Source organism: Helianthus annuus, chromosome 11 (assembly GCF_002127325.2).
Source record: "Helianthus annuus cultivar XRQ/B chromosome 11, HanXRQr2.0-SUNRISE, whole genome shotgun sequence".
Taxonomy (NCBI): domain Eukaryota; kingdom Viridiplantae; phylum Streptophyta; class Magnoliopsida; order Asterales; family Asteraceae; genus Helianthus; species Helianthus annuus.
This window is the reverse complement of record NC_035443.2, coordinates 183,112,462-183,184,550: the sequence shown is the minus strand read 5'-3', so window position 1 is coordinate 183,184,550 and position 72,089 is coordinate 183,112,462. Positions and strand designations below refer to the sequence as shown.

Sequence of the window (72,089 nt, the reverse complement as noted above, 5' to 3'; positions counted from 1 at the left end):
GTTGCTATCATTTTCATTCTAAGTTTGTAAGAGTTGGTGCAGTATGGTGTACTAGAGGTGTAATCGGAGTTAAATTCGGAGTGAAATTTAATAACACTCTTCCCCCCGCCTCTTGTATTCCTTGCAAGTCATGATAAGGACTTTAACAGCTCCCACTGATCTTAGAAAACTTTTAGGAACTCAGCATGCTTAGGGTCAATATTTAACGACCAACAAATTCTAATAGAGAAAACAAATTAATGACGTTAGTCGTTGTAATTTCTCTTGTTGAGGATTATGTTAGTTTAGGTAAGAAATCTAAGTGTGCCCACAATTAAGCAACAATGAACCTTTTGTAAGAGTAGCATTAGATTTTAAGGAGACAAGTATTGATGGAACAGTGCCATGATGGAGCGGTGTCTTGTACAAGAGGTGTAAATTTAGGTAATGTAAAATTTTCACTCCCCCACCTCTTGCAACTATTGCAAGTTATTATTAAGACACTTAATGCTCCCACTGATCTTTAATATCTGCTACAAGAGAAGTTTCAATGAGCTACGTGACGTGGGAACCTATCACATATACGTTAGACTTTATTTGATTTCTTTTAATGTCCAGATATCATAAGAAACTTCAGGGACATATTTAATAGAAATCTTATTAAGTATATGTATGAATAGATTTCTTTTTAAGACAGTGGGCCATATGTGACAAAATTTGGATACAAGTTGATAGTCTGTTAAATGATAAATGAATTATGTCTGAATATTTCATTTGGAATAAGTTCCACGAATGTCAATGAATGACTTATGATGGACCCATGCTTATTCCTTAAGCCAAGTCATATTTTAGGGCTTTAACGTCATGATTTAAAATCACTTAAAATGAGATTAGATGAAAAAATCATCCTCATTAACCATGTTATGATTTCTCATGAATTTTGGTTCTAATGGATGAAATTTATAAGTCTCATTTTCCTTTTGTCAAATTCTCATTTGCATGATGACAAAAGTTGTGAAAAAGTAAGGTATCATCTAGTTTCATCTTGGTAATGTTTCTATCCAGATATTTAGAACAAATAAGAGGAGAGTTTAAGATAAGTGTGACTTTATGTTGACTATGCAAACCTCACAACCTTCATAACATTGCTTAATCATGATACTATATTCTGATTAATCTTCAGAATATAAAAGGTATCGAAAGGCGTTGTTAGAAGACTGCTTATTATGGTTCTTATAGCCTTAACAATTAATCTTGTCACTAACTCTCATGTTAGTTATTTGTTGAGTTCTGGTAAGGAAACGTATGGAACTAGAGTCAACTAATCATGTGTTAATTGGAATATTAAAATTAGCAGACTTAAATATCATTAGTAAGTGACTATTTAATTAATTTGCCCAACTGTTCTTTAGAATAATGGATAGTCTCGTTGCTTATGCCTAGTCTAATGACATAATTATGCAGTGAGATTTTCCCTTGAAGAACCTTAACGTTGGGATTAGCAATTGTAATTTGTCTATGGACTTTAGAACAATCCCCTCTTAAGGTTTTAGTGGTTGTAAGGTAAATAACATCTTATTTTCCAGTTTCAAACATTTATTTCTATGTACATATGTTGCTTATCAACACACTCGTTATACTTTGGTATTTTTGAGTGTTATAGTTGATTTATAAGGCATCAAATTGTACAAGTGAAAATCTTAGTATGTCATGTACTGAAAAATTGTAGTTATTTCCATGCGTATGCCCTTAACTTTATGGGTCATGCTATTGTACATTGTTATGTATTCACATATACCACTTAGCTTTATAATTTAGAATTTTAAATGAAGGCATGCATCTTAGGAGTTCTAGTGATTATTCCACAATTATAGATTAGTCTTAGGAAAGACCTAATTTGGAATAACCTTTTAGTGACAGCACTTATGTTACAGAGTTCTTGATTATCATAAGAGACATCATGTTTGATTTGTCCTATTCATCATGCTCACTTTTCTTCTGTCGTGCTTTATCAGAAGAGAGCAATAGGATCATCGTGTCTTAAGAGATAATCAAGGATTTAATTTAAGAGCTAATTCTTATAGAAACTTTAAGCAAAACATATTAGATTTAGAAATTAGAGTGGATGAGATATAGATTTATAGAAGAAAATTATAGTGAGTAAAATTATGGGTACTAAGAATAAGGCAGACAAAATGATCACAAAAATTAATTGAGGATCATTAATATAAGGATCATTATGTGAAGAGGTTGTGATATGTCTATTACTAACATCAAAATAATAGACTACTTAAAGTTCTACTTAAACGAAAACAAAACAGCTTTGGCCAGAAGTGTAATCATTTAAGCATGTGTGCAAAGTGGTTGTAACAAATCAGCTTTGGCCAGAAATTGAGACAATCACTTTAGTTATGCACTTGTTAAGTATGCCATCTATGAAGGAATTAAATCAGCTTTGGCCAGATATTAAGACATTCATGTTTATGATGCACACTTAACATAACTTTCGTAATACTTGAACGATAAGTAGATGCATCAAATCAACTTTGGCCAGAAGTGACACATCAGAAGCTCATTCAAGTTAAGTCATTTTGGTTTTGCAAAACATTATTTGATCCTCATTAATTAACTAAGTAATTACAAAAACCAATCATTTAATAGCAAACCAATCATTTAGTTCACATTAAACAGCCTAAAATAATGAGGTTTTGAGTGAGATCTCGAGTCAGTTATGAGGTCTCGAGTGAGATCTCTTGTCAAGTCTCGACTCAGCTTATAACATTATGAGGTCTCGACTCATTAATGGTCTCGAGTCGCAACCTCAGTGTCTCGAGTCGTAATCATGGTCTCGACTGCTGTGAATTATGAGATCTCGACTCCTTATGAGGTCTCGAGTCGCAACCATGGTCTCGAGTTGTGACCTTTATGGTCTCGAGTCGCAACCTTATGGTCTCAAGTTATGACCTTATGGTCTCGAGTTGTACAGATTTAAGCCCTTAGTCGAAACCTCAGTGGTCTCGAGTCGAGACCTTATGATCTCGAGTCAAAATCGTTGTCTCGAGTTGTAAACATTTGAGAACACTTATGATTTCGAGTCGAGTTCTTGTGGTCTCGAGTCAAGACCTTTGTCTCGGGTAGTTAAAACTTATCTCGAAACTTCTGTTATAGCTACTAATGTGAAAACATAACCGAAAATTCGAATTGTTAGGGATTTTGAGATATGGTTTCCTGTTTTAGTGATGATCTAATTTTATCATAATATTTCGAAAATTATAACTGTATATCTTTTAACAGTTTTCGAACAAACTTAACAGATTAAATTGGATCAAACAGGGAAATAACACTCAAAAAACCAAATTATATTCCAAAACATAAAGGAATTTCGAATTTTCCTAAGAACGCATGATGAACCCTAAAATAAAAACATGATTCTGGAACCCGAAACCTGAATTTTAAGGCCTTTTAAAACAGATTTCGGACATCAATATTAACCATATGATTTCGAGTGAACTTTTATTATCCTTTTTCCGAAAAAAATAATGATTTCGGCACATATGACTCGAAACCAGCCGTGAATTTTATTGAGTTTTCTAAACGTCTGTTTTCCAGATTTCAATCCCAAAATAATGGATACGAAAACAGAACTGACTAATCAACATATGCTCTGATACCACATGTTGGATCAGTTCTGTTTAGACATAAAGGAAAAACATGAAAACATACCTGATTGCAGCAGTACAGGCCAACAGAGAATCCAGATGGAGACACAGCAATAAGTTTTGACATGATTGTCATCTTGGTCTGGTTCCTCCTTAGGGTGCAATCTAATGATGGTGATGATAAGAAACCGACAAGGGAATCGGTTATGGAGAGGGAGGCGTGATTGATGTTATGCGCTATTAGGGTTTGTGAAATTGTCTAACCCTTTAACCTCCACATTATTCTCCTTTTATATGCACCCAGGAGGAAACCCTAATTAGTTAATAAGGGTAATTAGGCCCATCAACAATTACCAACTAATTATTTAATAGGATTGTTATATATTTTGATCCATATAATGTAAATGATTATAATGGCTACTAGATTAAATATAGAATAAATATATTTAATCTTACATGCCGGTGTTGGATCGGTGAGTGGGGAGAGGTTTCTTCGGTGACTACTCACCGATGCGGGAAGAGGAGGGAAGGAGGAGAGAGGGGGGGTTTAATGGTGGGTTCCAACCCCTTTCAACCAATCACAATTTTTTTTAAATTCTTTATCACTCTCCATTTGTTTGACCATTGTCAGTGATTGAGTGCAAAATGTGGAGTGGAATGGTGATTTGACATGATATAATATTATTGGCCAGAGAATAACTCAAACACCCTAAAGTAATTGAACCACTTCCTACACTTTAAGATTTGACACTCCTAGAAAATTTCTAAAATTATCTTATAAAATATGGTATGATTTTTTGTTTAGTGTGTGATATAATATCACTTCACCTTTTGAAATAATGTTTTCAAACAAAATTTTATGCTTAGAGCATTCACAATGCAAAAAAATTCAAACAGTCAAAAATACCTCACCCCAGTTACCATATTAAATTTCAAACATTCTTAAAAATATATATAAATATTGCTTGTGAAAGAAATCAAAGAATAGGGGCCATCACCTTTTGTCCACTACTAGTCTACATTTCTCGACGGCCATTTCAACACGGCTTGTTCGTTTTCCTTCGTTCCGAAGGACCTTATGTGGCACTGACCGGAGGATGGATGCCAACGTTTGTAGGATAGCGTTTGTGGTGAAGAACATCATAAGAGGGAAACGGTGGCCCATTTATTTTATTTATTTTGTTTTATGTGATTATTCACACGTTTTGTTTAGACAAACCATTTCTAGTTGATCATAGCGATCATAGCGCATGTTGTTGGTTCCCTAATTTCTCTTGATAAATCTTAAAAGTCATCTTCATTGTACCCACATACCATTTTCAAACTTATAAAAATATATTGCTATTAAAAAGGTAACACAAATTAAAAAAAAAATATTATATATATACTTATAGAAAAACCCAAATGCTAGTAAAATATAGCTCTTGTAACCGGTCATTCATGTAGTGCCCCTACCCATAAGTGACAAGAGGGGAAGCATCTATCAATCTCAAGAGCCATGACCCATAATGAAACCTACCAGCATGCATATGTCCCACAAGCTATTGCATGCATTTAGAGCTGGTGGACCATCTATCTTTTCTATTTTTAACGTCAAATTTGGATCACTAACGGACCACTGAAGTATCATCGTGTCATCAGTGGAACCACCTGATCATATCCATCTCCACTAGGCATAATGCCTATACACCAATTCATGAGGAAACCCAATAAATATGAGAAAACCCCCTTGTGAGAATCGAACACAGGACCTATTGGTTACAAAGCCTTATCCAACCCCAAAATGCCACTAGGCTATAAAGACATAGGCTATGTGGACCATCTATCTACTAACTTAATGTTGAGTCATATATAGAACCATAGTTTTAATGTTTATGTCGGGAACATAAAGACGATGGTCCTCCTGTTTTGGGGTAGGGGTCTATTGGTCAAAAGAAGAATATACCACGATTGCATGCAGAGAATCAGTAAGATTATATATTTTTTTTTTTTGAAAGATGTGAATTATTTGCGAATGTCGGGAGGTCTAGTATACGTTATCTTAACCGGGTCCGCGCTAGAGAGCCCCCTCACAGAATATATCCCCAATTTAAACCCCTCGGTGAGAAACCCTATCACTCAGACTCGAACTTGAGACCTGGAGGGGAAAACTCATCCGGGCCCATCAAAGGTGGAACTTAATTACCCGTGGCCACCAGTAAAACAGTAGTGATGGTTAGTAAGATTATATTCAACCATTACATCTCAAATGTCCAAAAGCATTTACTACTTATACAGCATGATGTTTGAGTCCTGCATATAGTTGGTTATAGTGTACTTAATTAGTGTTGTACAATGATAGATCTAAGACCTGGTACAAGGGCAGAAGAGTTAAGGAAGTCGATCAATCATCTGACGTAAGAGCTAAAAAGCGAACAGTCATCGGGCTTGAAAAAGTCCGGGCCTCAGATAACTGACCGCTTGAGAGTGTGCAAACTCTAAAATGATGAGTACATGTTATAAATTCGAAGTACCATACATAGATATAAGTATATTATAATTCACTGAATTGATCATAACCCGGTGATTGTTGTTCTCATCCTATTTGAGTAATGTTTGTATAAAGAACGACACTTAGGTACGCCATTGACTATTGGTGCTTCATGATCTATTTATGCTAACAACATTGCCATTCTCAAATGTTATATTGATCGGTATGCTTTTGAGACGGTCTTGAATTTGAGTTGATTTGTTTTGATTTTATTTTTAAATTTTAAATTCTTATACCAACTTGCATTTACAGGTATAGCTAATGCAATTGACTTGGCAGACCGATTTCTCCCAAAACAGGCGGGATGATCTAGAATCTCTAGGATATGTACTAATGTATTTCTTAAGAGGAAGGTAATGGTAGAACAAAGCAGGTGTCCGTTTTGAGCGTGCCTCGAGATGTTTAAGTTAGTTATTCTAAACGGTTTTTGATGACATCAGGAAAGTGAGTTTAGTGTAAATATGATATGTATTGTTTTAGTTAGTTATTCTAAACGGTTTTTGATGACATGTTATGTCATAGTTTCAAGTTTAGTGTAAATATGATATATATTATTTTGGTTTTTGATGACATGTTATGTCATGGTGATTCGTTGTTTAATAAAATTTAGTATGTAAAATTTATAGTAGGTATATTATTATTCACTGAATTGATCATAACTTTGCGATTGTTGTTTTCATCCTATTTGAGTAATGTTTGTATAAAGAACGACACTTAGGTACGCCATTGACTATTGAGCATTCTAATTTGATGGCGTGTATACCGCGTCAAGGTAAACTAGACGAAATTTATCAATCCAAACTAGGCAAGAAACTTAATATGTTATATGTGTGTGCAGAATTTGATTATATCATAAATGGGTTTGCATAATTTCACATGTGTTTAGAATATGAACACATTTGAAACACATTCGGGTTGAAGAAAATTAATGTTGGCTTGTCGATTCCATAGTTGCTTCAAATCTCTTATGTTTGTGTTTACATTAACAATTGGTGTTTCAATACTTAGGAGATATATATGATGTAACCTGTACTTGTAAGCCAGTCTTCCGTTGGTCATTGTTTTATATCATATTTTTAATAAATTTCTTGGGTCGTTAAAAAATGGAACATATGATATACAAGAATGTATGTTCGTTTCAACACCATCAGTGAGAGTTGGTCGATTAATACTTGAATGAGTGGACTTGGAATTAAAATCTAACAAGAATAGGTTTGCATGGTTTCACATAGGCCCAATCATTTTCAACATTTTGGGAACTGATGGTTGATTAATGCTGGAACAGAAGGTCTTAAAATATTTTTTTTCCAATGAGTATGTCAAAATGGTCTCAACTTATGTGCTTAAAACTCGCGAGCTAGAGAAACCTACGGTGTACATAGTTAACTTACATTTTTATCTAGCTCTTGAAATGATTCTTTATTGACAAATTTCACGAATGAAAAGAAGAAGGTAATCATTCCATGTCTTCTGCATTGCAATATGGTGGATATGAAAATTAATGGTGTACATTCTTTTTCAACAACAAAGATTATGTAATCATTGCTTTGAAATTACACAAAGTTTACCTATGTCAGGATTTGAACTCTTGTCTATCTCCAAGAAACACAAACCCTCTATCACTCCACCAAAGTAACTCCACCAAAGTAGTGATGGCAATTAATGGTGTACATGTACTCACCACGCGAGGATATAGAAACGAATGGTTCATATGGCATAAGCTTCTTTGTAATGAGATGCTGTACAAAAAAAAAATATTTTTTATTTATCATTAAGATTTGAAAATGTAATGTAGTAAAAATGACATGTTATAAACTAATTTGATTATGTTACCTTAAACAAGTCACTTACACATGATAAAGCCAATAAGGCCACTAACGGCCTATTAGTTTACTAATCATCACGTGTCGTTAAAACAAGGTGAGTTTCTGTAACCATAACAACCCGCTCACACCACACATGAGACATATGTCTAAACACCTAAAATATTTGTTATTACCTAATGTGATATCGTGTAACCTAAGACAACTTACTAACACAGTAACACATGATAAAACCCATTATTTGATCTATCATCTTACATATATAACGTCACCTATATGATTTGTTAAAATCTAAGATAACTTTGTGTAACTTAAAATCTCACTTACACATGTTAAGGCTCAATACCATTAACCAAAATGATTTGTTGTGGTCTAATGTGACTTTGTGTTACTTAAAACAACTTATTTACAGTTGGTAAGGCCTATTGGTGACCTGTTACAGTTGATAAGGCCTATCAATGGATATGCCACTAGGACGTGGTCTAACACAAACTTAGTTTCTACCAATAACATTTTTTCTAACAATGAACATTCGACGTTCATCTTTCACTAAGACTTCCATGATGGAAGAAGTGGAAGTCTTAGTGAAAGGTCAACGTCGGATGTTCATTGTTAGCAAAAAAGTTATTGGTAGAAACTAGGTTTGTGTTAGACCATGTCCCATCACTACTATGTCGGTGAATATACCATGATTTTACGTCCATGACAGATGACGGTAATCCACAGTGATCACCAAGGTAAAAATTGTTAGTAATATTCTTACCTAAACCGTGTTTTTCAACAGATTGTAATCGGCGGATACCACTTTTACCAAGGATTTCTGACCATGTGTCTATTGTTGAAAGACCCCTTGTTTTGTAGTATAAGAGATGCTTGAATGACCATACAATGTATTTATTAAGGTGTATGTTTATCACGTTTCTAAAGACTCCTTTGCGATAATAAACATACTTAATGGTTTCATGTTTAGAAACTATCTTGGTTCCCGAACGCGAGAATTATATCAAATAGTTGAAACATGCTGACAAAACCTAATGATCGATGTTAGATGTTATATATTTGTATTATCATATAAATTAATTATATGGTTTTATCTCAACACATGGTCGACATATCTCAACATAGCGACATGTCATGTCCCTCTCACTTCTGGTACAAATGCAATTCATTTCTTCACACCCGTTTTCGTAGTGGGCCAATCTTGCATATGCGATTTAATCTATATTCTTGAGGCGTTAAATAGGTAATGTTTGCGGGATGATAATCAGATTGACATAAACTCACAAATTTTATATAGAACTTAATTATGACCCTGAACACAACTCACATATTCACAAGGTGATATGAACTTGATTCTTTGAACCCGAAAAACTTTCTATCTTTTTCGTATCTAAGCAGGGGTACTTGGTTAACATTGGTAACAAAAAAGTTAAATGTATTCTCTATATTCGAAAGCCGAGTGACATAGTATATATTTAGATGATGACGCATATAGAACGATAGCTATTAATGTAACATAAGCCACACTCTTGTGTAGTGATTAGTCATACATACATGTCATGAGAAGGTTGTGTGTTTAAACCTTTACCATTGTATACTAAATTTCATATATCTAAACGAAACTAATAAATCTCTCTCTCTCTCTCTCTTTCTCACACACACACATATATATATATATATAATAAAAATATTTTTCCTATAAAAAATACATAATATTACCATTTTGCCCTTTGGATTTTCAATACCTCAAAGTTTCATATTAAAAAATAACTCAAATTTTACTTCTTTTTCCTTTTTACAATGAGTTTAACTAGTTATATTTCGATTTTTACTGCAGAAATATATATATATATATATATATATATATATAATAAAAATACTTTTCCTATAAAAATACATAATATTACCATTTTGCCCTTTGGATTTTCAATACCTCAAAGTTTCATATTAAAAAATAACTCAAATTTTACTTCTCTTTCCTTTTTACAATGAGTTTTACTAGTTATATTTCGATTTTTACCGCAGAAATTTAACGCAATGTATGGAAGATAAATACTTCAGTATTTATCATTTTACTACATTTACCAACGTTTTTACCGCTTTTATTGCAATTTCTAGTATTTTTTCTGCTGTAATTTTTTACTACGATTACAGCGTCAATTTCCAGCCTTTTACTACAGTAAAGCCCTCAAGTTGTATGTGAATATGTCCATGTTAAGACATTTTTAAAGCCAAAAAAACATTTCCGAGATGAAATTTTAGCTAACATAAAGTAGCCAAAACTTGATGGCCCGCTTGCGTTGTGCACATATAATGTATATATGTGTGGGCGCTCGGGGGGAAAAAGTGAAATGTTACTAACTTTAACGTTATTTTACTAATTTCATGAAAATAACGTTAAAAGCAGTGGATGCTTAATCATGCATCATGTGGTGACGTTGATAGCTGAAAGACACGGGGGTACATGCACCAATCAGTCTCTCTGTCTCGATTGTTTGAGTGTTATGTGTCTTAGGTCCAAAGCTTGATACAAAACTACAATCGAGCCGGGGGTTTCACTGGAAGCAGTCTCTCTATTCATACGAGGTAGAGGTAAGGCTGTCTACGTCTTACCCTCCTCAGACCCTACCTTAGCTTTGCTATTAGTGGGATTTACTGAGTATGATGATGATGAAAGTAGCCAAAACTACTGTTTTTCCCGAGTTGAATTTTTACCTAACCAAAAGTAGAATCCGTAGTAAGCTTTAGCTTATACATAGTAGATAGAGTAAAGTGCAATTTGCGTCCCTGTGGTTTGAGAGCAGGATCAATTTACGTCTTTATTTTCAAAACATAGCATGCTGAAACTCTATGGTTTACGTTTTCTAACACAATGTGTCCTTTTGTCAAATTGTCAATTAACCAGTAAAAATGCATATTTATCATATGGACGCAAATTGCAATTATCAAGACCCACACTGCCCTCACCCGTCTTGTGTGTGTGTGAAACCACCATCACCCCCCACCTAACTTTTAATTAAGTATACTTGATAATTAAACCTAGCCTACTTACAATTTATATATATATAATATCTCTAGTTTATGTTTTACTTAACTTTTACTATTAGGGTCTGTTTAGTATGGAGTAATGGAATGAATGAAGGAATGGAATGGACGAGGTAATGGAATGGACGAGGGAATGCAATGGATCATTACCATTCCATGTCTTGTTTGGTTACCATGTGTGAATGGAATGAATTATTATTGTGTATTGTTCGATAGGCAAGAAAAACAGAGTAATAAAATCAGCGGTGAGTGGTGGTGGTGGTCGGTGGTAATGATTGTGGGTGGTTATAGATGTCGGTGGTAATGGTTGTGGGTGGTTATAGATGTCGGTGGTGGGTGTCAGCGGCGGCGATGGGTGGTGGTGGCGGCGGCGAGTGGCGGTGCTGTGGTGACGACGAGTGGTGGCGGCGGCAAGGTGGCCGTTGGTGGTGGGTGGCAGCAGAGGTGGCGGTGGGTGGTGGCGGTAGTTGGTGGTGGCGGTGGTGGTGGCATCTACGATGGTGGTGGGCGGCGGCGACTAGTGGCGTTGGTGGTTGGTCGCGGCTGTGGGTGATAACGGTGGCGAGTGGGTGGCGGCGGTGATGGTGGTTGTCGGGGTGAGGTGGTGGCGACGATGGCGTCGGTGGTGGGTTGTGGCGAAGGTGGTGGTTGTAGTGTTGATGAATGGTGCAAGAGGGGATGGAATGGAAAAAAAAACATGGGGGTGGAAGGAATGATTTTGAGGGAATGGAATGCCTTTTGGAATGGGTGATTCCATTCCATTGACCAACCAAACACCATTTTCTTCATTCCCTCGTAATCATCCATTCCATTCCACCACTCATTCCTGCCTACCAAACACTACCTTAGAGAAAAGGCTTATAACTCCAAAATGAGAAAAAAAAACCCACATACATATATGAACCCATACTTAAGTTTTTCAAATTGGGTGGTGAAGGACGAAGTAGGATGTACCACAATCAACAAGCTCCTGTTTGGATACAGTTGGGTGGTGAAGGATGAAGTAGGTGTTGCAGTGGAGTTTTAATCAGGAGGGGTTCAATGTGTTACGCTTACAAGATTATTAAAATACCCTTTCATCTGATGATCAAACAAATGACAATTTGATAGAATGGCGCATTGTGTAATTAGGAAATGTAAATCACAGTACCTGAACATGCGAGATTTTGAAAATAGGTACGCAAATTGATTTTTCCTTAAACCATAGGAACGCAAATTGCATTTATATTGGCATACAAAACAAAAATGACTAATGCTTGAACTATAAACTCTCAAGTTAGTGGTAAAAAGTGACTTTCAGCCTCCTCCATATAGAATGAAAAACAACAATGAACTAAACATAAGATATTTAACAATGAATTAAACAATGGTTGTGTTAATATTTTAACACAACTATTATCATTCTAATGTTTTTTGCTTTGGGTTTCTTTCGCACAAAGACTAGCCTTTTTTGGTTTATTTATTTTCGATCTTTAGCTGATAATAAATTGAGTAATATGAATTTACTTATTATTTTCTTTTCATTAATTTTCATTTCATATCAAGTTGCACTGAGTAATTTTCACTACCACACCAACTTGAAAATACATATTACATATAGTACACCTTTAGTGTACATATAATGTCATACTACATAATATTTATTTTTAGTCTGGAACATTAAATTTTTTTTTTCAAATTCAATTACTAAATTTTATTTATATATAAACAACTGGCCGAGTTACATCAATATCGCAGGTAAGCGAGCAACAAGCTGCGCCGCTACCCCTTTCTGAATAGCAAACCCTAGCCTATTAAAGACAAACCCCTGCCCCCCTGTTGACGAGCAACTGCTGTGGACAACCATTTGGACCCTAATCAACAAACGGATAGCTTCTGGAGCTAGGGAGCCAAAGGTGTCGAAGGCGAAGGGGACAAATGCATGTTGGTTATCAGCACATTTGTCCTTTCGAGCTTTCTTTTGGTCAATTCATGTTTGTTCTTCACATGTTTGATTCATTGTTCCGTGTTAATCTTCAACATTTGATCAGTACAAGTTAGGTATATGACGTTAATGGGTTTGAGTTTGCATTTTCAACATTCTAATGGAAACTCAATTCTGATTCAACCATTTGAGTTTTGACATGTACAAAGTTCGGTATATGATCAGCCTCCATCAACAACAACAATCACGTTTACAATAACAGGAAATAGATTACTATTTTTAGTTACTACAAATAATGTGAACAAAACACAACCTTTCACAAGGTACGATAATGCTGTTCAGTAAAGAGTTCCAATAATATTGGCAGATTATTATATTGACTAATGACTAGTTATAAAACGTAAAAAGGCAAAGAAGAAGTAACAAATAAGTTTGGTAGTTGTGTTTAGTTTCGTTTTACATCATCACGTCCAGCTAATCAATCTCCTAAGCTGCCTTTGTGATCTTGTTTAACTTTACTTTTTTCATAATCTATTTATTTAATTTTTGTAGGGTTTAATATGTGTGAAAATAAGTTTTAAGGTGTATAAATAGCTTGAGCCGCTCAATAACTGCTTTATATGACTCATATACACTTATACGTGCTTCTTATATCGAGTGGGAGGGATAGATGGAGCCAATAGAATGGCGGACTTGATTAAAGAAACTTCGTATCTTTTTATTAGTAATCATTCCAAATTTTGTAATATCGAATGTGATAGATTGAGTGATTTCAATGTTAATTGTGTAATTCGGGTTCCAGTTGCTTGCTGGCCCGGTTTTCTATATTTTTAATAGAAGTTTCGCTGTTCAAAAAAACCTTATACAAGCTTCTTATTGATGCAGGCCCAAGTGTAGAAGATCGAGCCATGACATTTCTGGAGGCCCATGATTGAGCTTCCAGGGATGATTTACGAAAACGAGCATAACTTTGGCTACGGGTCTCCGTTTTTGACGTTCGACCAGTCAAATAGAAGCTTGAAACGAGGAGCACGTCGTGGCAAGGCCGAAGGGGCCGTGTCCAAGTTTCGGCCCAAAAAAACGCGTTCTAATGGGAGTTTTGGACACTTTTATGTTTTTTTCGGTATTTTATGCATTTTGTTTTTGGGCTTGTGTTTGGCCCGTGACCTTTTTGTGGGCCATTTCGAATTTATGTCTTTATTTATGTCTCTCGTAATTTGGATGGTCAGAATTCAATTTTGAGAAATAACCATTTTCACTTCAAAATTTTTGCTCTTTGGGTTGGATTTTAGAGGTTTTGGGAAGATCATCACGGGTATTCGTAGAATCAACGTGATTTGTTCTTCGTTATCATTTCACACGCTACATCACTTATGCAACCCGTATACACTTATACAAGTCGTGTTTTTCAAGAGAATGACAACTATACAATCAGTATACACTCACACAAGTCGTATATATACATGTCAAGGAATGTTAGTTTTGTTGTGTGAATGTATATATATAAACCTGTATACCACTTGTTCAGATAGCAAGACTCATAATATTGTATGTTTGTACTTATAAAAGGTCATATCAACATCAATGACAATGAGATTCGGACAATAAAAATAATTCAAAATAATGTTAGTTTGGGTCAAGAAAGACTTTTAACACAGTAACCCTCGCTCCTTTGATGGGAGACTACGTACGTCTAACTTTTATAATTCAAAATAATTCATGTTTTGCTGGCTTTTTGTCCTTAAAAGAGTCCAACAATTTTGTGTGGTTCCCATGCAGATGAACACTCAAGGACCATAAAGTGGGACACTTCACAACGGGTGGATGTACGTATTTATCTTCAACAGTCCAGTATGTTTTGTAACAATATAGTGACAAGCTTGAGATTTCCGACCGATGGTTGAAAACGTATATGCCAAAAATTTCTATAAAACCCAAGGTTGAAGAACTCGCTAGTCGCTAGTCGGTCGGTGAGGTGGGGACCAGCGATTACTCGGGATTACTTAGGATCGGGATTAATCGGATCAGGTTTTTTATATGCAATTTTCAGTTTTACGTATACATATACACATTTTTATATATGTTAAAGTAACTAGATTTTAACTCTTACTTAACTCATTTTTTTAAGTATACAAGATTAATTGTTGGAATTCACATGATTTTGTTGAAAACTAGCCAGAATAAGGTTTTAGGCGGAATACACATGTTTTTGCCGGAATCTGGCCGGAATCGCCGATTTTTGGCTGGCCGACAAGGTCCGACTAGGCCAACTAGCGATTAATGGACTGATTAACGAAAAATTACTCAGTTACTGGCCGACTAGCGATTAATCGTCGACTAGTCGCCGCCTAGTCGCGATTTTAACAACACCGATAAAACCGAGGGGTCAAAACTGTATATACCTAAAAAAATTATACGAAAACTACATACTCTGCACTACTGAGCAAAAAGTTCGGGGAGTCGACCGCCCCACAAAGCTACGCCCTTGGTAACAAACGTGGTAGATGATATATTATTAATAAAATAAGTTGTAACGTAGATGATATATTATTAATAGAATAAGTTGTAACAAGTTATTCTGGCATGTCTGAGTTTTGATTTTGGTTCGTAAGTGTGAGAAAGCATAATATCGGTCCCAACTTATATACAAATACATGGTTCTCCGACATGTCTAAATTTTGATTTTGGTTCTTAAGTATGAGAAAGGATAAATATCGGTCCCAACTAATATACAAACGTAACATATTTGGTCGTGAAGTGATGAAAAAGTCGTTCGTCTCCCTCACCGTTGAACTGAGGACCACCATTGCGTCTTCCAATAGGTCCCACTACCAGCTCTCTCACTCGATCGATATCTCTACTTCTGGAAAGATATTAGTGAACAAGATTTTTCACTAACTTTGAACACAAATAATTATATTTGTTTATACATTATATAATTAATTATTTCTAGGTTTGTGTTTTACTATGTGAGTGTTTTGGTAACAAATCAAAAGATGTTCAATATATAGCTATGAAATATGTTTTAAGAGACTCGTGTTGAATACGAATACTTAGCCAGAACCATCAACAATAAATTTTGTTCATTATGGTAGTGAAGGACCAACCTAAAGACACACCCCGTTGAAGACTTTGGCTCGAATCTTTTATGGGGATGCATCATTCCTATACATTTTTTTGTAAATTCTTTTGTATATGGTATTATTTTAAACTTTTCTCATGATTAAAGCGGGTTTTATTATTATTATTATTATTATTATTATTATTATTATTATTATTATTATTATTATTATTATTATTATTATTATTATTATTATTATTATTATTATTCATTACCCAATAATCTAATGTCATGTCAAGTCCTCACTCCACTTCTCATTTTTTCACTCAAACACTAGCAATGCTCAAATACCTAATCAATTTTTTTTTTAAAAAAAAGTGATTGGCTGGTTAATGGGGACCCACCATTAACCCCCTCTCCCTCCCACCTCTCTCCTCTTTAAACACTCGGTGAGTATACACCGATTTAGACACTCCCCACTCACCGAACAAGGGCTGGCAATGGTTCCCCACGCGGCAAAGTGCCAACCCCGCCCCACTCACCGCTACCATACTGTCCACCCTAACGTGTTAGTCAATTCATCTAAAATGGATGTACGGAAAGTAATAAACAAATATATGTATTCTGCATATATATATATATATATATATATATATATATATATATATATATATATATATATATAAGGGTGGAAGGAGTGGTCACCAAATGGTGAGTATTTAACTTATTTTCTAACCAATAATGTCATGCCATATAAGTCCCCACTCCACTCCTTATTTTGCACTCAGTCACTAGCAATGGTCAAACACATGGAGAGTGGTAAACAATTTAAAAAAATGTGATTGGTTGAAAGGGGTTGTGGCCCACCATTAACCTTCTCTCCCTCACGTTTCTCTTCTTCACCGAGTCGGTGAATACTCACCGCCCACACCACCTCTCTCCTCTTCACCAATCACCGCTCCAACACCAGCAATGGCTCCCCAATCGGTAAACCCCCCTCCCCAAAGCACTCCCTGAGACAACTCCTTCCACCCTAAACATACGAAGAGTAACACAAATTAGTTTTTTCAACTTATGTTCAAATCACTTTCTAACACACCGTAGAAACTCGGTGGTAGTCTCTAATATGTTCCCGAGTTTCATTTAACAAGGGAAGAGAAAGGAATTAAAAGAAAGAGAGTAAAAAATGTGTTCCAGAGATTTTTTTAGAAAGGGAAGTGGTGAGAAAAGAAAGGAAACAAGGGGATGATTGATGCAAATATTCATCCTCCTAATTTGGAGAGATTTGGTGAGAAAAAATTATTATGAATCTCAGACTTTTTTTAAATTTCCTGAATTACCCTCTAATTCATTATAAATAAACTTTCTTTTCTTTTCCTCCCAACTCGGGAACACATAAAATGTTTAATTTCCTTTCATTTCCTTTTCTTTTCATTAAATTCGGGAACACGAATATAATCACATCTTTTCCTTTCCATTCCCTTGTAATCCCCCTTCCTTTCTCTTCTATCGTTAAATGAAACTCGGGAACACAGTGTAAAGATAAATACTAGTGCGAAAGTTCTGTCCAGCTAGCAATCAAATACCAATTAATCAGGTGAATACATTTAACTCTTTTATAAATTTTGAAATGTTCTATATTTCAAATATGGCATGAGTTTATATTAAATATGTTTAACATGTATAGCAGGTTTACTAAAGAATTTGGACACGTGAGTGTATTTCGAATTTGATCAAACTTTTAATGTTGTGAAACCGTAAAATCGAGTATGTAATCACGGTAGGTAAATTGTACGTAAAACCGGGTATGTATTCACGATAGTACACACGAATACTCGCTGAATGTGTAACTTACTAGTATACGTGTAAATAGCTTTAATATTACTTATGCCTTGTTAAAAATTATTTGGTGTCTGTTAAATTTTATTCACCAGGTAATCACTAACAATTATGAATAGAATGGCTAGTGCTGAAAGGAGGACGATTTCCTGGGCAGGGAGAAAGCTTGTGGCTAATATGTCTGTAAAATAGTCGTTAGACATAAATTTTGATTACCATATGTATGAAACGTTTTGCAAGGAAAACAAGGGTGTTTAATTCCCCGTTTATAAAATATTTTTGTCCAAATTACAAGTTGTTTAAATAAATAATAAATAAATACAAATGTTTTTCCACTGCGTATTTAACTATTTATCAAAACAGATACCAACCGATTGGTCGCATGCCCAGGGTGTCGTAAAACCCGGGTGTGACACCTAGGGTGTTACAATCACCCCCACCCTTTATGGACTCATCATCAATGAGGTTTACCCCACCATCTATATCAGGGATGTGTGATTTGCCTATGCTTTCTCATTAACACCTTCGGGGACTAATTATTCCTGATAAGGTTTACCCTACAATGTCAAACGACATAGGAGTGACTTTTATACCATTTATAACATTCGGCTTCTCGTACCAATATTGTCCGATTTGGCCCCATGGTTGCCCATCTAGGAACTTACGGATTTGTTTTTGGTTGCCCAGTTAGAGACTTCCCTGGAGGTCACCCATGCTAGTACTACTCACACCTGATCATGCTTAACTGTGGAGTTTTCATCTGCTCCACAACCATTGCACTCATAGTTTGAATAGATTTGAGGCAGGGCATGTCTTATGAACTAAGAATCTCTTCTAACCACGGCGGATATGAAATTTGCCTAGGGTGAAACACACAAACCTACAAAGCGATCTCCTCCTTAAGACACTGATGTGTAACCACGTGCTCACATCGTTGATCCAGGGCTTTATCAAGGTTATTGCAAAGGATCTATATAGAGAAACAAATATGATGTCTAGTCAGTGGTGGTGGTGTCACTGGTTTGGTTGGTTGTGGTCCTCCCCTCTCTCCAGAAAAACAAACTGGATGGGTGTGGCAATGTGATGGTTCCATGGCGGCTTGGGGGTTGTGAATGTACCGTGGTAGTGGTTTCTATCACTAACGTTATGTTCCTGAGTTCATTTAACGAGGGAAAAGAAAAGAAAGTAAAAGGAAGAAAGGAAAGGAAGAAAAATGAAAAAAAAAAAGATGTCTTTCCTTCCATTTCCTTCCTTAACATGTTTTATTTTCCTTTCTTTTCCTTCCTTAAATAAAACTCGGGAACACAAAATATTTCTACTTTATTTTTATTTCCTTTCCTTTCCTTACATTAGTGAACTCTGGAACACAGTGTAAGAGAAAGAGGGGAGGTTATATATTTAGTGGAGAAATAATGTATTATATTATTTTTAATTTTAGTTTAACGTTTTTGATTATGTTTTTATTAGGATTTTATTCATTCGCAACCACTTAACAGAAAACGCTAACTTTGATTAGCGTTGAGACAATTTGAATAACGCGCTTTAATATGTTGAGATCAATGTACTTTCTTATACTTCTACAGAGAAAATAGAACTTCAAATAAACACACCTACTCCTATGTATTTGCCATTAGGACGTACATTGCAGGAACACGAGCCATAGTAGTTAGGATCGGAATTTGGGATTCCTTTCTTTTCCACCAAGCCAAGATATCAAATGTTTCATATTCTTCGGCTGTCACGCCATTAACAAAATCAGATATTCGATACCTATGTGCTCACTGTTCGGGGTGCTACCCTTTGTCGTTTAGCAGTCTCATTGCTCATAGTATAAAATAAATTAAGCTTCAGGTTACCCCTACTCAAGCTATCCCAACTTGAAATTGATTCCACTGATCCCTAGTGGTGTGTGTGTTGTGACCATATCTTATTAAATAACGTTTTGTGTCGGTTTCCCATTTGGATTAGTTTTGTACAAACATACATTGGAATTTATCTCATCAATTACGGTATCAATCCTCGTAGTATTTAAACACAAATTTACAGTGATGGCACAAGTAGAAGCGGGTGGTAGTTTGTCAAAATATTTTTTAAATTTTAGTTTCACGGGCGTTATCATTTCTCTAAGCATTTTTTTTTATTTATTTTCAAACTCACTTATTGTGTTAGCCATTAATCATAGTTTGTTCATTATCCGAACTCGTGGGATAATAAACCTAGATAATCTTATAGTTGCGTTTTTGAATACCTAAAGAAACACAGGGAGATATTCAATACATGCCCAAACTTCATCCGGAAACGGTGTAGCTCGAGCACACGAAGCAAGACGATTATGAAAAGGTTTTATAGTTGAATTTTGTCGTAAAGTACTTTCAAAAATTTTAAACTCGAATTTCACCTAGTAGGTACGTCCTAGTTCACACCTAAATAAATGGACTTTGTATCTCAACAAAATTTTCTATATTTCATATATCTTTCTTGACTTTGTTTAAAACATCATGTAGCATTTTGAAATTATCAACAATTCTAACAAAGAGACTGTCATGCATAACCAAATTAATAATAGAGTGAATTTCAAGTTTTGTCCTTTATCTTTAGGCCACTTTGCAAGTTTTGTCCTTTATGTTTAAATTTGACGAGTTTTGTCCTTTATGTTTAAAAATCAAGCACGTTTTGTCCTTTATGCTTGATTTTTAAGGACAAAACGTGCTTGATTTTTTAAACATAAAGGACAAAACGTGTTTGATTTTTAAACATAAAAGGGTAAAACGTGCTTGATTTTTAAACATAAAGGACAAAACTCGTCAAATTTAAACATAAAGGACAAAACTTGCAAAGTGGCCTAAAGATAAAGGACAAAACTTGAAATTCACTCTTAATAATATGTACAACACATCAAATATGATAGAAAAATCTCCGTTGCAAATCAGATTATATCATATTTTCAAATATTTCAATCGGGCTTGGATATAGTCTTTTCTAGTGTTTAAAAAACGTAACGGTCCGAACCAGTTCCAAAGCAATCTTTTTAATCACTTTCAAACCGGTTTGGTCATAAACCGATTCGGTTTGGTTTTTCGTGCAAGGGAGGGGGCCGATCTCGAACCTATGAGTTGGATCTTAAACCAAATTAGTTTGGGAGAGGGGGGGGGGGTACCGGCTCACCCTTTGCGCCTTCGACAACTATGCATCCCACATCAACATTGTCAGTTGAATTTTTTATTTCGGATTTTGCTCTAACCGAGTTGCGATTTAACTAAGGGTGTCGATCATGTGCAGTTTGGCAAGTTATATTTTAACATTAATATTATAAAGACATGTGATTATAAACAAAATATATTTATAATATGACATACTAAGATCATCATCACAATAAATTAAAAGACATTAACTCTAACTCAGAAACACTTAAAAGCATAAAACTTTAACACAATCCGATTAACCCATTTATAAGTCAAACAAGTTACAATCAAGCACTAAACACGTTAAACGGGTTAGATGAATAGATGGTTGTAATTTACAGGGTTAAACATGTCACAGGATTGGTGAATTGTGTAACAAAACATGTCAACCCAAACACAACTCGTTTATTATTTTCATATCATGTCTAGTCCATGTTATGTTTTGGTCTTGTTAGAAAGTGGTACCCTAGTTGTAACACCATAAATCCTCTAAACCCAAAAAAAACCACCTACAAAGTCACCATAAATTCAACTATTTTAACATTAATATTATACAGACATGTGACTCTAAACAAAATATATTTATAATATAGTAAACTGCCATTTTGGTCCCTGTAGTTTGGTCACTTTTGCCACTTTAGTCCAAAACTCAATTTTTTTGCATCTGAGTCCCTGTGGTTTCAGTTTTATTGCCATTTTGGTCCAAAAATAAACCAGGTCATATTTGTCTTATAAAATCCTGCAATTTTGTCATTTTCCTCAGGGGCAAATCAAGTCATATTTGTCTTATAAAATATGATATTTATTTATAAAAAAAATGATCATTTTGCACATGCGGAAAATGACAAAATAGCAGGATTTTATAAGACAAATATGACCTGATTTCATTTTTGGACCAAAATGGCAATAAAACTGAAACCACAGGGACCCAGATGGAAAAAATTTGAGTTTTGGACTAAAGTGGCAAAAGTGACCAAACCACAGAGACCAAAATAGCAGTTTACTCTTTATAATATGACATACTAAGATCATCATCACAATAACTTGCAATGTGATAGAATCTGAATTGAATAACACAGATGATGAAATCAATTGACGCTGTTTGTATTGAATAATCAATAGAAAGATATGATCACAAGGATCTACAAGATAAAACCACGAGTGGTCCCAGGGCTCAGCCCTTCTCACGCACAAGCGGAGCCTAATAACTAACCAATTCTATTCCCCCTTCCCCAAGTCACTAGACCTCTTTATTTATAAAAGATAAAAGTTACATATACCCCCTCCCACAATTACAAAATACTATTTAAGTGAAAAACTAACATACGATTCCTATCACAATGTCACATATTTAACATAATATGAGTGTATGTATCTATGATATCACCTTTTTCACTAAGGCATTTTCTATACCTCTAAAAACCACTTGTGAAAACTCTATTGTACCATACAGAATGAAGAATCATATGAAATAAATCATACTTAACAGGCTCAGAATGCCAAAAAAAATGTTCTTGCACCCTTTTCACTCTCTCATACATCTCAACATACTTCTCATGAGATATCGAAAGCAACATTCTTTTCAAATCCGGTATCTCCTTCTCGAGTATAAAAACCGCAAACGATTCCCAGTTCAACACATCGAAAAATGGGGGCACGTAATTATCCGATATGATCACGGGCACACAGTTGTAAAACAACGACTCGACCACCCGCGGACTATGCACTGCAAAACCTCGCGCGCAGATACAAAACTTGCTTGTTTTCATGTAATCGATGTAGTTTTGGTTACCTTTGACGTGTGGCAGTCGCGAAAATATTTTCATGTCGGTGTCGTTTCCCCAATGGGATAGTAAAACGGGCCGGACGTTACCGTGCATGAATCCTGCGAAGAAGGCTAAGGTTGGTCTGTTGGAAGGTGGTGCACCGCCTACGGTTTTTAGAGGATTTGTTGCTGACTGTACGTATGTTGTTGGAAGTGAAACGTCTTTGCCTATTTGGAAACCGGTTTGAATATCGGCGTTACAAAGGGCTCGTATGGTGTTTAGTAAACGTCCCCGTGTTTCCGCCGGAGCCTGAGGAGATACGAAATTGATATTAGGTGAAATGACTGAAATACCCTTTGTTCGTAACTAAATAAAAAAAAATTCTAGGGGTATCAGGTAAAAAGCAGTTGTGTTGGGTTGATGGGTTGCGGGTTGGTGGGTTGTAATGTTCAACGCGAACCTGACCCATATTATTATTATTATTCGGTCAAAGATTTCAACCCTAACCCGCACACATATAAATTCGTATCAACCTATACACAACCCGTTTAACCCTTATTTTTAAATGAGCCATACAAGTCTGACGATTTATAAGCGAGTTGTTGGGTTTTAACTTTTAAGCGGGTTATCGATAACATGTTTAACGGTGAGTATCAGTGTGACAAGTGAATAATGTGTCAAAACTAACATTATTTGGCCGATAATAATCCCAACTCAGTTACTGGCCGATAATAATCCGAACTGGTCCACTTTTGGCCGATAATAGTCCGCCGTTAAAAATAGATTAACGCAGTTAGGCTTTTTTCCGAATTACAAACCAATGTTTTATGAATTTTGATCAGAACGAGGATACGAGTCGATTTATGTAAAACTTACCTCTAAACAGTGCTTCAAACGGCTTGATTTTTGTTAATTGAAGTTTAAACACCCGAATTGAAGCACTGTTTTTGTCGTTTGGAGCAATATTTCGAGGTAAATTTTAGATCAATCAACTTGTATCCTCGTTCTAATCAAAAACCCTAAAACATCGGTTTGTAATTCGGAAAAAAACTTAACTCCGTTAAGCTATATTTAACGCAGACCATTATCGGCCAAAAGTGGACCAGTTCGGATTATTATCGGGTAATAACTGAGTTGGGATTATTATCGGCCAAATTGAGAAAGTTGGGATTATTTAAATCCAATTTGCCAAACAAAAATATAAAAGTTCTTTTTCTTAATAGTTAACGGTTAACAGGTCAACCCAAACCCGACCCATTTTTAAACGGGTCATGTTAGTCAACTGTCGACCCAAACCTGTTTTTTCGTGTCGGGTTCGGGTCGTGTCAAGAATTACCGTCCCCTTGAAGGTTAGTTAGTTGCTTGAATCAGGAAAAAACGTGTGGATTCTAATTATTTCGTATAATTTACGATTCTATAAATAGAAGCTAGAATCCTAGATGAAAGAATGACATACCCAATCATGGCAAGCAGCTAGAAAATGATCCGACCCGTTAGTTCGGTTCCAGAACGGATATTTCGTCATAAGCATTTCCGTGTGATTCTTCATGAACTGAATCAAATTATCACGACTATGCGAATGACGAACGTATAATGTTTGTTGAAGCAACCGTGAACTAAACGGTATGTAAAATAAATGCGCTTCATTTGGGTCATGTGTAACAAACTGTTTATTTGCTTCCATCAGCTTCAAAAACCAACCCTCGCAAGCATATATTCCCTCTAGAATCCAATCGTGAAAAATCGGCTTTTCTCCGTCTTTGTAAATGTATACTTTAAGCATCTGTTCCATTATCTCATAACTCCTGTACATTTGATTATAAAATGTTGAGTAAACTGCCATTTTGGTCCCTGTGGTTTGGTCACTTTTGCCACTTTAGTCCAAAACTCAAACTTTTTGCATGTGGGTCCCTGTGGTTTTAGTTTTATTGCTATTTTGGTCCAAAAATGAAATCAGGTCATATTTGTCTTATAAAATTATGCTATTTTGTCATTTTCCGCATGTGCAAAATAATCATTTCTTTTTTATAAATAAATACCATATTTTATAAGATAAATATGACCTGATTTGCCTCTGAGGAAAATGACAAAATTGCAGGATTTTATAAGATAAATATGATCTTATTTCATTTTTGGACCAAAATGGCAATAAAACTGAAACCACAGGGACCCAGATGCAAAAGGTTTGAGTTTTGGACTAAAGTGGCAAAAGTGACCAAACCTCAGGGACCAAAATGGCAGTTTACTCTAAAATGTTTTATACTTCATTTTATTACACCAAAATGCAACTTACTTTCACCTATTTGTCATTGTAAGTATGAAAAAGGTATGCTTTTATTTCCCATTAGAGTAAATGTCATTTTTATCCCTGAGGTTTGGCTTGTTTTGCGACTTTCGTTCAAAGGTTTGTTTTTCCGCATCTGGATCCGAAAGGTTTGACATCTTGTCATTTTCATCCCGCAAGTTAACTCCATCCATTTTTCACCGTTAAATCAGGGGTATTTTCGTTGTTTTAGTTTTACCTACTTGTTTTTGTTTTGTTTAGTAAGGGTATTTTGAATACTTGTACATTAAGCTAAATGCTTGTACATAAAGTGAAAAAGACCGAGTTGCCCTTTAAGTTAACAAAAAAGACGGAAATACCCCTAACTTAGCAGAGAAAATGGATGGAGTTAACGAGCTGGATTAAAATGGCTTACACACAGTCCCAACTCCCAACTTTGAACATACTTTCCCTCAGCAATCTTCAAGTTAACCCATTGAGTTTTTGCTGACGTGGACGCCTTATGTGGCAAAAAAGTCAAACTTTGATGACGTGGAATGCTTATGTGGCAAATAAGTCAATATTTTGATTACGTGGACTGCTTATGTGGCAAGGTTTTGATGACAAGGACTGCTTATGTGGCGGTGCACGTCAGCAAAAACTAACTGGGTTAACTTTCAGTTGGGACTGTCGGTAAACATTTCCTGAGTTGGGATTATTAAAATTTATTAAAATCCTATTTTCCTTAACCTTTAGACATACGTATATGTTATAAAAGTACCTTTTAAACATGGAAATATTCCGATAAATCGGGGCGTAAAGATCCATATCATTGTGTGTGACGTTCGCATTCAAAATTCGTGATTTTGCTTCAAGTAGTTGTTGATCAACTCGTGATAACAAGTGAGACGGCTGAAAAAAAAAATAAAAAAAAAACACAAAACATCATAAAAAAATGAATATAATCCCGACAATATTTTCACATAAACTCAATTAGACTAACCAAATCAGCATACGAAGGTCATATACAATATACATACGACTGAATTACGCGCAGAATGACTCTTCCGAAGCAGCTCGTTCATCTGTAAAATCGACAACACCGACAAAGATTCCATATCGGGCTTTTCGTTATCAACTGTCGAAAGATTAGTCAAAGATGATGCATTTTGTGTGCTTTGATCGGTAACTACCGACCCGTTAAACGCCGAATACGAATCTTTTAAATCGTATGGTTTCGCACCGGAGAGTATGAATGAAAAACTGCGGATAATTGGAGGTTGAGAGTACTGAACATGAACAGTCATTAAAACAGCGGATGCTATTCCGAACAGGCAGATCCATTTTATAGTTTGCTTTTGATATAGGTAGTGAATGAATCCGAACCGTTGATCCATTTAGATCAGACGGGTCGAAATATATGAAGTTCAAGAGTCACTCAGAAGATGGTTGATGTTGAAGCTGCAGCAAACTCCCCATATATGCAGCAGTTTTTAGAGATTTTTAAACCGAATTATACGGAATTTGATGAAACCTGTGATTGCAAAACAACAGAGTTGAGTAAATTGTGGAGTTTTAATCTTGAGTTAATTGCCAAAATCGCCCCTGAGGTTTGAGCACATTTGCCATTTTCGTCCAAAATGACACTTTTGTACCATTTTGCCCCCCACGTTTGTAACTTTTTGCCATTTTCATCCAAACCACTAACTTCGTTTATTTTTTCTGTTAAGTTGAAGGATATTTGGATGAAAATGGCAAATATAAACCACAGGGACGAAAATGGCAAATGTGCTCAAACTCTTTTTAATTTCTTTTTTATTATATATGTGACAAAATTAACTAAATAAAAGAAATTAAAAAGAGTTTGAGCACATTTGCCATTTTCGTCCCTGTGGTTTATAGTTGCCATTTTCATCCAAATATCCTTTAACTTAACAGAAAAAATAAACTAAGTTGGTGGTTTGGATGAAAATGGCAAAAAGTTACAAACGTGGGGGGCAAAATGGTACAAAAGTATCATTTTGGACGAAAATGGCAAATGTGCTCAAACCTCAGGGACGATTTTGGCAATTAACTCTTTAATCTTTGTTATAGTGTTGAAATGTGCATGAGAAGATAAACAAAACACTGGTAGTTATGAAATACTTTGATCTACTGGTGTTCATAAACTGTTTGAAACCGCCAAACCGAAGCAAATCGGTCGGTTCGACTGGTTTGAGAGTTATTCGGTTCGATTCGCAGTATTTGGTTTCAAAAACCAGGTTTAACGGTTCAGTTCACTGTCTAAAGCAAACTGGCCATTTACCATAAATTATTTATTTTTCTTTATTGAGATATATAAATCATTGTTAAAAGTTTAACAAACACTAAAGATTTTGAATTTTATAAAAAAAATAAATAAATAATAAAAAAAATATATATGGTTCAAACTATCCGGCAAACCAAACCATTTTATCCAGTCCGGCCCACCCAAACAACGACGCTGGTTCGGTTCGTCATTTTTCAAAACCGTACTTGACCCTCGGCCATAATTTTAGTCAACATTGGGGCCCTAAACCGCTACTTTGATCCAGAACTGTCCAAAACGCTCGTGGCTCGGAGCTCGCTCGGAAAAAGCTTGTTTGATATGGCTTAGTTTGAAACTGAGCTGAGCCGGCTCAACTCAGTTAGAAAGTGAGCCTAGCTCGGCTCAGCTCGTAACGAGCCAAATTGGCTCGGTATGGCTCGCTTGGTAGCTCGGCTCGGCTTAAACTTAATTTTGCCTTGTAATGTATTAAGTTGAACTTATTTTGGACATGTATTAAATAAACTTTTGACAATGAATTTTGAAAGCTATCTATTAACTTTTCTTTTTAAAATCGAGCCAAACCAGCTCGACCTTAAATTTTTAGCTCGGGTTCAAATCCGAGCCAGCTAAGTTTATAAACGAGCCAAGCTCAAGACTGACCATACAAAATCAATACTGGTATTCATCTTTAGGTGCTGTTTGGAAACTTCTAAATGGTTAAGTGCTAAACCAGTAAGAGATCTGAACCATTAAGTGCTGAACCAGTAAGAGGTCTGAACCACTAAGAGCTAGTATAATGCTTAATCGTTCAGATGCAAATGTTTGACCAATTCAGATTAGAGGTGTTAACTATTCAGACTCAGTATAATTCTTAACCATTCAAAGGCAAATGTCTTAACCATTCAGACATCTGCTCGCGAAACAAACCGTCTGAACCACTAAGTGCTGGTCCAGTAAGAGGTCTGAACCATTAAGAGCCCCATTAAGAGTAAACAAACAGCCCTTAGTGTTTTCGGTTTCAGTACCGGTCAGTTTTGGTATTTTTGCACTACCAGTACCGTACCGCCATAACTGATACAGTATTTGATTTATATTTGAGTTAATTACTGTTTTCGTCCCTGTGGTTTGTCTAAAATCACTATTTCAGTCAATTAGTTTAAAATTTGCGATTTCAGTCCCTGTGGTTTCACTTTCGTAACCATTTCGGTCCACCTCGTAACCATTTCAGTCCCTGTACTTAACAGAATAATGGACTGAAATGGTTACGAAAGTGAAACCACAGGGACTGAAATAGTTACGAAAGTGAAACCACAGGGACTGAAATCGCAATGTTTAAACTAATGTACTTACTGAAATAGTGATTTTTGACAAACCACAGGGACGAAAACAGTAATTAACTCTTTATATTTTTACTCGTTTTCGTAAAAACAAAATCTACAAGACAATTACTTTTTAGTACCGTACGGGCGTACGGATCTTATCCCTGGGCCGTGGAGATCTGGTAATCGAATTTCTTAAAATAAAATCTACAAGAAAGTTACAACTGATAAATAATTGAACAGATAAATTCGTCTGTTTCCCCAATACAATTTACACATAAATAAATAAATAAATAAATAAATAAATAAAATCGAAATCACTAAAAATAATTCACAAATGATCATGGTAATTATTATACACTGTGTGCCATTTTTCAACTATTTTTAACTTAATAATGATCTTATTTACAGTCTGAAAACATTAATGCAGATCCAGTTCACACAGAAATAATTTTCTTCGATCCTATGAATGTTGTATACGCATATTGAATAAAACTAAATATTTGATGAGATTTGATGATCAAGGAAAAACTTCGATCAAGTAAATGAAATAAAAAGGAAGATGACTTACAGGGATTGAAGAAGCTTTTGTGAGCGAAGTTGAATTAGATCTAGAATGAATCTTGATCTCGATCGGGTGTGTATTGAAAAGCACAATAGTCGTCCTACACATGCCACGTGTGTTTAAAAAGAATAGATTATTTAATTTCCATAGATTAGCACAATAATTATTTTTTAATGAGTAAAGTACAGTTTTAGTTTTTTTTTTTTTTTTGAACCGCAACAACTATATATTAATATAGCGCCAGCAAGAAGCTGAAAACTACAAAAAACAAAGAGCAAACGAGAACAAACGACACAATCACATGATCATACAAATGTCAAACTCAACCCATTTGTTCCACTCCACTTTGCTGGACGCCCTGTTATTCAGCCAGAGAAAAGTCTCTTCCTTAAGCTGGTCTATAATCTTCGGCACTGGGATCATGTTGCAGTTGAACTCTTTCTCATTGCGCGCTAACCAAATTCTCCAAAGGCAACCCAGAACAACCATATGGACAATTTTCTTCCAGGTTTTTGAACCAATCTGAGTTGCTATATACTCCAGAATGTGACTAACCGAATCAATTTCGCACAGCACCGGGATTCGCATCCATCTGAACACGCGCCACCAAACACTCCTTGCCCAAATACACTTAACAAAAATATGGTCGCTTGTTTCCGGTTCCAGCCCGCATCTGCTGCAGATGTTGCTCTGAATAACCACACCTCGCCTCTCCAATGCTGTTTTGGCAGCCACCTTCCCCAATTCAGCCCGCCACCCAAGGTAATTAACCTTTAATGGAGCCAAAGGGTTCCATTTAAACAAGCTGACGTCACTAGGAACAGAAGCAAAAACCTCTATTTCCCACCGGATACTCTTTGTGGAAAGTACAGTTTTAGTTAGTTAAATGGATTTACACTTAATCATATATTCAGGCCTCATTTAAAAAAAACGAACAATTAGGTCTTTGTGGTTGTCAATTGCTCTTGATCAAGTCACCCTTCAAATTTCTGTTAGTTGACTAGGGTATTGTTATCTTTAAACTTTTAATTTCAAGGCCAATTTGGTCATTTTATTGTGTATAACCCAATGATGTAGAAGGTGTTAGGCGCTAGTCGGGCGGTAAGGTACCGGCTAGGAATTAATCGGGATTAATAGGGATTAATCGGAATGGGGATTTGTATATGTAATTTCTCAAATTTATATATATTTACACACGATAATATAAAAATAATACTTCAAAATTCACATAAATACTTCAAGTTTTAAACAGTCTGATTCAAACATAAGCAATTAAACTTAAACTTAACCAATCAAGTACTTAGAAATTCAAAAATTAACCGACTTTTGACCGACTAGGACCGATTTTGAGCAAAAAACCCTGCTCCGATTAGTCCGCCTTGACCGACTTTGACCTGGACCGATTTACTGGCCGATTTGCTAAAATTTAGGCGATGAACAGCTGAGTAGCGCCTAGGCGCCGATTAATCGGCCGCCTAGACCGACTTCTGCAACACTAGTATAACCCCAAATACAGAAATTTGAAGAGAGATTTGATTGAGAGCAATCGACAAGCACATGGGCTTGATTGTTCGTTTTTTTTTTTTTTTTTCAAATGAGGACTGTACGTGTCATTGAGTGTAAACCCCAGGGACTGGAACTTTACTTTATTCTTTTTTAATTATGTTTATACAGGACTACCTTATTACAGAGTAAATTACTTTTTTGTCCCTGTGGTTTATAACATATTGCTATATTTTACAAATATGAAAACTTTTGTAAATAACACACCAACGTTTTAATTTATTGCAATTTAAGTTTATCAGACTAGCTCCATCCACATTAATATTAAATCCAGGTACCATCTTAATTGAAAGAAAACAAAGTTATTTAACTCCTGTTATAAATTGCAGTGGATGTGAATGTATTAAAATGCAGTGAATGTGAATCTGGTAGTAGTACCTTAGAAATTGGATGATAAAGGAGTGATTGTATTAGATAATTATAATAATTATCCTTGAATTTTATGCTATAAAACTCACTATATACTTCATTTAGCTGAAAATAGTGTGTGATTGCTGTCATTTCCAGCAAATTTTTATTGGTTTCTTGTAGTTGATATATTCTCGAAAATTTCAAATTACTTACTTAGTTTTGACAACTAGTCTGGTGGACTTAAATTACAATAAATTGAAACACTGGTGTGTTGTTTGCAAAAATTTTCATATTTATAAAATATAGCAATGTGCTATAAACCATGGGGACTAAAACAACAACTTGCTCGTTATTATAATATTATCAGACTGAGCATGCGTTTCCATTGAGTTACAGACACATGAATATGTAGCGACCGATGACAATTTGGTTAAAAATTAACTGCGTTACACATGAATATGTAGTGACCGATGACAACACGCCTCTTTTAGCGGTACCATAACTACCATGGTAATTCTCTAAAAATATTTCTCGTTCGAAAAAAAAAAGTATTACATTTTTTTGGACTTCACAAAGTATACAGTATAAATAAAAAAAGAAAAAGAAAAAGAAATGTATATTTACATTTACAAGATAATAAATTAATCACCTTTGGGATTTACATTACTCTAGCAACTCTAGTATACCATATTGAATGTAGTATCATATGAAAAATGTCATACTTAACTGGCTTAACATGCCAAAGAAAATGTTGTTGTACTTCTTTAACTCTCTTATGCATTTGCAAATACCTTTTTTTCGGGATCGAAAGAAGGACATTTTTCAGATCCGGGATATCTTTCTCGGGTACGAAAACCGCAAACGATTCCCAATCCAAAATCTCAAAAAACGGCGGGACAAAATTATCGGATATGATCACAGGAACACATTCATAGAAAATAGCCTCCACAACTCTAGGACTGTTGACTTCGGAACCCTTGGCACATATACAAAACTTGCTGTTTTTCATAAAGTCAACGTAGTTTTTGTCGTCTTTGACTTTCGGAAGTTTACTAAAGATTTTCATGTCGGGATCTTTGTTTTCCCAGTGGCGTAAGAGGATTGGGCGAAGGTAACCGTGCATTTTGCCAGCAAAGAAAGCGAAAACGGAGCGTTTGGATGGGGGGTTACCTCCACGATTCTGTAATGGGTTTTGACGATAACGAACGTTTGTTTCAGGGAGAGAAACGTCTTTTCCTAACTCGAAACCTGATTTTTGGACATCGTTGTTGCAAATGGCTCGAATGCAGGTACCCATGAATTGTCTTGTTTCATCTGGCGCCTTGAGATTTGAATATTAAGTAGAAAGTCAGATGCAAATAAGCTAAATGAGTTCAAATGGGTCAAACTAGTCAAACAGGCCAAAGGGGTCAAACTAGTCATATGGGTTGGATGTCATTTGAAGAGTATTCCTAAAGTTTAGATTATTTTTCTAATAATATAGTTTCTGTAATTATGTTTAGCATGTTATTTATCAAAGAAACTCAAAATACTGACAAGAAAATGTGTTTACGGGTACGGCTGCAAACATACGGAACGTTCGTTCAGCGAACAAACATCGTTGGTGTTCGTCCGTTTAATAAATGAACTAACACGAGTTAAATGAACGAACATGAATAGAGGCTGCGCTCATTCATTTATGTTCATGAACATTCGTTTGTGTTCGATAGTTTATTTAATTTATAAAGAGTTAATTGCCATTTTAGTCCCTGTGGTTTCGGCCATTTTGTCAGTTTAGTCCAAAGGTTTCATTTTTAACATCTGGATCCAAAAAAGTTTCATCGTTGCCATTTTGGTCCAACTGACTTAACTCCATCCATATCTGTTAAGTCTTCCAGGGGCATTTTTGTCATGTCATACCACTGAAATTACAAAAGGGTTAATAAAAAGAAAAATGAAATGACAAAAATGCCCTTGGAAGACTTAACAGATATGGATGGAGTTAAGTCAGTTGGACCAAAATGGCAACGATGAAACCTTTTTGGATCCAGATGTTAAAAATGAAACCTTTGGACTAAACTGGCAAAATGACCAAACCACAGGGACTAAAATGGCAATTAACTCATTTATAAAAGATTTCAAAGATTGTTTGTGTGCAAGAATGTTCGTTGCCTAAAATAACAAATGAACATGAAGACATTCATTTCCTTAGCGAACATAAAATCGCGTTCGGTAAGTGTTCATGAACAGTTCGTGAGCACATATATTCCTTAATAACGACAAAACCATTTTGACCCGCATATTATAACAACCCTTTTTGACCCACTACCCAAGCAACCAATCTTAATCGTTGCTTAAAGAAACATGGCTTACCCAATCATGACACGCAACAAGAAAATGGTCGGCCCCACCGGTTCTATTCCAGAAATTATATCTCCGCGAGATCATGTCAATATAGCTCTTCAAATACGGTACCACGCTTTCTCGATTGTAAGAGTTGGGGAATAAAGTTGCTTTCAACAATTTAGAGCTATAAGGAATGTAGAACAAATGGGCCTGTTTTGGTTTTTTCGTAATAAATCTTTTGCTTGATTTCATTTGCATCATAAACCATCCTTCAGATGCATAGATTCCCTTCATAACCGCCTCTGGCTGGTGGAATATCGGTTTTTCACCTTCTTTGTAGATGTATACTTTGAGTGTTTTCTCCATTAGTTCATAGCTCCTGCATTTAACAGCAATGAACTTGGTTTAAAAAAGCGCGAAGCGCTCCGAAGCGTTTTGGTTCCAAAAGCTTTAAGCGAAGCTTCAAGCGCGAAGCGAGAGCTTCACGTATACGAAACGCTCCATATTATATATAATTATATATAATGTTAATTTTATATATATGTATAAAAAATAGCTATCCATATTATATATATGTATTTTATAATGTTAATTTTGTACTTTTATGCATAAATTAAAAAGTTTAAGGACCAAATGTAACTACTGAAGATAGAGGGGGTTAAATGTTTAAATAGACAAACTATCTTTACACTTTTTAAGTAAAAAGTTAGAAGTTTTAGGGACTGAATGTAAACTAATGAAAGATAGAGGGGTTAAATGTTTAAAAACCTTAACTTATAAAAACCCTAAAAACCTAAAAGACATATACGCAGCCGTCAGCATCTCTCTTCTTCTTCTTCCCCCTTCTTCCTGGTTTCCGGCTGAAAGCAACTCCGTCGCCGGAATTTGTCGCTTAAAAAATGGCCCAAATATTAAAAAATGGCCCAAATAGTGATCTGATTGGCTGGAGCGTCGCTTCACAGCTTCAACGCTTCACCGCTTAAAGCTCGCTTCAGCTCGCTTCATGTAATGCAGCGCTTCAGAGCCAAAAAAAGCGTTTTTCCGATCGCTTCATCGCTTCATCGCCTCAAGCGCGCTTTTTTAAACCAAGGCAATGAAAATGCAAACTGAGCCATCTTTTATATTTTGACTAGGTTAGAACCCCGTGTATTACACGGGTTGAATAAATGTAATTTTATATACTAAATAGAAAAATAATATATTTTTAAAAACCTTATTTATTACACGTGTTGAGTAATACAATTTTATATATTAAATAATGAAAAAGTTATATATTTAAGAACCTCGTTTATTGTGCGGTTTGAATAAATGTAATCTTATATACCAAACAATAAAAAAGTTCTATTTAAAATAAACTGTATATTCACGGGTGGAAGAAATGTAATTTATATACTAAATAATAAAAAAAGTTATATTTAAAAAAAACTCCGTGTATTATACGGGTTGAATAAATCTAAAACAATAAATAATATGCATGTTTATCTATGTTAAGTGAGACAATGATTTTTAGTTTAGATAAGACTTTATAATTTGAAGTTAAGTTTATGCAATAATTTAGATAACACTTTATAATTTAGATAAGACCTCATCTTGTACCCTGTGTATAAATATTAATAATATTTTTTATCAACACGTGTATATATGTAATTATTTGTAATATAATTATATTTAATAAAAATATAAAAAAATTAATATAATTATAATAAGATGTATCTTGTACGTGATTCATTGTTTCTTTTATAAATGAGTTAATTACATAGTTAGTCTTTATGGTTTGCACAAAATAACATACTTAGGTGCTAATAGTTTAAAATCACCTTCTAGGGTATTAACTTTTCATTTTGTAACGTTTGAAGGTATTAACTTCTAGGGTATTAATATAGGTAGTCCCTGTGGTTTGCACAAAGTAACATATTTAGGTACTAATAGAATGTGATTTTAAACCTAAAAATAACGCTAATACCTCCAAACGTTACAAAATGAAAAATTAATACCCTAGAATGTGATTGGACTAACTATGTAATTAATTCTTTATAAATTGAATAATACAAATATTATTTATGTATAGTTAATTAAATATTGTTATAATATAATTTTATTAGGATAATAAAACTGTTAATATAATTTAATGTATGTGATTCATTGATTATAACCTAATAAAAAATATAAAAATTACACTTATGTAAATTAGGTTACGTAAATTATTTAATGGATTGGTATATAATTTAATGTATTGGTTTTTACACTAATGTAAACATGGAATACATCAGTGATATGAAAAGTCACTAGTTATATCTTATTTCATTAGGGATAACATAGAGCCATTTCTTTTTTTAATATAACGTGGATTAAATTGATTAAATGGTTACTAATTTTATGGGTTTTTGTTTAATAATTTCAAATCAAAATTAAATCCATAAATTATAGATTAGATTTAAAACACATTTTAGACTTTAGATTTACAATCAAAATAAAATTTTAATATAATATTTAAATCTTTTTAATTTAAAATTTATCAATAAATTATTGACGCCCTCATTGAATGACATGTGTCCCAAATCAGGTTTCTTTTATTATATATAATAATAATTAGGGGCAAATAAGGAAATATCTTGTGTAAAAAGGGTACATTGGCACATTGCAGCTAAAACCAGAGTCATATCTATTAGAGTAAAATGCCATTTTCGTCCCACAGGTTTGGCCACTTTTGCGTCTTCAGTCCAAAGGTTTGTTTTTCCACATCTGGATCCAAAAGGTTTGAAATCTTGCCATTTTCATCCAACTCGTTAACTACATCTATTTTTCTAGTTTAGATGAGGGGCATTTCTGTCTTTCTATACATTTTTATAAAGATAAATAAAAACACTATAAGAAATAAAGATCCACCTCTGTTGACTTTCTCCCCACCCAAACCCTTTAATCATCACAAAAAAATGTCTAAAAAGACGAAAATACCCCTGACTTGACGTTAAAAAATGGACGGAGTTAACGAGTTGGGTGAAAATGGCAAGATTTCAAACCTTTTGGATTCAGATGTGGAAAAACAAACATTTGGATGAAAGTCGCAAAAGTGGCCAAACCTCGGGGACGAAAATGACACTTTACTCTATCTATTAAAATTGCATGATTTAAGTGTTTTAACTATGTGGTCGGATTAATAAACATGTTCGGCTATTAGCTAAATGCTAAAATACACTTTAGTGTATACAAATTATGAACATGATATTAGTAACTTGTAGTGATGAGGATGGGTCAAAAGATTATTTTAGCTTGAAAAAATTGTCATAAAATAAGAAAATTACTATTAAGAGTAAAGTACACCGATGATCCCTATGGTTAACCAAAATTTTGGATTTAGTCCCCAGGTTTTATAAGTATATATGGATGGTCCCTGTGGTTTGCACTTTGTAACGCATTTCTTCTCCAACATTTAGTAACTAAATGCGTTACAAAGTGCATACCACAAGGACTTTTGCCAAAAGTACATGGATGGTCCCTGTGGTATGCACTTTGTAACGCATTTAGTCACTAAATGTTGGGGACTAAATGCGTTACAAAGTGCAAACCACAGGACCGTCCGTGTACTTTTGGCAAAAGTTGGGGACTAAATATGTTACAAAGTGCAAACCGCAGGGACCATCCATGTACTTTTGAAAAACTAGGGACTAAATCCAAGATTTTGGTTAACCACAGGGACCATCCGTGCACTTTATTAGAAATTTTTATGGGACAAACAAATTTTATTAAAAATTTAACAAAATAGTATCCTATGGTCTCGTATAATCTTATGAATTCTACAAATGCAAGCTTACAATAGCCATAAATGCCTTTTGAACTACAAGTAAAGCTTAAACACACAAAAAACATATGAAATAACGTATGCTTACCTCCTAAACTTTGAAATATTACGGAACACAGAAGGATAAAGGGTACGATCATCTTCATTAAAAGAAGCATTCTCAATTTGCAGCTTTGCATTCAGTAATTCTTGATCAGCTCTTGAAGTCCACAGTGATTTCTATATAAATATAAGCAGAATCATTTAAAGAGTTCATGTAGGATCGTTTACGGACCCGAACGAGTCGTTCAGAAGAGTTTATGCTCAAAACGAAAGGCGGAAACAGTCGTAATGAGGTCAATTCAGCAAGACACACACTCTAAACTGTCGTATGATTAATTTGACAACGATTTACAGCGAGACGACACTTCGGCAGCAGTTCGGCACTGAAACCGGAATCGTTACAACTGATTTCGTTTGAAGGGTATATATAGCCACCTAATTCCGCTTGAAGAGAGTTCCAAGCGAAATTAGATTCCAAACGGAATCTAATTCCGAGCGGAATTACATAAGACATTTCAAGCGGAATTACATCCCTCAAGCGAAATTACATATAATCTCGAACTACGTGCCCTGATCTAACATTCTTAGTACAAGACTCGATACAAGACGAAGTCGACAGACGCATGCACTAACAGTTCAAACAACAAAAATCCTAGACGAAAATGGCAACGGTGAAACATTTTTGGACCCACAGGAGAAAAATGAAACCTTTGGACTAAACTGGCAAAATGACCCAAACCACAGGGCCTAAAAGGCTAAAATGGCATTTAACTCTAGGGGTGAGCAAAAGGAAAAACCCGACCCTACCCGACCCAGGGGTGAGCAAAAGGAAAAACCCGACCCTACCCGACCATTACCTGACCCGACCCGAGAACCGATCAAACATAAAATACAGAACCGATTCACTACCCTAAATATAGGGTCGGTTCCGGTCCATAGGTCCAAGTCGGGTTTCACCATGAAAAGAACCGAGAACACATTCACAAAGTATTGCATTTTTTTGGACTTCACAAAGTATATAGTATAAATAAAAAAAGAAAAGAAAAAGAAATGTGTATTTACAAGATAATAAATTAATCACCTTTGGGATTTACATTACTCTAGCAACTCTAGTATACCATATTGAGTGTAGTATCATATGAAAAATGTCATATTCAACTGGCTTAACATGCCAAAGAAAATGTTGTTGTACTTCTTTAATCCTCTTATGCATTTGCAAATACCTTTTTTTCGGGATCGAAAGAAGGATATTTTTCAGATCCGGGATATCTTTCTCGGGTACAAAAACCGCAAACGATTCCCAATCCAAAATCTCAAAAAACGGCGGGACAAAATTATCGGATATGATTACAGGAACACATTCATAGAAAATAGCCTCCACAACTCTAGGACTGTTGACTTCCGAACCCTTGGCACATATACAAAACTTGCTGTTTTTCATAAAGTCAACGTAGTTTTTGTCGTCTTTGACTTTCGGAAGTTTACTAAAGATTTTCATGTCTGGGTCTTTGTTTTCCCAGTGGCGTAAGAGGATTGGGCGAAGGTAACCGTGCATTTTGCCAGCAAAGAAAGCGAAAACGGAGCGTTTGGATGGGGGGTTACCTCCACGATTCTGTAATGGGTTTTGACGATAACGAACGTTTGTTTCAGGGAGAGAAACGTCTTTTCCTAACTCGAAACCTGTTTTTTGGACATCGTTGTTGCAAATGGCTCGAATGCAGGTACCCATGAATTGTCTTGTTTCATCTGGCGCCTTGAGATTTGAATATTAAGTAGAAAGTCAGATGCAAATAAGCTAAATGAGTTTAAATGGGTCAAACTAGTCAAACGGGCCAAATGAGTCAAACAGGCCAAAGGGGTCAAACTAGTCATATGGGTTGGATGTCATTTGAAGAGTATTCCTAAAGTTTAGATTATTTTTCTAATAATATAGTTTCTGCAATTATGTTTAGCATGTTATTTATCAAAGAAACTCAAAAGACTGACAAGAAAATGTGTTTACGTGTACGGCTGCAAACGAACGGAACGTTCGTTCAACGAACAGTTTGTGAACCGTTCGATGAGAAATTCGTTGGTGTCCGTCTGTTTAATAAATGAACTAGCACGAGTTAAATGAACGAACATGAATAGAGGCTGCGCTCATTCATTTATGTTCGTGAACATTCGTTTGTGTTCGATAGTTTATTTAATTTATAAAGAGTTAATTGCCATTTTAGTCCCTGTGGTTTCGGCCATTTTGTCAGTTTAGTCCAAAGGTTTCATTTTTAACATCTGGATCCAAAAAAGTTTCATCGTTGCCATTTTGGTCCAACTGACTTAACTCCATCCATATCTGTTAAGTCTTCCAAGGGCATTTTTGTCATGTCATACCACTGAAATTACAAAAGGGTTAATAAAAAGAAAAATGAAATGACAAAAATGCCCTTGGAAGACTTAACAGATATGGATGGAGTTAAGTCAGTTGGACCAAAATGGCAACGATGAAACCTTTTTGGATCCAGATGTTAAAAATGAAACCTTTGGACTAAACTGGCAAAATGACCAAACCACAGGGACTAAAATGGCAATTAACTCATTTATAAAAGATTTCAAAGATTGTTTGTGTGCAAGAATGTTCGTTGCCAAAAATAACAAATGAACATGAAGACATTCATTTCCTTAACAAACATAAAATCGCGTTCGGTAAGTGTTCATGAACAGTTCGTGAGCACATATATTCCTTAATAACGACAAAAAACAACCCTTTTTGACCCACTACCCAACCCACCAATCTTAATCATTGCTTAAAGAAACATGTCTTACCCAATCATGACAGGCAACAAGAAAATGGTCGGCCCCACCGGTTCTATTCCAGAAATTATATCTCCGCGAGATCATGTCAATATAGCTCTTCAAATACGGTACCACGCTTTCTCGATTATAAGAGTTGGGGAATAAAGTTGCTTTCAATAATTTAGAGCTATAAGGAATGTAGAACAAATGGGCTTGTTTTGGTTTTTTCGTAATAAATCTTTTGCTTGATTTCATTTGCATCATAAACCATCCTTCAGATGCATATATTCCCTTCATAACCGCCTCTGGCTGGTGGAATATCGGTTTTTCACCTTCTTTGTAGATGTATACTTGGAGTGTTTTCTCCATTAGTTCATAGCTCCTGCATTTAACAGCAATGAAAATGCAAACTGAGCCATCTGTTATATTTTGATTAGGGGCAAATAAGGAAATATTTTGATTAGAGTAAAATGCCATTTTCGTCCCAAAGGTTTGGCCACTTTTGCGTCTTCCGTCCAAAGGTTTGTTTGTCCGTATCTGGATCCAAAAGGTTTGAAATCTTGTCATTTTCATCCAACTCGTTAACTCCATCTATTTTTCTCGTTTAAACGAGGGGCATTTCTGTCTTTTTATACATTTTTATAAAGGTAAAGAAAACACTATAAGAAATAAAGATCCACCTCTGTTGACTTTCTCCCCACCCGAACCCTTTAATCATCACAAAAAATGTCTAAAAAGACGAAAATACCCCTGACTTGATGTTAAAAAATGGACGGAGTTAACGAGTTGGGTGAAAATGGCAAGATTTAAAACCTTTTGGAATCAGATGCGGAAAAACAAACATTTGGATGGAAGTCGTAAAAGTGGCCAAACCTCGGGGACGAAAATGACACTTTACTCTAGCTATTAAAATTGCATGATTTAAGTGTTTTAACTATGTGGTCGGATTAATAAACATGTTCGGCTATTAGCTAAATGCTAAAATACAATTTAGTGTATAAAAATTATGAAAATGATATCAGTAACTTGTAGTGATGAGGATGGGTCAAAAGATTATTTAGCTTGAAAAATTGTCATAAAATAAGAAAATTACTATTAAGAGTAAAGTACCCGAATGATCCCTATGGTTAACCAAAATTTTGGATTTAGTCCCCAGGTTTTATAAGTATACGGATGGTCCCTGTGGTTTGCACTTCGTCACTAAATGTTGGGGCTAAATGCGTTACAAAGTGCAAACCACAAGGACCGTCCGTGTACTTTTGGCAAAAGTTGGGGACGAAATATGTTACAAAGTTCAAACCGCAGGGACCATCCGTGTACTTTTAAAAACTAGGGACTAAATCCAAGATTTTGGTTAACAACAAGGACCATCCGTGCACTTTATTAGAAATTTTACGGGACAAACAAATTTTATTAAAAATTTAACAAAATAATATCCTAGGGTCTCGTATAATCATATGAATTCTACAAATGCAAGCTTACAATAGCCATAAATGCCTTTTGAACTACAAGTAAAGCTTAAACACACCAAAAACATATGAAATAACGTATGCTTACCTCCTAAATTTTGAAATATTACGGAACACAGAAGGATAAAGGGTACGATCATCTTCATTAAAAGAAGCATTCTCAATTTGCAGCTTTGCATTCAGTAATTCTTGATCAGCTCTTGAAGTCCACAGTGATTTCTATATAAATATAAGCATAATCATTTAAAGAGTTCATGTAGGATCGTTTATGGACCCGAACGAGTCGTTCAGAAGAGTTTATGCTCAAAACGAAAGGCGGAAACAGTCGTGATGAGGTCAATTCAGCAAGATACACACTCTAAACTGTCGTATGATTAATTTGACAACGATTTACAGCGAGACGACACTTCGGCAGCAGTTCGGCACTGAAACCGGAATCGTTACAACTGATTTCGTTTGAAGGGTATATATAGCCACCTAATTCCGCTTGAAGAGAGTTCCAAGCGAAATTAGATTCCAAACGGAATCTAATTCCGAGCGGAATTACATAAGACATTTCAAGCGGAATTACATCCCTCAAGCGAAATTACATATAATCTCGAACTACGTGCCCTGATCTAACATTCTTAGTACAAGACTCGATACAAGACGAAGTCGACAGACGCATGCACTAACAGTTCAAACAACAAAAATCAGCATAAAAAGTTCAAGAAACTTGAGAATTAGGAAATTTCATACCATTGGATGAGAAGAAGCACGGTTGTGGATTAAAATATCATGCATCTCAGAAATTGACACTACTTTCACCTTTTGCTTCTTACGGTGGACCTCAGTCACAGCGGATAAATTGACTGATGGGAAAATATCTCTAGTTGGGGATTCATTTTTTGTGAAATTATGAACCAAATTTGATGCATTTTTGTACGTTTCAGACATGTTGGAATCTAGGAGAATTTGAGGGGACGTTAAAGTAGTAGTGGCATTATCCGTAGTGCAATTGCTACTAGTACGGTTAGTACCGTAACTTATGTGAATCTTGCTAGCAGAAAATAAAGATGATATAACATCACCATAAGGAAATTCAAAATACTGTAAAATTATGATAACAGCAAACACCGCTCCCCCAAAGTATGCCAATCTCGAAATTCCGAATATATGCTGAAATCCATGGCCCATTTGTATATAACTTGTTCTCCAAGCAAACCGACCCTCGAGAATTCTCCTAAGATAGAATTATTATATAGTTTAAGCCATCTAGCTGCAAAATGATATAGCCAGGAATGCGTTAAATACAGACGATAACAAAAATCATATACTGAAGAACATATATGAAAGCTTAATCTAGAATCATAACTCAAAGTTTAACATTAATCAAGCAGCACTAATAATCGTTCGCTTATTTAATCATCCGCAAATAACAAGAAGATCAAGCCACACAAACTACTTCCGATCCATTTTAATCACAACCAGGGTAATCAACGCTTCAGACTTTGAACTATATATGGATTTTGCGCTTTTCAACTTTCAAGAACAAATATACTACAATAACATATTAACTTTGCAGCCGATGGCCTATGGGCCTCGTGGCACCAGGTGTTTATACCCACCGAAGTGGTGCAGGTTCAAGTCCCACAAAGTGGTCAATAGATGGATTTTAGTGTGTGTGTGTGTGTGTGTTTGCCATTAAAGAAAAACATCAATATTGGCCGGCCCTGAGAATTTGTGTACCCTGTTCGAGCCCGAAAAAATGTGCCCTTAGGCCTTAATGATATTGGGTATTGGGCTCACTAAAGATCTAAACCTAATGCCAAAGGGGTTTATAACTAATCTAAACCATAAGAATAGTTTTGTAAGGGGTCCTATGTTGGTGTTTGTATGGGTGTACCTTATCAAAAAAATATTTTACATATACATATCGGTTTTTTTCCACAAAAAAACGTGCCCCTCGAAATATCGGGCCCTGGCCGATGGTCCTCCCCGCCCACCCCCAGGGCCGGCCATATATTGCATTGAAAGCAATTCGGGCAAACGAAATGAATACAGGTTATAAACCCTTGCTAATTTGATAATCAATATTCAAGCTATACAGCTGAAACTATACTATTATTGAGCTAAATAACCTTATAATTGATGTATAAAGTATGAACAGCACCTGTAAATGGCGAAGCTTCTTGAATCACCAGATTATTAACAAAGGGACAAAATCGAGGTGTAATGAATTTTGTAGCTATCAAGCAGAAAATGATCACTCAAACATAGCCACAAGTGCAATGAATAACACATAATAACAAAAATCATATACAGGAGAACTAATTGACAGCTTAATCAAGAAGCATAGCTCAAAATGCAACGTTAATTAAGCAGAACTGACAGTAATCCGCTTATTCAATCATCCAACTAACAAAAAAAATAATAATATAAAGAGTTAAATGCCATTTTAGTCCCTGTGGTTTGGGCCATTTTGCCAGTTTAGTCCAAAGGTTTCATTTTTAACCTGTGGGTCCAAAAAGGTTTCACAGTTGCCATTTTAGTCCACTGGGTTAACTTCATCCATTTTTTCTGTTAACGAGAAGGCCAACTCGGTCATTTTATATGACTGAATTGCCCTTTTAGTTAACAGAATTACATACAAAATGACCGAATTGGCCTCCTCGTTAACAGAAAAAATGGATGAAGTTATCCAAGTGGACTACAATGGCAACTGTGAAACCTTTTTGGACCCACAGGTTAAAAATGAAACCTTTGGACTAAAATGGCAAAATGGCCCAAACCACAGGGACTAAAATGGCATTTAACTCTAATATAAAAATTCAAGCAGTGTGAACTACTTCCAATCCATTTAAAATTCAATCAAGGTAATCAACACTTCAGACATCGAACTAGTTATGGATTCTACACTTTTGGAGTAGTAACATATGAAGAACATATCAATTTTGGATTGAAAGCAATTGCAACAGACGGTGGTTAATAAATCAAAAACTTAGCTAATCCGAGGATCAAAATTTAAGCAATACAACTGAAACTAAACTATCAGCGACTAATTTACCTTATAATCAATGTATGAACAGCACCTGTAAATGATGAAGCTTCCTGAATAAGCATATTATAAACAGAGACTAAGAAAATCATATACAGAAGAAGACAACTGACAGCTTAATCTAGAATTATAACTCAAAAGTCACCAGTAATAAAGCTTAACTGACAGTAATCTGCTTATACAATCATCCGAATAACAAAAAAATTAGCACGAGCTATATATGGATACTACACTTTTTGAGCACAGATTACCTACGTATACAAATAACATGCCCGCCAATAGTTCCACAATGTTATTGGTGGGTTTGGGCGGTTTGGCCGGCCAGCTTAGTTTTTTTTTTTTTTTTTGTATAGTTTTGTTCTGTGATTGGCTAAAAGTGCGGTGCTATTTTCTTTTATTAATAAGTTTATAATAGTTTTCTATAACTTCTGCAAAATTACAACTTTATTCCAAGTTTAAAATTACGATTTTCCCCCGTTAAAAATAAATTTTTTTTTTTGCCCTCAGTTAAAATTACGATTTTGCCCCCATTTCAAAATAAATTTATGCTTTTGCCCCCGCTATAGTCCTGCAAAATTACGATTTTATCCCCAGATTGAAATTACGATTTCGTCCCCAGTTCAAAATAAAATTTACGTTTTGCCTCCAGCTAAAAATTACGATTTTGCCCTCATCTAAAAATTACGATTTTTGCCCCCAGTTCAAAATATGATTTTGCCTCCATTTCAAAATTACGATTTCACCCCAGTTCAAAATTGCAATCTTGCCATCGTTTTCTTTTTTCTTTTTTTGGCAAAACTATGGTAGTGTTTTATTTTACTTGGTTCACTCAATATAGATTTATTCGTGCCAACAGCCTACCACTCGCTAATTGGTCCTAACAAATTATTGTTTTGCCCCCAGCTCTAAATTACATGCTTGCCATTGTTTTAGTTATTTCTTAAGCATAACTATGAGAGTGTTTTGGTTTAATTGGTTGACTCAATGCATCTTTTTTTGAGATCGTGTTACAAGTAGCATGTATAAGTAACCGAAATAAAGGCGTACATGTTATTAAACTAAGAAATATTTGGTTTCGCGCCCCGCAACGCGGGCGGCGCATAACCCTAGTTGACTACAACAACACAACTATTTTCATCAAAAGCAATAGCAACTGACCAAATGGAAACAGATTTAACATATTATAAACCTTAGCTAATCTGAGGATCAAAACTCAAGCTACAAAACCGAAATCGAACTATCAGAAACCTAATTTACCTTATTATCAGTGTATGAACATAACAGGCACCTTAATCTAGAATCATAACTCAAATTTACAAGCATAACTGACAGTAATCTGCTTATACAAACATCCAAATAACACGAACTACTTCCAATCAATATGAATCTCAGATAGACTACACTTCAAATTAACTTTCAACAATATATAGATCGATCCTACACTTTACGAGAGCAAATAGACTACAATAACACATCAACTTTGCATCAAACACATATGCAACCGATCGAACCGATACATATTAAACCCTAGCTAATCGGATAAACAAAATTCAAGCTACAAAACTGAAATTATACGATCAAAAACCTAATTTACCTTATTATCAGTGTATGAACATAACAGGCACCTTAATCTAGAATCATAACTCAAATTTACAAGCATAACTGACAGTAATCTGCTTATACAAACATCCAAATAACACGAACTGCTTCCAATCAATACGGATCTCAAATAGACTACACTTTAACATTAACTTTAAACAATATATAGATCCTACACTTTTCGAGAACAAATAGACTACAATAACACGTCAATTTTGCATCAAACACATATGCAACCGATCGAACCGATGCATATTAAACCCTAGCTAATCGGATAAACAAAATTCAAGCTACAAAACTGAAATTACACGATTAAAAACCTAATTTACCTTAAAATCGACGTATGAACAGAAGTTACAGCATCTTTGAATCAGCAGATTATACACGGAGACGATCGAAATCGAGAAGAAACGAAGAAGAATTGTTTTGTGAGTGATTCAGTGTAGCAAGTTATATAACAAGTGTACTGAAGTATGTGAGTTGATTATTAGTATAATAATGAGTTGGTGATTATTGGGAACAGAGATGGATATTATATAATAATAAAATTGATGATTGATTTCTTTATGATGGAAGATGAACACAGGGAAGCCATGGTTAAAACTTTGGAGGTTGCTCATGTAAAAAACAAAATAGAAGGTGGTTGAGACTTCAGTTTCATTTAAAAGAAATAAAAATCTATACTATATAATAAAAACCCGATTTGAGACACATGTCATTCAATAAGGGTATCAATAATTTATAGATAAATTTTAAATTTTAAATTAAAAAGATTTAAATATTATATTTACAAAAACGGTATTTACACAAAGGATATTTGTTTAGAAAAAAAATAGCATGTAGTGATTGGTGATAATCTGGCATATAATATTTTATTAAAATTAATTTGGCAAGATATATCATATTTATAACTTTTAAAAATAATATAATAATCTATCTTCTATCTACTATAATAAAAGAAACCAAGTTTTGGACACGTGTCATTCATAGAAGGTATACTCAAATCTATACTTAACTTATATTAACTAAATAAATAAATAATAAATTAATATTAAATCTTATTATACTTTAATAAAATATTATCCTCAAATCTAAATTAATATATTTTTAAAACAAATACCTCTCTTTCCTACTTATATTATATTAAATATATAAATAATAAATTAATATTAAATGTTATCCTAATTTATTAAAATATAACTTTTTTTATTAATTGGTATACAAAATTATATTTATTCAACTCGTGTAAAACGTGGGATTTTTAAAAATATAACTTTTTTTATTATTTACTATACAAAGTTACATTTTTATAACACGTGTAATACACGAAGTTTTTAAAGACATAACTTTTTATCATTTGCTATGTAAAATTAGATTTATTCAATACGTGTAATACACGGGGTTTTTAAGGATACAATTTTTTTTTATTATTTGGTAGATTTTTCACCCGACTATACACGGGTTTTTTAAATATATGACGTTTTTAGTATATAATATACAAAATTACATTTATTTAATATGTGTAATACATATGGTTTTTAAAGATATAACTCTTTTTTTAGATCTATTCAACACGTGTAACATATGGGTTTTTTAAGGATGTAATATTTGTATTATTTGGTAGATTTATTCAACCCGATTATACACGGGTTTTTTAAAGATACGACGTTTTTAGTATTTAGTATACAAAATTACATTTATTTAATCTGTGTAATACACATGGTTTTTAAAGATATAACTATTTTTTTATTATTTGATATATAAAATTACATTTATTTAACCCGTACAATATACATGGTTCATAAAGATATAATTTTTTATTATTTAATATATAAAATTACATTTATTCAACCCGTGTAATACACGGGGTTCTAACCTAGTATTTCAAATAAAAAAAATAGAAATGTGAAGCTAGAAAAGAAATGAAAAAAAGTTTGAAGGTGTATTTATCTTGATAATAAGGTGTTGTTTGTTTTTTAAGAGGTAAAATGTTTGTAGTCTGCGGATCACATTTACAGATTTATGTAGAAGAAGAGGTAGACCAAACTTCTGTAATCTACAAGAAGAAGACTGTTTGTTTTTTTAGGTAGGTAGACTTCTAAAAGAAACTGGTGGTGGTGTACAGACGGTGGCGGTGGGTGGTGGTGGTGGTGGTGCTAGACGGCGGTGGTGGGTGGTGGACGTGGACGGTGGTGGTAGACGATTGTGGTGGGTGGTGGTGATGGACGGTGGTGGGTGGTGGTGATGGACGGTGGTGGTGGGTGGTGGACGGTGGAGGTGGTGACGGACGGTGGTGGGTGGTGGACGGTGGTGGTTGGTGGTGTTTTTACCAAGAAAAGCTTGCGCATACGTTTTTTAATGAAACGTCTTCGGAAAAACAAACAGTCTGCAGATGGCAATGTCTGCGCGTGGTCTGCGCGGCGCAGACAGAAGAGCCTGCACATATTTTTTTAGAAAAACAAACACCACCTAATATGAGAGAAGTTACGCGTGACATGGTCACGGACTGTCCATAGGAATGAAATCCAAGTTATGTGAGAAGGGGAGAGGGAAAGGTGTCGCGGTCCATAACTTCCGAGAGATGGTAGGGTGGTTCGTAGGGCGGGCTAACGCGGAGGCATCCGTGACCTGGTCCGTTGCTATGCTCTTAAGTAAAAAAACTGAGACTTATCATGCTCATAAATAGCTCTCATTCAAGCAATTTGGTTGGTTAAATCAATAAACATGTTGATCTCATTCAAACTTTCTTTTAATAAGAAAATCAACTCAAGTTTTAATACAGGTTAATAATAAATAGGTAAGTCTTGTTCAAACTTTCATTTATCAGGAAAATGATGGCAATTACCAACATGAAACAAAATTTAAAATAAAAAATCTAAATGATTTATAATTAATTTCATATAAAATGATAAAACATCTTATTGGAAGTCAACAAATGACAAATCTATTCACAAGTCAAATATGCTCAAAGATAAAACCCTAACTAGTTATACTCTAAAAACTCTATTATACCATACTGAATGCAATATCATATGAAATATATCATACTTCACAGGCTTAACATGCCATAGAAAATGTTGTTGCACCTTCTTAACTCTCTGTTGCATCACCAAATACCTCCGGTTCGATATCGATAAAAGAATATTCTTCAAATTCGGGATATCCTTCTCCAGAACAAAAACCGCAAACGCCTCCCAGTTCAAAATCTCGAAAAACGGGGGTACGAAGTTGTCGGATATTATAACCGGAACGCATTCGTGAAAAATGGCCTCCACAACTCTTGGACTGTTTACTTCATAACCTTTAGCACATATACAATACTTGCTAGTCTTCATGTAATTGATATAGTTTTTGTTGCCTTTAGAACTCGGAAGCTTTCGGAAGATTTTCATGTCGGGATCTTTGTTTTCCCAATGTTTTAAGAGGATCGGGCGGACATCGCCATGCATTTGGCCCGCAAAGAAAGCGAGAATCGAGCGTTGGGAAGGGGGTTTGCCGCCAAGTTCGCGTAACGGGTTTTGAGGTGAGCGAACGTATGTTTCGGCGAGAGATACGTCTTTTCCTAATTCGAAATGTTCTCTACCGACATCCGAATTGCATAGAGCACGTATGCAACTGTTCATAGATTTTCTTGTCTCGTCCGTAGCCTGAAAGTTGTAAGTTTTCATAGAGGCGTTTGAGTCAATGCTGACCAAAAAGTTGTCGGGAAAATGTAAAATGACAAAAATACCCTCTAAACGAAGAATAACTTATGTATAATACTAATTATACCATTCATTTAAAATAATTAAAGAACCAAATTTGAGATGCTAAACCTAAAATGGACATCAACTTCATCTTAATGAGCATAATCGATCTCTTCAATATCGAAGAATCGAATTAAAAATGGCTTCTACGTCCTATATAATTTCAATAAGAGTAAAGTACATGGATGGTCCCTGTGGTTTATCAAAATTTTGGATTTGGTCCCTAGCTTTCCAAAAGTACACGGATGGTCCTGTGATTTGCACTTTGTAACACATTTAGTCCCTAGCCAAGAAATCTAAAGGTTTTAGCATGTCCAAGTTAGAGACTAAATACGTTTCAAAGTGCAAACCATAGGGATAAAAAACAGGGACTAAATGCGTTACAAATTGCAAACCGCAGGGACCATCTGTGTACTTTTGGAAAGCTAGGGACCACATCTGAAATTTGCGTAAACCACAGGGACCATCCCTATGGTTTGCACTTTGTAACGTATTTAGTCTCTAACCTGGACATGCTAAAACCTTTAGATTTCTTGGCTAGGGACTAAATGCGTTACAAATGGCAAACCGCAAGGACCATCCGTGTACTTTTGGAAAGCTAGGGACCACATCTGAAATTTGGTTAAACCACAAGGACTATCTGTGTACCATAAGGACTATTTGTGTACTTTACTCTTTCAAGAAAAAATCTCTAAATCTTTTAAAGCAGTCAAAGGCGCTCACCTAGGCAACAAGCGAGGCCTTTGCCCTTGAGTGTGCCTAGCGCCTTTGACAACCTTGTTTGAAATTTTATTAGAGTTAGCGGTAGTATTGCCATTTTACAACTTCCCAACAAGTTTCCGGCCCGATTTGGTATAAACTAAAGCTACGCACATGTTGTTTTGAATATTGGGTAGCACAACTTATCGCTAATACAACTATTAAAGATAAAACGGCTTACCCAATCATGGCAAGCAACGAGGAAATGATCAGACCCACCGGTCCTATTCCACGAATCATATCTACCAGCAATCAGCTGAACGTAATCCTTCAAACGCTGCACCAAGTTGTCACGACTGCCAGATCCGGTCACGTATAACTTTTCCTCCAACATTCTAGAGCTAAACGGAAGGTAAAACAAATGCGCTTGTTTCGGGTTATTAGTAACAAAATGTTTGTTTTCCTTCATATGTTTCATGAACCATCCCTCCGATGCATAGATCCCACTAAGCACTGCTTGCGGCTGGTGGAATATCGGCTTTTCACCCTCTTTGTATACGTAAACCTTTAGAATCTTTTCCATTAGCTCATAACTCCTGCGTTTTGTAGGACTCAGCCATAAAATAACAAAGTTAATAATTAGATTGTATTTTTAATTTTTTATCACCTCTTAAATCTTGAAACGTTACGGTACAATGGAGGGTATAGCGCACGGTCATTGTGGTTTAGTACTGGAGCGTTCTCGATTTGTTGTTTTGCGTCTAATAGTTCTTGATCAACCGTTGAAGACCATAGTGGTTTCTGCACGAACAAAGTTTTATAAGCAATAATATTTATTCAAGTAAAATGCCATTTTCGTCCCTGAGGTTTGGCCAGTTTTGCGACTTTCGTCGCTGAGGTTTGGCCAGTTTTGCGACTTTGGATCTAAAAGGTTTGAAATCTTGTCTTTTTCATCCGGCTCGTTAACTCCAACCATCTTCCTTGGTTAAGTCATGGATATTTCTGTCTTTTTTGTTAACTTAAAGGGCAATGTTCGTCTTTTTCACTTTATGTACAAGCATTTAGCATAATGTACAAGTATTTTAAAGACCAAATTGCCCTTTAAGTTAATAAAAAAACGAAAACACCCCTGACTTAACGGAGAAAAATGGATGGAGTTAACCAGTCGGATGAAAATGACAAGATTTCAAACCTTTTGGATCTAGATGCAAAAAAAAAAAAAAAAAAAAAAAAAAAAAAAAAAAAACCAAGACGAAAGTCGCAAAACTGGCCAAACCTCACGGACAAAAATGGCATTTTACTCTATTTATTATTTAAGCAACTAACTAACTGTAAGTCTGTAACAAGCATACACATGAAAACATAAAACAATAAAACAAGAATACACATACCATTGAACGAACTGAAGCACGATTATCACTTAAAATGTCATGCATATCAGCGAGTGTCACTATGTCCCCAATCGGCCTCTTATGAACCGCTTTCACTGGAGGAACTTGCTTCACTGGTGACTCACCAGCTGACATGGCAGGATTGTTCTCCGATGTTGCCGGCTTCCTGTCACCAGGGTCTAAATTCGACGCATTTACTTCTGGTTTAGACGTGTTGTTATCCAAAGCCGTTGAGGGCGAGATTACCGTGATATTGACTATTGTTGGAGGCGTTAAAGAAGCTGATGAACTTGGTGGTGGACTGGCCGTCGTTGAATCATTCGACGGAATACTGTATTCAATGCCGATATTATTACCCTTACCGAGTGTATCAACAGGCGTTGTGTGATTAGAGACGTTAAAAATGGTAATGTTGCCGGATGATTTGGGGCTTTCGGCTGAAGCTTTGGTTTTATTGGTTTGACCGGTTTGACCCGCTGATGGCTGGGCCTGACCCATTGAAAACATGGAAGATGCAACGTTTCCGTACGGAAATTCGAAGTACTGGAACATTATAACGACGGCAAATACCACTGCCACCAGCCATACTAATCGTTTGGATTCCAATATATACTGAACTTCATGACCCATTGTTATAAATGTTAAAAACCGTTACACTAACTAGTACTCAGAGCACACATGTTCTATCAGCCTCACTGCAAAATTGCCGATTGAACCGATTAGATGTATGTTATTAAGAAAACATATAAGCAAACTGCAAAAGTACATGTAGATATGAAAATCAAATGCGATAAAACAATTTGCATTCTCACAAAGATGAACAGTTGAACACATCCTATCAACATAAACAAAAGATTATCAACTGAAAAGCAGCAGATATTTTAATACAGAGAGATTACGATGGAAAGGATAATGATAAAACTAACCAATTAATGAAAAAGCTAACGAATTTATAATAAAAAATAAAACCTCAATGACTATGCTAATATTCAAACTAGAGATAGAATGAGAAATATGAGTAATTTTGAAAAAAAAAAATGATAAAAAAAATTTTGGATAGCAAAATGTTATTAAACAAGGCCCTGCTACTCAGTGGCGGATCTTGCCCGTTGAACGTCCCAGGGCCGAAAGACACGGGCACTAAAAAATGCCCGGGCCGAACATAGTATATATAAAAATTTTCGATCGAAATGCGCAAAATTAGCACTACGGCCGAAATACTTGCCAGGGCCGTGGCCCTGGCACGGGCCTTCTAAGAACCGCCCCTGCTGCTACTAGCAAGATGCTAGAGCAGGAGCAAACACCTGAACAGAACCAGATACCTTTACATAATTTTACAATTACTGATTACATCTAATGCTTACTAACAAACAAACATAAAGACAAATGGTAAAAAAAAAAATAATAATAATAATAACTAGGATAGATGAAACTCGGTTAACTTGCCCCGCAAACTGGACGTTGAGAGCAAAATACCATAGTTATAAAGGCACTAGGCGCACTCAAGGCGTATAGGCCTTGCCTGGGGCCTAGGCGCAAAGCGCAAAAAAAGCGAGGGCCTGAGAAAAATAAAGCGCATAATGAAAAAAATTAAAAAATATATTATGTATTAGAAAAAGAATACTATTTTTCAAATAAAATAAACAAAGTCTATTATGTAACACTTTATATCATCTAATTATACCAAAATATTAGTGTATTAGTGCAGAAAAGTAGTTTTCCTTGATTAAAAGTAGAAATTTGGCTAGAATCTTGTCGGAATTTAGCCAGAAACTCTCCGGCATCTAGGAATCTTGCCGGAATGTGCGCCTGAACCATCACCTGGAGAGTTAAAGCGCAATTTCGTCGACTTAAAGCGCAACTGCCTCGCCTCGCCTGAAAAATGGGCCTAGGCGCAAGAGGCGATGGTTTTTAACAACTATGCAAAATACTAATATTAAATATTATCTTCAACAAAATATTATATTAGACATCAACATCAATTTTTGAGTGCTACTGATCATAGGTCAAATATCAAATATTATTGGGAGTCAAATATCCATTCAGAAAAAAAAAAAAAAAAAAAAAATTGCTGATTGAGAAGCAGTAGGTTTGAACAATGTACCAAATTTTTAGGTCTGATTTTGGTACAAACAAAGTGACATATAACTTCATAACAGTCAAAACAGAGAATGAACATGAGCAACTTACTCAATTGTTATAAATCAACAACATTTTACTAATTAAGTAACCAATTTCCAACAACATGCATACGCAAATCTAAATCCGTAAACCACTCTATCAACCGTTATACGAATCACAAATCACCACATGCAATTAACACGACGACTCCTGGATTACCAGATCACAAAATTCAGCACACAAATTAATTGCCAAAAAAAATTATAAAAGAATAAAAAAACCTAAACAGATTAACTGATTTTGTTTATACAATTACTTCATCAAAAAATAAAAAATAGAGTTAATTACTGTTTTCGTCCCTGTGGTTTGTCAAAAATCACTATTTCAGTCCATTGGTTTAAAAATTGCGATTTCAGTCCCTGTGGTTTCACTTTCTTAACCATTTCAGTCCACCTCGTAACCATTTCAGTCCCTGTACTGATAGAATAAATAGATTGAAATGGTTATGAAAGTGAAACCAAAGGGACTAAAATGCTTACGAAAGTAAAACCACAGGGACTGAAATCACAATTTTTAAACTAATGGACTGAAATAGTTATTTTTGACAAACCACAGGGACGAAAACAGTAATTAACTCTAAAAAATAAAACCTAAACAGAATAACTGATTTTGTTTATGCAATTACTTCATCAAATCAAAAAACTAGCAGTCCAAACAGAGATTGAACATGAACAGCTTACTAAACTGTTAAAACTCAACAACATTCTACTAATTAGGTTACCGAATTCCAGCAACATGAATCAACATGCATACGCAAACCGTATAACACAAATTAACTCTATCCGATTACATGATGCAGCAACCAAATCACTTGCAAAAGAAAAAAACTGTTAACAGATCAGTTGATTTAATTAGTGCAATTACTTCATCAAATTAACAGTCCAAACAGAGTATGTACATGAATAACTTACAAAACTGTTAACCTTCAACAACATTCTACTAATTAGGTTACCGAATTCCAGCAACACGGATCATCAACAAGTATACACAAATCCAAACCACTCGATTAACCCTCGATTACCAGATCACAAAAGCCAGTAAACATTCAACGAATTCACATATAATGTAAATTCAGCAAACAAATCACTTGCAAAAAAAAAAAAAAAAAAAAAAAAAAACTTTAACAAATTAACTGATTTCATTAGTGCAAGTTACTTCATCAAATCACCACATTAGCAAACAAATCACTTGCAAAAAAAAAAAACTGACAAATTAACTGATTTCATTAGTGCAAATTACTTCATCAAATCACCTCTGTTACAAATAAATTGATTTCATTAGGCAAATTACTTCACCACATTAGCAAACAAATCACTTGCAAAAAAAAAATGTAACAAATTAACTGATTTCATTAGTGCAAATTACTTCATCAAATTAGCAAACAAATCACTTGCAAAAAAAAAAAAAAAAAAATGTAACAAATTATATGATTTCATTAGTGCAAATTACATCATCTAATCATCAAATCAACAGTAAAAACAGAGATCAAGCATGAACAACTTACAAAACAGTTAAAATTCAACAACACTCAACTGATTAGGTCACCGAATTCCAGCAACACAAATCAACATGCATAATACGCATACGCAAAATCCGTTACTCGATCAACCGTACAACACACATTATCACTATCCGATTAACGCGAACTTTCCTCGATCACCAGATCACAAAATTCAATAAACATTCAACGAATTCACAGATTAAGTGATTCAGCAAATAATAAATCGATTTAAAAAAAAAAAACAAAAAGTAAACAGATGAATTGCTTTGAAAGAAGCGAATCATTGAAACCGATACTATAATTTAATGCGATTGCATGAAGATTATGAATAGAATTGAATAATGAGAATTAAATACCTATGCGAGAGAGACGTGGTTGGAACGTTTGGCTGGTTGCTCGAGGGTTTATGACAGATGGTGTTATGGCGGCACAGAGATATATGTGTATGTATGTATATGTGTGTATATATTCTCTATATTTTATTATATTTTATTTACTTAGCTTGATTGTGAAATGATGCATCTACCTTTTATAGACATACTTGCAATTCGGTCCATGGTATTTTGAGCATGTATAATTAGCATATGTTAGGTAAACTGTAAGAATTATTTAAAAAGTGACACGTGGCATCGAACTAATTATAAAGAAAATGATAAAATAATATCCTAAATAATATCAATTATATTGAATTCCCTATAAACTATGCTAACAAGTAATTAATTCTTTATTTGAATTTTCCTTTTGTTTTCAATGTGCTATTAAGAAAAGTGTTGATATCATTCAAATATGTGCTAAAATCAATTATCTTGATTAATTTTCTTGTGCTAATATAATTCAAATGTGATAATTTTATGTATGTATTGTTTTGGTATGTGCTAATTTATCTTTTTTTAAGTGATAGGATTTGTTCTTACGGTTTGTAAGATAAATATGGTTTGTACCGGAACTAACCCCTATTACGTATAAATTTAAGTATAACCATATAATAAAGAATAAAATAAGATAATGAAAAAAGAATTTACACTTATGAGTTATGAAATAGAAACGTAACATAATCAGTTACTTATTTATTAGATATAGATTGTATGCTTGAATCACTAGTAGGTTTTTGTTCTTATTCTACGTGTCACAAGTTTCCAATAGAAAAGAAAAAGAATGTATGTGTACACATGTTGAAGGGTTCTGTTTAATCATAATGGAAAACATGAAAACATATCTGTTACAGCAGACAGTGCAGTGGAGAATCCAGTCAGAGAAGATGACATCGAGTTCGACATAGTTGTCAGTGTGATCTGGTTCCTCCTTAGGGTGCTGACTGATGATGGTGATGACTAAACCGAAAAGGGTATCGGTTATGGAGAGGAGGTCGATTGTGATGTTATGTTAATAGGGTATGTCTAATTGTGTAACTGTGTAACCCTTTAACCTCTACATTAGTCTCCTTATATAAGCGCCCAGAAGGAAATCTAATTAGTTAATAAGGGTAATATGGTCCATCAATAATTACCAACTAATTATTTAATAGGTTATTATATATTTTGATCTATATTATGTAAATGATTATAATGGCTACTAGATTAAATATTAAACATAATATATTTAATCTTACATTCTCCCACTTAGTCGAGTAATCATTTACCATGAGTATTAGATAAACCTGATCAGGAGTTAACACTCATTTTAGCCTTAATCAAGTACTATAGCAGAGAAATACAGCCGTTGAATCATTATGCGACTCAGGACCCCCATTAGTCATACTATAGCCTTAATTTAAAACCTAATCGTTATGATCAAAATACGCATAAGCCCTTTGTTTGATTTGTACTTTATTTGTCTATATGCCATTATACCGGTTGAACATATTCTAAGAGACATACAAAATCAAACTGAGGAAATTTCATTAATCATAAAACATAAGCTAGTACAATATGCTTAAATAAGGTCTTTACTAAATCCCATATTCAGAACATGTTCTTCGTAAACCTTAGGAGGGAGACCTTTAGTCATCGGATCCGCAAGCATATCTTTAGTACTAATATACTCGATACAAAGATTATTTTCCTCAACTCGTTCACGTACGAACAGATATTTTTTATCGAGATATAAACCAGCTCCAGTCGAACTGTTACTGTTCAAGAAACTAACGGCAGCTGAATTATCAGTGTAAAGCTTCAATGGTCTGGAAATGGAATTAACGATTTTGAGTCCAGTGATCAGATTTCTAAGCAATATTCCATGACAGGTTGCGTTATAAACAGCAATGTACTCTGCCATCATTGTGGAAGTTGTGGTCAACTGTTGTTTATGACTCTTCCAAGAGATTGGGCCGCCTGCTAACATAAAGATATAGCCCGAAGTAGATTTCTTGTCATCTTTGCATTTGGCAAAGTCAGAATCAGAATAGCCCACAACTTCTAAATGATCACTTCTTCTATAACTCAGTTTATAGTCTTTCGTCCCTTGCAGATATCGAAGTACCTTCTTAGCTGCTTTCCAGTGATCTAGGCCAGGATTAGTCTGATAACGGCCTAGCATTCCAGCAATATAAGCGATATCTGGGCGAGTACAGACTTGAGCATACATCAAGCTCCCGACTACTGACGCGTAAGGTATCTGGCTCATTTGCTCCTTCTCAACCTCTGTTATCGGACACTGGAATGAACCGAAAACATCTCCTTTAACTACTGGAGCGACGGAGGGTTTGCACTGTTGCATGTTGTAACGTGTAAGGACACGATCTATGTAAGCCTTTTGAGACAATCCTAAGATCCCTTTGTGTCTATCTCGATGAATTTCGATGCCAATGACGTAAGAAGCATCTCCGAGATCCTTCATGTCGAAGTTATGCGAGAGTAACCGCTTCGACTCATGCAACATGTCTAAACTATTACTTGCCAATAGAATATCATCTACGTAAAGGACAAGCATAGTAAAGTTGCTCCCACTCATCTTGAGGTAGGTGCATTGATCCACTTGATTCTTCATAAAACCTTGTTTCTTCATGACTTCATCAAACTTGAGGTGCCACTGACGTGATGCTTGTTTCAACCCGTAAATGGATTTCTTCAACTTACATACTAGATGCTCCTGACCTTCAGGTTTAAAGCCTTCAGGTTGTTTCATGTAAACATCTTCGTCCAAGTCTCCGTTAATGAAAGCGGTTTTAACGTCCATCTGATGTAACTCTAAATCAAAATGAGCTACTAGGGCCATGATGATCCTTAATGAATCTTTACGAGAGACAGGTGAAAACGTCTCTTGATAATCAATTCCCTCTTTCTGAGTGTAGCTCTTTGCAACCAATCTCGCTTTGTAGCGTTCAACGTTCCCATTCGGATCCAGTTTTGTTTTGAATACCCATTTACATCCTACGGGTTTGACACCGTTGGGTAATTCTACCAAATCCCAAACGTCATTTTCCTTCATGGATTCAAGCTCATCAATCATTGCTTTATTCCATTCAGAAGACTGATCACTGCTAATGGCTTCATTGTAAGAGATAGGATCATTGAGCTTTCCGGGATCCATTTCAGTCAGGTAGGTAACATACTCATCCCAATTAGTACGCCTTCTTTGCCTAGATGACCTCCTGAGTGGATTATCGGGTTCAGCGTTGTCTTGGTGTTGAGCGTTTGATGTGCCTTCGTCATGAGGTATAATGGGTTGTGATTGTAGAGGTGAATTTGGAGTTAGTGCAGTAGCTTCAGGTGCACTAGTTGCATTGGGTACAAGAGGAGTGATCGGAGTAATGGTAAGCGACGAGTCTCCCCCCCCGCGTCTTGTACTTCTTGCAATTCTTCGTAAGGGTTGGTACTGCTCCCACTGACCTTGAAATCCTCCAGGAACGCAACACGCTTGGTTTCAACAATACGGGTGACATGAGAAGGACAATAGAAACGATAACCCTTAGAATTATCAGGATACCCGATAAAGAAACAGGTAACTGTTTTTGGGTCAAGTTTCCTTAGGAAAGGATTGTAAAGTTTTGCTTCAGCAATGCAGCCTCATACTTTCATATATTTAAGACTTGGTTTCCTTCCTGTCCAAAGTTCATAAGGAGTTTTAGGGATAGACTTAGAAGGAACTCTATTGAGTATATGAACTGCTGCTTTTAACGCTTCAGTCCAGAGGAATAATGGTAAATTTGTATTGGCTAACATACTGCGCACCATGTTCATAAGGGTACGGTTTCTTCTTTCAGCGACACCGTTCTGCTGAGGTGTACCAGGCATGGTGTATTGGTTCACAATCCCCTGGCCCTTACAAAATTCATAAAATGGACCAGGAGCTTGACCCACATCAGTATGTCTTCCATAATATTCACCGCCTCTATCTGATCTCACAACTTTAATCTGACGATCCAATTGCTTTTCAACTTCAGCCTTATAATCTTTAAAAGTTGTTAGAGATTCAGATATCTCCTTAATAAGATACAAGTACATGTAACGAGAATAATCATCAATGAAGGTGATAAATGAAGTATGTCCTGTTATGCCAACGATTTGGTAGGGACCACTAATGTCAGTGTGAATGAGTTCTAATAAATTAGAGCTCCTAGTGGCACCTTTCTTATTCGCTAATGTCATTTTACCTTTAAGACATTTGACACATGTTCTAAAATCAGAGAAATCGAGAGGAGGTAAGACTTCATCCTTTACAAGACGATTTAATCGTTCTTTTGAGATGTGGCCTAAACACTGATGCCACAACATGGATGAAGTCTCTAAGTCTCGTTTCTCTTTCATCTTTGTGAGTGATTCATTAATGTTATATGACAACAAAGGTTTGGAAAAATTATCATCTAGTTCTAATCTATAGAGACCACCATCCAGAATACCAGTACCATAAAGAACATAATCATAGAGGATAGGGAGTTTGCGATGACCATGGGAAACAATAAAGCCGTCCATGTCTAACTTTGGTCCTGATACAAGGTTCCGAGTTACCTCAGGAACATATAAGGTATCATAAAGTTTAATACATAAACCAGTTTTCATAAATAATTGTAATGTTCCAATGGCCTTCACTTCTAATTCTCGATCATCCCCAACCTTAAGCGTTCTTTGGTTTCTTTCCAGCTTCCGGATTGTAAGGAATCCCTGAGTTGAATTGGTAACATGAATCATAGAACTAGAATCAAACCACCAAGAATTAGCAGGAACACTTAAATTATAGGACTCAAGTATCATAAAATAATCGTTACCTTTCTTAGCCAGCCACTCCTTAAAGTCAGGGCATTCCTTCTGCATGTGTCCTGCCTTTTTACAGAACTTTCAGTGGATTCTGCCTAAGGAGTTCTTAGAGCTAGAAGGTGCACTTGTATTAGGATTAGGCCTTTGGGCTTTTGAAGCATCCTTCCTCTGATGATTGTTCTTCCTTTTTTTAGAGTTGGAGGTGGTGAAGTTAGCAACATCAGTAGTGCGATCCGTCCTCATACGCTCTTCCTCCTGTACGCACATAGCGACCAGCTCACTCATCGTCCATTTGTCCTTCTGAGTGTTGTAATTGATCTTGAATGTTTCAAAGGACGAAGGAAGCGAAGTAATGATGAAATGAACGAGAAAACCATCACTGATTTCCATTTCCAGCCCCTTCAGCTTATTGGCCATGTCATTCATCATCATGATGTGCTCGCGAATGCCGCTCCTCCCATCATACTTAGTCGTCACCAGCTTGAGAATAAGAGTACTAGCGTGTGCTTTAGACGTCCCCTTGAACTGCGCCTCCACAGAAGCCAAGTAGGTTTTAGCATCTTCAGAATCAGGAATAGCTCCTCTGATTGCATTGCTGATGGACTGCTTCATAAACATGAGAGACATGCGGTTACACCTAGTCCACTTTTCATGAATCAACTGCTCAGCAGCAGTGCTTTAATAGGTTATTATATATTTTGATCTATATTATGTAAATGATTATAATGGCTACTAGATTAAATATTAAACATAATATATTTAATCTTACAATACATTGACGCAGCTCAGTGGGAATTGGGGGTTGCACCCCCTTCATGTTTTGGTTAGAAATGTAAAATTTTTTATTTTTCATCTGAAAATTTTAAAATTATATCGGATCGTCCTCCAATTATTTTGCCTAAATATTCCCTATGGGTCTGAATTTCTAACACGGACTGAAAACCCGATACGAACCTAATACAAAATTCACGGGTTTGAGTTTAGTCTAAATGGTTTGGGTTAGTTTCAGATTGAACCCGCGAATCCGTTTAGCTAAACGGGTTAGGTTCGGGTCAACTCGGTCGGGTTGACGGATTGACCCGTTTAACCCATTTATATTATTTTTTTACAATATGTTTTACGTCATAAATTAAATTTGGTGGGTATTCTATGCCATAATTAAAACTTAAAAAGAGAAATTGACATAAGATTTATAATTAACATCTAATCGTATTATATACGTTTGTGTTTTTTTAGTAAAACTTTAATTTTAATATACTAATTTGGGAAAAAAAATTAAAAATAAAAAAAATTAGGTTAAACACGTCATGTTCGGATTAACCCATGAATATTCTAGTCGTGCTCGGGTTCATATGCATAACATGATTTTCGGGTTCGGATCAGGTTAGACCCATCAACCCAGAAACATGACCCATTAAACACCCTATTCCCCATATTTTTATTTATAGCTTGATTGGGAATTGATGCTATCACCTTTTAATTGTCATTACGTATAAGTATGACTGTATGACTGCTATTGTGTTTTGTTTTATTCCACGTGTCATAAGTTTCTTTCTTGGGCAAAAAAGGAACACACTTTTTACAACCGAAAAGAAAGGGAGAGTTAATAGAGGTGTGCATTTCGTTTTTCTGTCTGAACCGGGTTCAGTTTCGGTCAATAAAGTAGAAATCGGTTTCTCGTTAGAACCGGTTTTTAGAGCTTGGAAATGACTTCTTCGGTTTAGTTCCGGTTATAGTGCTTTTTACTGGTGAGATGTTCGATTTTTGGTAAAAGGGTTTATATGAGGTAGGTTACAAAATGATTAATAACTGACGTTTCGGGTTTAACCCTGATCAGCTCTTACCAAACCGGTTTCGATATTGGTTTTTTTACACATCTAAGAGTACCTCAGTAAACATTTTAATTATGTAATTTAGCTTTGATGATCTAAATTAAACATATATTCTAAGGTAATATTATCACACTTACTATCACTTTTATAGCAAAATAATGGATTTTATTTCTTGATTCGTTTATATTCTAAGTTGGAACACGCTACTGTTAGCGATGTTAAAAAAACAAGTTACAATAAAATCTCAATAAATATATATCTTTGAATTACAACAATATTTGTTTCTTAAAACTGTGTCACTCGACTCGGTACATGAGTAGATATCCCGTGTAGGAATAATCAAACACCGATTTTTCTTATGTGTCTGTGGAGAGTTAATTCCAAGTGGCAAGAAACTGAATCTTGTTAATATTTACGCTCCGAACGACGCAGCAGGTCGGAGAACACTTTGGTCAGAGTTGGTAGCTCTAAGAAATTCGAGTCCTTGGGTTTTTATGGGAGACTTCAATGATATTAGACAAGCAGACGAAAGGCAGAATTCCGAGTATGCGGCGGCGAATGTAGACGCTTTTAACGATTTCATTTTATCGGCAGCCTTACATGAATACGATATGGGTGGTGCGAAATTTACTTATATATCGGACCGTGAGGATAAGCTTAGCAAATTAGACCGATTCCTGGTGTGCTTAGGCTTTATGGAGAACTGGTCGGGGGCGGCTCTGACTGCTCTTGACAGGTTATATTCTGATCATAGACCTCTTGTTTTGTCTACTTTTCCCTTTGATTTTGGTCACATTCCTTTTCGATTTTATAACTCCTGGTTTGAGGTTCAAGGTTTTGTGGATTTTGTTTTGGCCAAATGTAACCAGTTTTCTTTTAATGGGCAGGGGCTTAGCGATTGCCACCAAGATTAGATGGCTGAAAAGGATTATAAAAGAATGGATTAGTGTGGAAAAGAAAAGGGGAGAAAAAAGTTTATTCTGCGCGTAAGAAAATGTTGGCCGATTTGGAATCTTTGGCTAAGGTGAGAAACCTCAATGAATCTGAACGGAATTTAAGGACTGATTGCAAACAATTTACGAAGAGTTTGACAAACAGAGACAGGCGGATATGGAACAGAAATCCAGAATTCGATGGGCATGTGACGGGGATGAAAACACTAGTTTTTTTCATTCGGTGGTGAATTCCAATTTAAGCTCAAACCGGATCAATGGGGTTTTCATAGGAGAGGAGCGGGTCACAAATCCGGTAATTATTAAGCAACAATTTTATGATTTTTATTTTCAGCTTTTCTCTGAGCCAATGAGCAATAGACCAAAGTTAGAGTGTCTGCACCTTAATGTTTTGTCGCCGGACATTAGTGAGGACTTAGTTCGGCCTTTTTCCCTTTTGGAAATAAAGGAAGTTGTTTGGGAATGTGATGGTGATCGGGCCCCCAGGCCGGATGGTTTTAATTTCGCTTTCCTAAAGCGATACTGGGTCGGGTTGCAAGAAAAATTTTTACAGCTTTTTGAAGAATTTTATAGTCAGCCGTTCTTGACTAGGAGCTGTTCCTCCTCTTTTATTGCTTTAATCCCCAAGGTTAAGGATCCGTTACGCCCCGCTGACTTCCGTCCAATCAGACCCTTTGCCCATAGTCCATTAGTACACGCCCGTTCAAACGACACGGTGTGAGGTTTGTTAAACCTAATAGCGCTATTAACTAATGACCCGCTCGCCATAGGCCTCGGCGATTAATTCGATATAATGAGGGACTTCAATGATAGAGGTTTGGTCCAGTGTGTATTCTTGGCATCCTACCCACGGAGGATGGTCGTAATTACTGTTTAGTTCATTTACCCATTCCCAACCCTTGGGAATCCCATGCCTTGGAAGGAGTGTGAACTCACCTTGGTTTGCTCGGTATGCTAAAGTATGTGCTCACAAATAATTAGTCAAGTCCTAAAGTACGCACGTGTACATAATCAGTTTATATTCACGAAGTTCACGTATAAGTAAAATCATAGTGGATATTGAACCAATGATCACCGAATAGCACAAAGCACGTATTCAAACTCATACAAGTCATGCTCATCATTTAACGGCAGTTAATTAATCCAGTTAACACTTAACAGAAATGACCAAGTTTACTGTGCAGTTTAAACCTTCGACGAAACATACTCGTTTCGTCATGCAACCCTTCGACGAAACACCCCCCGTTTCGTCATGTCTACTCTCGGCGAAACACCCCCTGTTTCGTCGTGATATGCGTTTCGTCAGAAGCATCAGTTTCGTCGTAACGCAGTTGATTACCCAGAAACCCTAACTATCATTCTCAGCCGTTACATGCTATCATCAACCATCATCAACCATCATCATACAACAATCATCATACAGCAATCATACGGTATTCATTCAATCACAACAGAACCACACATGTTAATCTTAAACAGTCTATTCATGTGGTGATCAAGTTCACAGATTTACAATATTAATCAACCTATATCATTGAACAATACTCCATTCAAATTAACAACAGGAACCCTATGTGCTAACATATTTAGTCTTTTTGTCATTACCATCTTTACCAGTTTCATTATCGTTCATAATGATCATCATCAACAACCAACAGGGAATTCAAACATAAGGTCAAGCATTACATAACATCAATGAATCATGTTTCCGGTTAACAGTTAGTAATGATAACAATCTAATGATCATGCAAGGGTTAAACGCTAACCGTAATAGATGGAGCAATAACTCGATTGATCTAGAGGGCTTCAAGGATTCAAGGTTGCCGTCGCACAGAGAGTTCTAGGGTTGAAAACTGATTACTAAGATTTTTACTTAACCCAACTCGTTAAGTATGCTGTTATAACGCGTTGCTGGGCTTCGGAGAAACTAGGCCGGCGAAACATCTGTTTCGTCGAGGTGAGGATGACGAAACACCCACCTATTTCGTCGTATAGGTCACGGCGAAACTGTTTGTTTCGTCGGGCTCATTCAGGTTCAAACAGTTTAAGTTTTATCAAATGATTTCATGTTATATCAATAAACATATAACCGCAATAAATCACAAAACAACTCAACATATTCCGACACGTGTACAATTACAAGGCAACAATCAAACAACTAAATAGTTAACGTGAAATTAATGCGACGATGAAATCTTGGAAACTCGAGTTGTCACATTATCCCCAACTTGAAAGAAATTTCGTCCCGAAATTTAGCATGCGGTTACTGAGGAAGCTAGTTGTGTGGTGTATTTTACTGGTTTTCTTGGGGTGTCACATCATCCCCCGTTGATTTGGAATTTCGTCCCGAAATTCTGTAGTAGCTTTAGCCTCAGTAGTAGTTGCATTGTTCCCGAACAACTTGGGATACTTGAGTTTCATTTGATCTTCTTGTTCCCAGGTGAACTCTGGGCCACGACGGGAGTTCCAACGAACTCGAACAAGAGGTATTCTGGTGTGCTTGAGGACCTTAACATCCCGGTCCGTGATTTCAACAGGTTCCTTGACGAATCGCAACTGATCGTCGATAGTGAGCTCCTTCAAAGGAACTATGAGGGTCTCATCTGACAGACACTTCTTCAGATTCGACACGTGGAAAACGTTGTGAACCCCACCGAGTTCTACTGGTAGGTTCAGTTTGTAGGCCACCTTGCCTATTTTCTCGATGATTTCGAACAGTCCGACATATCCCGGATTGAGCTTGCCTCATTTGCCAAAACGAACAACACCTTTCCAATGTGAGACTTTGAGTAGCACTCGATCCCCAACCTGGAACTCGAGTGGTTTCCTGCGCTTATCAGCGTAGCTTTTCTGACGATCACGAGTTGCCGCTATTCGTTGTCGTATCTGAGCAATTCTTTCCGTTGCGTCTACTACAAGTTCTGGACCCGTGATCTGACTATCACCCACCTTTGCCCAACAAAGAGGTGATCGGCATTTACGCCCGTACAATGCCTCAAATGGAGCGGCTTGAATGCTGGTGTGGTAACTGTTGTTATACGAAAACTCCACTAACGGGAGATGCTTTTCCCAGCCGTTGCCGAAGTCGATAACACATGCCCGAGGCATGTCTTCTAGAGTCTGGATAGTGCGCTCAGACTGCCCATCCGTCTGAGGGTGATAAGCTATGCTCATGTCTAATCGTGAGCCAAAAGATTTGTGCATCGCTTGCCACAGTTCAGAAGTAAAACGTGCATCCCGATCAGAAATAATAGAGGTTGGCACCCCGTGCCTTGAAACCACATCCTTTAAGTAAATGTCTGCTAAGGTAGAGAACTTGTCTGTTTCTTTAATAGCCAAAAAGTGCGCAGACTTAGTGAGTCGATCCACGATCACACAAATAGTATCATTCCCACGTTGAGATCTAGGCAGGCCAGTAACAAAATCCATGGAAATTTCCTCCCATTTCCATTGTGGTATCTTTGGTTGCTGGAGTAGGCCAGATGGTTTCTGATATTCGGTCTTGACTCTCGCACAAGTCAAACATTTGCTAACGTAAGTTGCTATGTGGGCTTTCATACTAGGCCACCAATATGTAGTTCTGAGATCATGGTACATCTTATCCGAACCTGGATGTACTGAGTAGCGAGACTTATGCGCTTCATTCATCACAAGTTCTCGTAAATTGCCATAGAGTGGGACCCAGATTTTACGTAATATGCGCCGTCTTCCTTTTGTTCTAACCGCTTCCTTGAGCCGCTTAAGGATTCAGCCCTGACGTTTTCTGGTTTCAATGCTTCTACCTGAGCATCTCGTATCTGTGCAGGAAGACTAGACTGGATGGTAAGTTGTAGCGCTCGTACACGCCTAGGTGTAGTATCCTTTCTACTGAGGGCGTCGACCACAACATTTGCTTTGCCCGGATGGTACTTGATGGCACATTCGTAATCGTTCAGTAACTCGACCCATCGTCGTTGACGCATGTTTAATTCCTTCTGTTTGAAGATATGCTCGAGACTCCTGTGATCGGTGTAGATAGTGCACTTGGTACCGTACAGGTAATGTCTCCATATCTTGAGTGCGAAAACAACAGCTCCCAGCTCTAGATCATGTGTAGTGTAATTCCTTTCGTGAATCTTAAGTTGGCGTGAAGCGTAGGCAATGACTTTATCACGTTGCATCAATACACAACCCAAACCCTGAATTGATGCGTCGCAATAAACTACAAAATCGTCTCTGCCCTCTGGCAATGAAAGAATAGGTGCACTGCAAAGTCTATCCTTTAAGTGCTGAAAAGCGGTTTCTTGCGTATTAGCCCAATGGTAGGTAACACCCTTCTGTGTCAGTAGTGTAAGCGGCTGCGCAAACTTCGAGAAGTCTTTGATGAACCTTCTGTAGTAACCTGCCAAACCCAAGAATTGGCGTATTTCCGTTGGTGTACGCGGTGCAGGCCAGTTCTTAATCGAGTCTACCTTGGATGGATCAACATGAATCCTATCCTTGTTTACCACGTGGCCTAAAAAGTGAACTTCACGAAGCCAGAAGTCGCATTTCGAAAACTTGGCATATAACTGTTCTGCTCGAAGGAGTTTCAAAATGAGTCGTAAATACTGCTCGTGTTCCTCCTGACTCTTAGAATAGATCAGGATGTCGTCGATGAATACAATAATAAACTTATCCAAGTAAGGCTTGCACACTCTGTTCATAAGATCCATGAAGACTGCAGGCGCGTTTGTTAACCCGAATGGCATGACCAGAAACTCATAGTGGCCGTAGCGAGTTCTGAATGCTGTTTTGGAGACGTCCTCGTCCCGGACTCTCAGTTGATGGTAGCTTGACCTCAGATCAATCTTTGAGTAGTAGCTCGACCCTTGCAGCTGGTCTAACAAGTCATCAATGCATGGAAGAGGATAGCGATTCTTCACGGTCACCTTGTTGAGTTCGCGGTAATCTATGCACACACGGAAGGTACCGTCTTTCTTCTTCACAAACAATACTGGAGCTCCCCAAGGCGAAGAGCTAGGACGAATAAAACCTTTATCCAAAAGTTCCTGCAGTTGTTTGGACAATTCTTCCAGTTTGGTTGGAGCTAAACGATATGGTGCTCGAGCTATGGGCGCTGCTCCAGGAGCTAGCTCGATTTGGAATTCGACCTGGCGGTGAGGCGGTAGTCCAGGTAAATCTTTAGGAAACACTTGAGGAAAGTTGCGTACTACTGGAATATCCTCTAATCTCTTCTCTTTCGTCTACGCGTCAGTGACAAGTGCCAAGATAGCGGTGTGACCCTTTCGCAAACACTTCTGGGCCTTAAGAAAGGAGATGATGCCCACCACAACACCACTCTTGTCGCCTTGAACTTCGAGAGGTTCTTTACCAGTACGGGGAATACAAATAATCTTCTCTTTGCATAGGATCTTTGCTTGCTGTTGGGATAACCAATCCATCCCAATAACGATGTCAAAACTACCCAGAATTATAGGAATGAGATCGATGGAGAACGTCTGACCAGCTAAGACGATGTTACAACCCTTGACTATGTGTGTGGCCTCTAAACTTTTACCATTTGCTAACTCTACGACATGTTTGGTGTTTAAAGGAGTTGGTGTGCGCTTTAACATTTGACTAACTTTCAGAGACATATAACTGGTATCCGCACCCGAATCAAATAAAACAGTAACATAAAAGTCATCGAGAAGGAACTTACCCATCACCACATTAGGATCATTCCTTGCTTCACCCTGCCCAGCACGAACGTATGACCCCTAGCGCCGTTGTCGTTATTGTTTCCTCCATTGTTGTTCCCATTGCCCTGATTATTATTGTTGTTCTGATTCTGGTTTAACTGGGGGCAGTCCCGCTTGAAGTGGCCTTCAGCACCACACTGAAAGCATACCCTGTTGCCTCGCTGCTATTGCTGTTGCTGGTTCTGTGGAGCTGGTGGTTGTTGTTGCTAGTTCTGATTCGCAGACCGTGAGCTACTGCAATCCTTAGCTTCGTGACCCATCTTGAGACATCTCTGACAACGACCCTTATTGCACTGACCATTATGGTGCCTGTTGCATGTATTGCACTTCGGAAGGTTTCCTCGATATCCACCCTGCCTTTGACTACCAGAAGATTGCTGACCAGGGCTCTGGTAGTTATCAGTCTTTCGTTGTTGTGCCTGGGACTGAACTGTAGTCGAACCCTTACTGGAATCCCCATCCCATTTTCGCTTGTTGTCACTGGGAGTAGCAGGAGTAGTAGTAGCAGTAGCACCGATGCGTTTAGGCAGCCTGTTCTGTTCTACTGCCTGGTCTGTGAGACGATGAGCAAGACGGGTAACATCCTGGATAGTAGCAAGGTTGGCAGACGTCACATGGCTTTGAATCTCTGGTACTAAGCCTCTGAGGTACAACTCAATGCGCTTGATAGGAGGGTCCACCATAGTTGGACACAAGATGGCCAGCTCATTGGATCGCTTCGTATATGCTTCTATCTCTGACCCCGTCATCTTCCGATTAAAGAACTCCACTTCTAGCTTGTGGATGTCATCACGACTACAGTATTCTCGCTTAATTAGTTCCTTAAAGTCGTTCCATGGGGTGGCATTAGCAGCCGCCAACCGCAGCATCTGAACTTGCGCATTCCACCAAGTCAGCGCAATGCCTTCGAGGGTACCAATGGCATACTTCACCCTGCGAGCCTCAGGGCATTCACACATCTCAAAGACGGACTCGAGCTTTTCAAACCAATGGAGGAGTCCAACAACTCGTTCTGTGCCACTGAATGTGCTAGGACGACAGTCCATGAAAGTCTTGAAGGTGCATACAGGTAGCTGAGCGTGTTGACCTGTTGTGTATAAGAACAGGACAAGGTTAAACACAAGAGTTGGTTTAGGAGTGTAGGATCTAAAGATCCAAAATTGAGTTTGCGACTGCAGGGTATACCTCCTGCTTGAGCGGCTGCAAGTGCCGCAACAACTTGTTCGTTAATCAAAGCCGTCAACTGGGCTTGAGTCATGTTAACACGTCCACTCATGATCTTCATAACAAAAGGGAAACATGAGTGAGAGAGGTTCGCGAAAGTGCGATGACAGAAGAGAGTAAGCACACATGTGTTTTCAATCAACGGTTGCTACGTTTATCTAAGCATACCATGAGCAAAGTTCTACGTAACTAACAAGTAGGCAATAAAACATGAACCATATCACCTATAGTGCTGAGTCTTGCACGTGGAGCGAAGCGTCGTTGTGGATCGTTGAGCACTGTACAGGTTATAGTCTGGTTTTAACAAAAACTTTTTCCCTTATTAAAACCAAGTTCACTATAACCAATGGCTCTGATACCAATCTGTCACACCCCCAAAATCCACACGTGGAGTACCACCGCTTGGAGGCGTGACTGACCAGGATCAAGCCACCAATCATATTGAACATAACAAGTAATAAGCAAAACTCAACCACACAATATGAAAGGTGTTTCAAATCAAAAACATAGTTAAGTGTTTAGCAGAAGCATAATTGTAAAACTCAATGTAAGTATTAAGTACGAAATAAAGTAATGTTTTTAGCATGGCACACACTGCTATGTCCCACAACGACCGCGCTTCCCTATGCAAGCTCCATGAGCACCTAACGACCTGCAAGGCATGTAACAGAGAGTCAACAACAAAGTTGAGCGAGTTCACAGTTGGTTGTTTAGTTATGGTATTTGTTTCGTAAATCATATGTTCGTTTTGTAAACCATGTATCGTATTAATTCGTATCGCGGTCTCCCAGACATGTTTGCGAAGATTAGTGGGGGCTTCCCATGTGTTACCAGACCGAGTGTATCGACTGCTACGAAAATGTAAGAGGTGCCCTAAGTCAATGTCTATCAGCATTGACCCTTTGCCCATAGTCCATTAGTACACGCCCATTCGAACGACATGGTGTGAGGTTTGTTAAACCTAATAGCGCTATTAACTAATGACCCGCTCGCCATAGGCCTCGGCGATTAAGTCGATATAATGAGGGACTTCAATGATAGAGGTTTGGTCCAGTGTGTATTCTTGGTATCCTACCCACGGAGGATGGTCGTAATTACTGTTTAGTTCATTTACCCATTCCCAACCCTTGGGAATCCCATGCCTTGGAAGGAGTGTGAACTCACCTTGGTTTGCTCGGTATGCTAAAGTATGTGCTCACAAATAATCCGTCAAGTCCTAAAGTACGCACGTGTACATAATCAGTTTATATTCACGAAGTTCACGTATAAGTAAAATCATAGTGGATATTGAACCAATGATCACCGAATAGCACAAAGCACGTACTCAAACTCATACAAGTCATTCTCATCATTAAACGGCAGTTAATTAATCCAGTTAACACTTAACAGAAATGACCAAGTTTACTGTGCAGTTTAAACCTTCGACGAAACATACTCGTTTCGTCATG

At 36.3% G+C, this 72,089-nt stretch overlaps 4 protein-coding genes across 10 annotated transcripts; all 4 read right to left on the bottom strand.

Annotated features, from left to right (window-relative positions):
• Window positions 1-22,125: 22,125 nt before the first annotated feature.
• LOC110891409 (probable glycosyltransferase At5g03795) lies at window positions 22,126-29,405 on the bottom strand. Of its 2 annotated transcripts, none has more exons than XM_022139105.2 (5): window positions 29,249-29,405; window positions 26,112-26,605; window positions 25,853-25,983; window positions 24,265-24,613; window positions 22,126-23,117 (listed from the first exon to the last, which is right to left on the bottom strand). In XM_022139105.2, the coding sequence occupies exons 2-5, from the start codon at window positions 26,466-26,468 to the stop codon at window positions 22,458-22,460; spliced, it is 1,497 nt and encodes a 498-aa protein (XP_021994797.1). In that variant the 5' UTR covers window positions 26,469-26,605; window positions 29,249-29,405; the 3' UTR covers window positions 22,126-22,457. The 2 variants fall into 2 exon arrangements, with proteins under 2 accessions (XP_021994797.1, XP_035836246.1); XM_035980353.1 differs by lacking the exon at window positions 29,249-29,405 and adding an exon at window positions 28,808-28,880.
• A 2,262-nt stretch (window positions 29,406-31,667) lies between these two features.
• LOC110891408 (probable glycosyltransferase At5g03795) lies at window positions 31,668-37,493 on the bottom strand. Its single transcript, XM_022139104.2, has 3 exons — window positions 37,369-37,493; window positions 33,509-33,860; window positions 31,668-32,477 (listed from the first exon to the last, which is right to left on the bottom strand). The coding sequence occupies exons 2-3, from the start codon at window positions 33,845-33,847 to the stop codon at window positions 31,815-31,817; spliced, it is 1,002 nt and encodes a 333-aa protein (XP_021994796.1). The 5' UTR covers window positions 33,848-33,860; window positions 37,369-37,493; the 3' UTR covers window positions 31,668-31,814.
• LOC110891407 (probable glycosyltransferase At3g07620) lies at window positions 37,371-46,801 on the bottom strand. Of its 4 annotated transcripts, XM_022139103.2 has the most exons (7): window positions 46,529-46,800; window positions 44,610-44,653; window positions 42,302-42,821; window positions 41,652-41,782; window positions 40,125-40,476; window positions 38,546-39,075; window positions 37,371-37,499 (listed from the first exon to the last, which is right to left on the bottom strand). In XM_022139103.2, exons 3-7 carry the CDS (start codon window positions 42,737-42,739, stop codon window positions 37,460-37,462), a joined length of 1,491 nt encoding a protein of 496 aa, XP_021994795.1. In that variant the 5' UTR covers window positions 42,740-42,821; window positions 44,610-44,653; window positions 46,529-46,800; the 3' UTR covers window positions 37,371-37,459. The 4 variants fall into 4 exon arrangements, with proteins under 4 accessions (XP_021994795.1, XP_021994793.1, XP_035836245.1 ...); XM_022139101.2 differs by lacking the exon at window positions 37,371-37,499 and having other exon boundaries at window positions 38,318-39,075; window positions 46,529-46,801; XM_035980352.1 differs by lacking the exon at window positions 37,371-37,499 and having other exon boundaries at window positions 38,318-39,075; window positions 44,610-44,634; window positions 46,529-46,801.
• Window positions 46,802-49,079: 2,278 nt separating this feature from the next.
• LOC110891406 (probable glycosyltransferase At5g03795) lies at window positions 49,080-56,216 on the bottom strand. 3 transcript variants are annotated; one of them, XM_022139098.2, is made up of 5 exons: window positions 56,074-56,216; window positions 52,036-52,730; window positions 51,312-51,445; window positions 50,886-51,240; window positions 49,080-49,846 (listed from the first exon to the last, which is right to left on the bottom strand). In XM_022139098.2, exons 2-5 carry the CDS (start codon window positions 52,663-52,665, stop codon window positions 49,187-49,189), a joined length of 1,779 nt encoding a protein of 592 aa, XP_021994790.1. In that variant the 5' UTR covers window positions 52,666-52,730; window positions 56,074-56,216; the 3' UTR covers window positions 49,080-49,186. The 3 variants fall into 3 exon arrangements, with proteins under 3 accessions (XP_021994790.1, XP_021994792.1, XP_021994791.1); XM_022139100.2 differs by lacking the exon at window positions 56,074-56,216 and adding an exon at window positions 55,721-55,960; XM_022139099.2 differs by lacking the exon at window positions 56,074-56,216 and adding an exon at window positions 55,750-55,960.
• Between the last annotated feature and the right edge of the window lie 15,873 nt (window positions 56,217-72,089).

Coding starts and splice junctions, on each gene's coding strand:
- LOC110891408 (XM_022139104.2), bottom strand. CDS start 33,847: ATGGAGAAAACACTCAAAGTATACATCTACAAAGAAGGTGAAAAACCG. Junction 32,478..33,508: donor TTGTTGCGTGTCATGATTGG/GTAAGCCATGTT, acceptor TCAAATCTCAAG/GCGCCAGATGAAACAAGACA.
- LOC110891406 (XM_022139098.2), bottom strand. CDS start 52,665: ATGGGTCATGAAGTTCAGTATATATTGGAATCCAAACGATTAGTATGG. Junction 51,241..51,311: donor AACGTTTCAAGATTTAAGAG/GTGATAAAAAAT, acceptor TACAAAACGCAG/GAGTTATGAGCTAATGGAAA. Junction 49,847..50,885: donor TCGTTGCTTGCCATGATTGG/GTAAGCCGTTTT, acceptor TACAACTTTCAG/GCTACGGACGAGACAAGAAA.
- LOC110891407 (XM_022139101.2), bottom strand. CDS start 42,739: ATGGGCCATGGATTTCAGCATATATTCGGAATTTCGAGATTGGCATAC. Junction 41,783..42,301: donor GTGCTTCTTCTCATCCAATG/GTATGAAATTTC, acceptor ATATTTATATAG/AAATCACTGTGGACTTCAAG. Junction 39,076..40,124: donor TTGTTGCCTGTCATGATTGG/GTAAGACATGTT, acceptor TCAAATCTCAAG/GCGCCAGATGAAACAAGACA.
- LOC110891409 (XM_022139105.2), bottom strand. CDS start 26,468: ATGGATCAACGGTTCGGATTCATTCACTACCTATATCAAAAGCAAACT. Junction 25,984..26,111: donor ATTCTGCGCGTAATTCAGTC/GTATGTATATTG, acceptor TTTTTTTTTCAG/CCGTCTCACTTGTTATCACG. Junction 23,118..24,264: donor TAGCTGCTTGCCATGATTGG/GTATGTCATTCT, acceptor GTATCTCCTCAG/GCTCCGGCGGAAACACGGGG.